This window comes from Dipteris shenzhenensis, chromosome 31 (genome assembly GCF_047967505.1).
Source record: "Dipteris shenzhenensis isolate YYH24624 ecotype China chromosome 31, Dip_SZ_1.0, whole genome shotgun sequence".
Taxonomy (NCBI): Eukaryota; Viridiplantae; Streptophyta; class Polypodiopsida; order Gleicheniales; family Dipteridaceae; genus Dipteris; species Dipteris shenzhenensis.
Window position 1 is genome coordinate 15218034 of NC_141626.1, and position 72089 is coordinate 15290122.

The 72089-nt window shown below is 41.5% G+C and overlaps 1 protein-coding gene across 1 annotated transcript; it reads left to right on the plus strand.

Annotated features, from left to right (window-relative positions):
- Positions 1 to 22289: 22289 nt before the first annotated feature.
- On the plus strand, positions 22290 to 31543 carry LOC147881087 (cellulose synthase A catalytic subunit 9 [UDP-forming]-like). Its single transcript, XM_087370188.1, has 14 exons — positions 22290 to 23016; positions 23255 to 23447; positions 23646 to 23857; positions 23975 to 24092; positions 24194 to 24401; positions 24692 to 24958; positions 25286 to 25646; positions 26061 to 26198; positions 27081 to 27206; positions 27326 to 27538; positions 29263 to 29539; positions 29660 to 29856; positions 30134 to 30484; positions 30583 to 31543. Exons 1-14 carry the CDS (start codon positions 22933 to 22935, stop codon positions 31162 to 31164), a joined length of 3327 nt encoding a protein of 1108 aa, XP_087226314.1. The 5' UTR covers positions 22290 to 22932; the 3' UTR covers positions 31165 to 31543.
- The last annotated feature ends 40546 nt before the right edge of the window (positions 31544 to 72089 follow it).

Genomic DNA, 72089 nt, shown 5'->3' on the forward strand with positions numbered 1-72089 from the left:
TTGATTAACACACCTAGGACCGTGTTTTTTAATGGTTGTGCATGACACTAAGGCAAAAACGGTGTTTTATGCTTGATTGATAATGCAAAGCATATCTGATGGGCACAATACTTTGCACACACCTTCAACTAGGTGTAATTGACTTACATGCAAAGTGGCATGCCCATCCCATAAGTGCTTGATCCGATAGCATACCTAGTAGCGTGTTTTTTTCGGATGTGCATGACACTAGGGCAAAAATAGTATTTAATGCTCGATCGACCATGCAAAGGATATCGGATGGGCACAACACTTTTCCTACACCTCAACCTAGGTGGTATTGAATTTTTCTCAAAGAAGCACACCCATCCGATAAGTACTTGGTCAGATAACACACCTAAGGGCGTGTTTTTTTGTGGATGTGCATATCACTAGGGGAAAAACGGTGTATAATGTGTGATCGGCCATGCAAAACATATCTGATGGTGACAATACTTTGCACGCATCTCAACCTAGTTGAAACAAACTTGCGTCCAAAGTGGAGCCCCCATCCGATAAGTACTTGTTTGATTAACATGCCTAGGACCGTGTTTTTTTATGGTTGTGCATGACACTAAGGCAAAAACGGTGTTTTATGCTTGATCGACAATGCAAAGCACATCCAATGGGCACAATACTTTGCACACACCTTCAACTAGGTGGACTTGAATTACATGCAAAGTGGCATTCCCATCGCATAAGTACTTGTTCGGATAGCACACCTAGCAATGTGTTTTTTTACGGATGTGCATGACACTAAGGCAAAAATGGTATTTAATGCTCAATCGACCATGCAAAGCATATCTGATGGGCACAATACTTTTCCTATGCCTTAACCTAGGTGGTATTGAAATGTTCTCAAAGGGGCACACCCATCGGATAAGCACTTGGTTAAATAACATACCTAAGGGTGTATTTTTTTGCGGATGTGCATATCACTACAGGAAAAACGTTGTATGATGCATGATCGACCATGCAAAGCATATTCAATGGTGACAATACTTTGCATGCACCTCAACCTAGTTGAAAGATACTTGCATACAAAGTGGAGCCCCCATCCGATAAGTACTTAATTGAATAAATAACACACCTAGGACCGTGTTTCTTTATGGTTGTACATGACACAAAGGCAAAAACGTTATTTTATGCTTGATCGACAATGCAAGCATATCTGATGGGCACAATACTTTGCACACACCTTCAACTAGGTGGAATTGACTTACATGCAAAGTGGCATTTCCATCGCATAAGTACTTGATCGGATAACACACCTAGCAGCATGTTTTTTTACGGATGTGCATGACACTAAGGCAAAAATGGTATTTAATGCTCGATCGACCATGCAAAGCATATCCGATGGGCGCAATACTTTTCCTATGTCTTAACCTAGAAGGTATTGAAATGTTCCAAAAGATGCACACCCATCCGATAAGTACTTGGTCAGATAACATATGTAAGGGCGTGTTTTTTGCGGATGTGCATATCACTACCAGAAAAATGTTGTATAATGCATGATCGACCATGCAAAGCATATCCGATGGTGACAATAATTTGCATGCATCTCAACCTAGTTGAAACGGACTTGCGTGCAAAGTGGAGCCCCCATCCGATAAGTACTTGTTTAAATAACACACCTAGGACCGTGTTTTTTTATGGTTGTGCATGACACTAAGGCAAAAACGGTGTTTTATGCTTGATCGACAATGCAAAGCATATCTGATGGGCACAATACTTTGCACACACCTTCAACTAGGAGGAATTGACTTACATGAAAAGTGGCACGCCCATCCCATAAGTGCTTGATCGGATTACATACCTAGCAATGTGTTTTTTCACGGATGTGCATGACACTAAGGAAAAAATGGTATTTAATGCTCGATCGACCATGCAAAGGATATATGATGGGCATAACAATTTTCCTATGCCTCAACCTAGGTGGTATTGAAATTTTCTCAAAGAGGCACACCCATCCGATAAGTACTTGGTCAGATAACACACCTAAGGGCGTGTTTTTTTACGAATGTGTGCATATCACTAGGGGAAAAACGGTGTATAATGCATGATCGACCATGCAAAGCATTTCTGATGGTCACAATACTTTGCACGCACCTCAATCTAGTTGAAAGATACTTGCATGCAAAGTGGAGCCCCCATCTGATAAGTACTTGTTTGAATAACACACCTAGGACCGTGTTTTTTTATGGTTGTGCATTACACTAAGGCAAAAACGGTGTTTTATGCTTGATCCACAATGCAAAGCATATCCGATGGGCACAATACTTTGCACACACTTTCAATAGGTGGAATTGAATTACATGCAAAGTGGCATTCCCATTGCATAAGTACTTGATTGGATAACACACCTAGCAGTGTGTTTTTTTACGAATGTGCATGACACTAAGGCAAAAATGGTATTTAATGCTCGATCGACCATGCAAAGCATATCCAATGGGCACAATACTTTTCCTACACCTTAACCTAGTTGGTATTAAGTACTTGGGGTGTCCATATGATGAGTACTTAATCGGATAACTTCTCCCACCAATAAATTAAGTACTAATTAAAAATTATAATAAATGAGTAGATTATTAAAAAGAGACTAATATTTATGTAATTGTTGCTACTACAGCTTGCTTGCAAAGGACTCTCACAAAGGAGATGGCTATAGATTTTGTTCTAGGGATGGATGTGATTTTATGTAGCAAAAGGGAAGTAGTTGCATTTGCTACAATCCATGATAGTGATCCCAATTCAGTTTGCCACTTTTGAAGACTTGGCGAAGATAAGGTGGCACTTACTGTATCAAAGATTCTTAGTGCACATGTTGAGCTAAAGTATAAATGTGGAGATATGGAAACACTTGCAGATGTTATGCCCTACAATACATCCAACAAATCATTTATAGCATGGGACAAAGATGAGACTTATGCAACAGACATTATCAAGAATACAAAGTGCACCACCTTGGATTTTACTATAGGGGACATTTTACAAATGAGATCATTTGCAAATAAGACTTTAGCAGAAGGTGAAGTATTGGGATTTGAATAAGTGGAGCAATGGTCATTTGCACAGATGAGGATTCTAAAAGTCACTGATGATGGTATGGTTGATAACATAACATCCTTATGTGATCCCTACTATGAGGTAGGCAAGAATATGAGATGGAGCATGCAATTTTTAAACATGAGAAAGAGGCATGTGGTTTTCAATGATAAAGCCAAGGTATACTACAATATCAAAGGACCTAAAAAGTGTGCCCATGTGCCAGGCTCTATCACTTCAAATGTGGATGATTTCAATGTACTCAATTATAGAAGTGACATCTTATCTGGAGTGGATGAGTTCATTGGTTCCGAGAAACAAAATGATTTTAGAAGTGAAGCCTTATCTGGGGTGGATGAATTCTTGCACAGTGAGAAGGGCAAAGGTTTCAATAGCGATGTCTTGTCAAGTGTGGATGAGTTCATGCATATTAACAGACCTGGTGTCAATCAAGCTTGTGGATTTGTGAAAGCCATGCAAGATGTCCCAATGAGTGATGTTTCTCAGGGGTGGAAGAGTTTCAAGGTTCTCAATACTCTTGTAGAATATTGAACTCATTGAATGGTCCTAAGAGTATGTTAAAAACAAGGATGAGATCAATAGAGGATTATTCAATATTTAACTTTGATTGTGATATGGCCAAGGATGCAACGACCAATCATGGATGCTTGGTTACAAACAAATGTGAGGAGAAGAAGTGCATAAATACAGATAACAACATGCACGATGAACAAAAACGGTCATACATATGCATGAAGAGAAAGCGAATCCCGGCAGATCCACAAAAGCAACCAAAGAGGAAGAGAGTAATGAAGGAGGAGAACATGTTAAATGCATTGGGATATCTATGTTGCAAGTGAAGATGTATGCGCTTCATTGATCTTGCAGACATCAAGGAATGTAGAGGACACGTGTGGCAAAGAAGAGGAAGTGAAAGAAATGAATACCTTCTCACAAGTCTCTCTTGCTTTCTTCAGAATGGCAATAAAAGGCTAAGTTCAAGACAAAAGGTAAAACCTCTCGTAAATGGAAAAAAGATTTGCAATAAGGCATATCGCAATATTACTGGATTATCCCATGGTACATATTGGGATTTGGTCACCAAGGCAAAGGGCGGCAACAAATTTAGCATTCACGGTAATAGAGGAAGGTCCAAATCAAGAATCTCAACTGTCAAGGTAGCAGCAATTTTGCAAGACTTCATACATGAAAATGCTTTACCTCAACCCCATATATCTACCAAACTCCCTAACAGTGACGCGATCACTGAAATGCACCTTCCAATGGGCTTGACAAAGCTCGAAGTATTTGACTCTATTGCAAAAAAGCAAAGGCAAAGAGGGGATGCCGTAGCTTCTTCTCATACTTTGTATACTCTTTGGAAGAAGAACTTTGAATATGTTAAAATCCCAAGGAGGCAAAAAATGTCAAAGTGCAATGTCTGTGATGATTTAAAGCGAGCGATTGAGAGTGCAACATGTCCAAATCAAAGGGAATTATACAAAAAAAACTGAAAGTCTCATCATGACCTTATTTGACATTCTAGACAAAAATATGCATTTTGGAAGGAGCAAGCTATTTCACATCCCGATGACTACATGTGCCTTATTGTAGATGGCATGGATCAGAATACAACAACATTGCCTCGTTTTGTTGCCACTCCACCTCAAGGAAAGCACTTTCTAAAGACACATCTATGTGGAGTGTTAGTGCATGGAATTAAGTTCTTTGCAGATATATGGATTGATTCCTTGCATCTACATGATAGCAATCAAGTTGTAACATCTATTATGAAGGCAATTTGCAATGTACATGCAGAAAAAGGTCGCCTACCACCGACTTTGAGAATACAAGCTGATAATTGCTGGCGAGAAAATAAGAATATACTTATGTTTGCATTCTGCTCCATGCTAGTTGCACATCGAATCTTCAATGAGGTCGAATGTGGATTTTTGTATGTTGGGCATACACATGAGGATATCGATCAGGTTTTTAGCACAGTCTCAAGGGAGCTTAAATGCAAGGATGTGGAGACAATAGATGACTTGGTAAGAAGATGTGGCAGGCAAGTTGGTGGTCATAAGGAAAGTACAGTATGTGAGAGGCTCGAAAGAATGTATGATTGGAAGAGTTTCATTCTACCTTTCATACAAATGGGTGGTGATGCATTGACAGGTCATACCAATCCACACTACTTTCATTTTTTTTTAAAAGGTGAAAAACTCGTAATGCAATGGCAATAGTATTCTCATGATACAAAATGGGAACCTGAAGAATCTTACAGTCTCTTAACTTCAATTCCCAGCAATAAAAGGTATCCAACATGGGCTCCTATACAAGAATTCAATGAGAGGTCTAACTGTGAAATAGAAGGATTAAAAGCATTTATTACATACAAAGAGGAAATGCTCCGGAGATATCCTGATTCGAAGCCTACTTGGAGAGAACACACTACCACTGTAATTAACAAGACACGAAATTTAATAAAGGACCTTGAGAGAATGCGAGGCTCAAAGGATGTCAAGGAAGAATGCAATATGTTTTGGCCAAATGTTCATAACGATTTGTGCCCAGCTCCAGTATTTGAAAATGAATTTGTATCATTACTCCCACGTCCATATTGTGGACCGAAGAAGAGACAGTTTATGCCGCAAGTAGATATAGAGGTCGATTGTTTTGCTGTGGTTTGGCCATCGGATGATGAATATGAGAATGTGAAGTTTTGGGTTGCAAAAGTAGTTGATGTGCAAAGAGATGACCAAGGGAGAGCTACAACATTTACAGCGGTATGGTATGAGCCAAAGGGCAGGAAGGAGAATATGGATAACAACACATTGTATACTAATTGTATAATGAAGGAGTGGGTCCCAAATGATGAAGCGGTCTCTCAAGTTTTGACGGAGACAATCATAGTGTCTTGGCATTCAAGGGCAAAGAAATCAAAGAAGCGCATGGGATATGAGGTAGAAGGAAAAATAAAAATACCACAACAAAGTATTTTGCATATACACGAATTTTTAAGGATGCTCACCATGGAGGAAGTAGAAGGAGACAGCACAAATGAAGAATGTCCATGATTAAAGCTTTGTATTGAAGTCCATTGAAGGATTTTATTTGGGTACTAGGCAAGAAGCCAATTCAAGACCATTATAATTAGAGTCATCGCATCCTATGTCAAATGAGAGTCAAAATATGCACTGGATGTTACCCAAGGGTCAAGGCTTGGCAAGACAATAGGGAGTTAATGCAGATGGCACCTGGCAAGGGACTGTCACATTGAGCAATAAGACAATGGGGAGTCAATGCACCCAAGGGGCAAGGCTTGGCAAGACAAGTGGGAGTTAATGCAGATGGCACCTAGAAAGGGACTGTCGTGACATTGAGCAATAAGATAATGGGGACTCAAATTATGCAGATGGCACGAATTGAGGCTCTTTAAGAGCAAGAATTTAAATTGTAAACATATGTTCAATCTATATCATTTTGGATATAAAGACTCTAGCTGAGAGCAACGTCTCTCAATGTAATCATATAATGATAGCTATAATTGCTATTATAATTCTTTGGTTCAATACAAAACTTGGGTCTTATGGTATCATGTCTTTTTTCTATTTATTAAAAGTTTTAAAATTTTTGTGCATATTGCGAGTGACAATGTTATTTTCATGAAATATTTAAGTCTCCTTTCATGGATTTATCACATCAAGGAAAAATATTAAAAATAATTAAATTAACAAATAACTTAGGTATAGCTAGAATTTCTAATATAGGATTATTTCAAATTCTTGCATGTTGGTGCAAAAGTATAGATTGAAAAAACAATATTTTTATGTGAATATGATAGTGCCACAAAGTGAACTTTTGATTTGGGAAGAATATTTTCAGAAAGTAAAATTTTGATTTGGGAAGGATATTTTCACAAAGTAAACTTTTCATTTGGGAAGGATTTTTGGGCTTCGTCCAAAAACAACAGAAAAAGTCCAAAATTAATGAAATAGTGTTCCTCCCAAATCTGTGCCCAAACAGAGGCATTTTTTCAAAATACTATGCGCATTGGGCATGTCAAGCCAAGCAAAAGAATGCTCGTCTGACCCCACGACATTGGTCCACCAAATGCACTCACTGAGGCTAGCATCCCCATGCAGTCCACCTCTTTGTATCCATTTCATCTTGTTAATATTGCACCTACAGGTAGTGACCAATCCCAACATTAGCACTAAACCACTGATGCAAACTAGAAAAATAGAAAACAATTTAGCATACCACGACAGACCCTCCCACATCCCCACCCATGTTGCTTTCCCTTGCTCCAGTGAAAGCAAAAACAACCCAAGGAGTAGAGTCATTAAACAATCGAGGGATTCAATTGACTAACATGGACTTGTTCTTAACGAAGATGTCTGGAATACCCATGCCACCCTCTAGCTTTGGTGCTTTCAACATTTCCCATGGAATGTAATGTAGCCGCTTCTTATCTCCCTCCTCTACCCACAAAACTGCTCTAAAAATTTTCTCAATTTCATTCCAACTTCTTGGTTTGAAGTTGCAAAAGGTGGCCACATAGATGATTGAAGCCATCAACACACGTTTTACAATCAAAGCTCTAGCGTTCCATCCTAGACTCAATCTGTGCCACCGACGAAGCTTAGATTTCAATTGATCTTTGAACCAAGAAAATCTCTGATGCATAGAACTGCCCAAGCCAATAGGGGCTCCAAGGTAATAGATTACTTCACCTCTCTATTTCCACTGCAAGGGCACCTAACCCACCAACCAATCCGATAGAGCAGAATCATTAGTTCTCAGAGCATATGACTTTTGCCAATTGCAAATTGAACCAGAAGTATGGTAGAAATAAGAGATTATTCTCATGAGTTCATCCTTATGGGACCTATTTTCTTGATAGAACATCACAATATCATCACCAAAGTGCTGACAATAAATCTGCACACCAGTGGTGGGTAACCTGAGCCCTCCAATGCGACGTTCAGACACTGCTTTTTTTAAAAGATGCATCAATGGAGTTGAGATGATGGCAAATAACAGAAGGGCAAGGTGGCACCCCTTCCTTATGGACCTAGTAAGATCAAAAGATCCCACAACCCCACCATTCAAACATAGTTCTAAAGAGGGATTCCTAAACAAGGCAGCCACCATATTGACAAAAGCATCTCCAAACCCCAACTTCCTCATTACCAATAGGATGTAATCCCAAAGCCTTGTCCAGATCCAATCCAAAAAGAATGCATTTCTTACCCATGGCATTTGCATAATCCAAGGCCAATCTTACATTTAAAACATTGTCAAATATTTCCCACTGACTTCTAACAACTCCACACTACTCACAATCCACTACTTGTGCATAAAGATAACTGATGCATAGAGATAAAGCCTTATCAATCACCTTATAAGAAGTATTGAGCATTGAAACCAATCCCCAACCTCTTAGTTTAGTACAACTAGCTACGTAAGATTAGGTTAGCCTAGCCAACCCTTTCTCATTCCCCCCCAAAAAAATAGGGCAACTCATAGGTAGTTAGAAACATTAGGTTGGGTTAGATTGACCAAAAGACAAAAAAGGAAGGTCCTTTTTTAAAGAATTTTGAATATTGGTCCTTTCTTTGAGGGCTCGTATCTTGGCCGTTTGGAGGCTAAATTGCACTCTGTTTAAACTCATATTTCATGCATGTAAATATCTTCATCAAACGATTTATTTTGGATATTTTTTCCATCGTTTTGGGTCCCACTAGTTGCCACCACATAGGCACTGATTTTGATCCATCGATCACATATTGTTTTTCCATTTTTGGGTTACAAATGTCAAAATTAAACTATGCACTCACTTGAAAGACACAATTAAGCATTGTGTATACATCTGAGATCAGGACGAAGGCTAGCATCTACCTACTTCAAGAACTTTCCTCTACCCTCAATGCTCTCCAAGAATTCAACCTCTCCCCACTAACAAGTAGCATGGAGCACCAAAGGCCTAAAGAAGAAATAGTAAATGATGCTTTGTGAATTGCATTTACAGTGTGCTCTCCCAACTGAGCATCTAATGTTTGAACCTTTACCTATAATTCCTTATTTTATTCTCTATGCCATCATAGCATTTTTCTTTCATAGCCATATGAACACTTGTGGCTTGCATAGATGATACTAAATGTTGATTCCAAGACTCTAAAATTGCAATCATTTTGTCCCTTTTGTTAAGCAAAGGTTGGTAGTGGGTATGAAGGCTACATGCTCCATGAGCATCAATCTTTGACAATATCCTAACAAACAATTCTCACCTTGGATAGAAACTATATTAAGCTTATCAACCAATGGAATTGGGGAACCTAACAACTTTGTGACTGTAATGAATATATCTTTCCATATAACCACATATCCATATGTGTTTTTCCTTGATATCTAAGAGCTACTAAATATCTTTCACTTGCAAAGGAGGATTCAATCCTCTTTAGAAATGGAGCATCAACCCACACTATGATAATAATGCTAACCCACTGCAACAATAACACTAACCCACTATGATAGTAATGCTACTAATGCCAGTCGTTCGCTACTCTAATAACACCAATCACTATGTTAATGCTACCACTGACTTGCTGCATTAATAGGATCCCTATATAAGGAGGTATTCCATTTTGTAGCTCCTTAATTTTTCATGTGCTGAATGTTGCCGAAATTTTCCAAACATTTCCACAGATACTAGACTATCTGCAAAGCTCACTACCATCCGCATCTGCCTTATATCAAACGACTCCTCGTGATCTATAGTGCAAACGTCCTTTTTTCCACCAGGGATTAATACTGCAGCCAAGCCATGAAGCTTCTTCAACATTCCTATGGAGAATGTGGAAAACTACTCGGAATACAATATGAGGGTGATCAGGTTTTCACTACTCGGGCCAACTAGGTGGTTAGAACAAGTACAAGGAGTGGTAATCCATTTGCAATTTAGATGCAATATAAAGGTTTTTTGCCTCTATTATCACAATGCAATGAGTGATTAAGTGCTCCAAGGCCCAGAGGTGGCTCCCCTTATATAGGCCATGGGTCTTTAGTCAGTGGTAGACAAGTTTCCATGCCACCTTAATCTTTGATAGGTGGTGGATTTTGTAGACAGATTCAATAATGCCACATAGACAACAGGATGGTTACATGCAAATGGAGAGTACAAGTTCCATCAGTTCACTTTTGAATGATCCGTAGGACATTTGGGTTGCATAGTGTTTCCACACCATATGCAGCACACTCTGCCATATGGATTAGAGGCTACAGGGACTTGTAGAATACAACAAGAAAACCCATAGGGGCGGGATCCCTATCAGCTCATTTAGCAATGTTGTCACTACCAAGGCTTCTTGAGTTGTCATGTTATTGGTGCAGATAAACCATACCGAACACCACAGTGTTATCCTACTGAACCTGCTTGCTCACCTATATCAGCCCAAAGAGACAAAGTGGGCCGAGCACTTTTATGCAAAGTTCATCATTGTGTGCATGCATTCTAAGGATCTGATTGAGAATTTGATGTCTTTTATGCCAAATTTTCACTACTTGTCAGATGACCTGGTGCCAAAAGGATTCGATGATGCCTCCAAAGATAGCACATTGCTATCAACTCCAACAACACAAAAAACCACACCCACAAAACCCTTGACCAAGAAGAAGAGGGAGGAATAGAGTAGCCAACATGCAAAGGTCAAGGCCAAGATGAAGAGAAAAAAAGAGCAAGAGTTGAGAGGCAACAAGAAGATCTGAGATAAAAGGAGGAGGAAGAAAACATGAAAAGGGAGGCTGAGGCAGCCAAGAGGCTCAAACAAGAGCATGCCCTCAAAAAAAGCAAGTACCATGATATTACTAAAGAACAAGGGTAGATGCCACCATAGAGCTCAACAGGTGGTAGAATACAGTAACTAAGACATGCACATCTACAACCCTTGAAATTGACTAAACTCAAAGCCTATAGCTCTACAAAAAATTATGCCAAGTTGATGTGGGAGGATAGAGGTGTGCCGCAAAAGAAACAATTCTTTATGGAGGCCAGGAAACAAGAGTATGTGTTGGCTAGGAAACAAGAGTTCGTGGACCATCAGTCAATCACTGCAAGTAATGCTTGCGTGCAAAGTGAACTCTACCAACATCAACTTCAAACGGCAGAGGTTGCTCTAGAAAGACAAAATGAATGACCGGTTGGTCATAGAGGCCAATGCCCTCAAGGCAATAGAAATTGGCAAGGAGTTGGAGGCAAAAATATAGCAGACAAAAGAAGCCCTGGTCACCGCGAGCGCTCTAGGAAAGATAAGCCATAGTGTATCAGCAACAACATGAGTGGGTGCAAGAACAAAAGCTCACTCTTGAAACTCAAGTAGCTGAAAAGGCCCGTCAAATAGAGCAACTCCATGCCCTTCTCTAGCAAAGACAACAACAAAAAATTCACCTGCAAGAACAATTGCAAGCCACTCAGATGGTCTCTCCCCCACCATAGGACCCTAACGAACTCCATGAGAGACTATTGTCTGCCTCTACACACACCTCCACACTAGCCTTCTTCATCCGTGCAGTTGAAGACACGTTCAACTTCTTCCTTTAAGTACAACTACCATTTTGTTGGTTGTGGTGGAGGTATCAGGACCAGAGAGTGCTGATCTTGATGCAATCATCAAACGAATGTACTTTCTAATTTGGCTCCGGATAAAATGAACATACTTTCTTATTTGGGGATGGATCAAGATGTGGTCTATGGATTAAGCGGATGTCTACTTGCACAAGTCTTTTCTTGGCATAGCTTGAAATGATTGTTATACACTTTGCACCACACTATTCTAACTTCTATCAGCTCAGTTGTCAAAGTGGATTCGCACAATCCACCGTGAGTGCCATGTGTTAACGCATTAATAGCCTACAGGGTTAGCGCAAATCCCAAGGGGTGCAAGTGGTTGCAACCCTTCAGTCAGCAATTGCAACGTTATATTTTGTATATCCATGGGTGGCAAGTGTCTTTTCACAAATTCAGATACACAATGTCTTGATTCTTTTTCGCATAGTCCATTTTGGCGTGTGTGAGTATGCACGTTATCTTCTTTTCGTAGTGCCTGTGGCTTAGGGCATTATAGAGCACTCTCATTGGTCCCATCCCAATCCCTTGAAATTAGGAAACACTTATTGAAGTCCCTTTTGAGACCCCATTTCTCCTCTAATTACATCAACGATGAGCATGAGGAATGGATTCCTCAGCTCTATAGGAAATATTCTTTGGATCACAATGAAACCCACTAATCGTGGGTGTTATAAAGTGGCTTGAAAGGATGCAAAGAGCATCTCCAATCATTGGAAAGGTATAACCATAGATTTTTTAATATCTCCCAGCAACAAGACAGTCACTTGTGTATATATTCAACATGTCTTTACTCATGTTGACATATAAGTGCTTCTAATGTAGGCCTTCCATATCGTAGGCCCAATGGTAAGTAATTCACAATGTATCAGGGTCATGCTTTAAAGTATGTCCCTTTAGTTGGATCGACATCTCCCTCACATGTTGTTGTTGTCGTGTTTACAATCTATGGAACAACCTATGGAGACTAATAGTTTGCAAGACCTCTATAGCCATGATGACTTCTCTATGAGCTTCTTTGAGCATTGCTCCACTTGAGAATCAAAGGGTTATACAATTGACATCATTGGTTTATTCACCAAGGGTTTTTTGGTAGAGTGCTTTGTTTTGGCATTTTGGGAGGAGCGACATGTCTTATCTATGTTTGTGGCTATTCTACCGCATTTCTCAATAAGTGGCTATTTTGTCAAAACATTCGGTTGTTGCTCTTCATGGCATGGAAGATTTTTTCTAGCACCTTTTTTATTGGCTATCAACTCTTGGCTACCAAAGTCTTTTCAAGTAGTAGAGATCTCATGGTGCAACAACGTTTCCTGCATTTCTTGGGATGTGCTACTATTCCATTGATGAGGTTAACTTTTGCCATGTGTTCTTCAAAAAGAAAAGAGTTGAGGTTGCTTCGTGTTTGCCAAGACGTTCTAGTATTGCAAATTGAGGACTGTCTCCCATCACTATTGGTTTCCAATCATTTAAACCCTACTGAAGGTAACATTTTTTTTTTGGCTATGAGAGGTTATTTGATGCACATACTACATCTTTCTATTAGAACTGTGGTAGATTTTTCTATATCCCTGATTTGTAGCGGTATCCCTTCTGTGAGGTCACAATGCTCATCCCGCACGACAATATCCTCTGGCAACTCATTTCTTCTCTTTGTTTTCTTCACAACATTATTTCTTTTGGCTAAGGTTGTGAAGGAAGGCTCAGATATTGACATGTGTCAGCTTAATGAACCCTCTCTCTTCTCCTTATTTAAAGAGATTTCTATTGTGCAGTCAACCCAAGCATTGACCTCAGTTCTAGAGACTTGGGGAGTAGTTTCTTGATATGTTTTTTTGCATGCATATTGGCTATCATTATATTTTTCCTTTGAACAATGGAAACAATCTTGAGTGCATTGGATTCCGTGACATTCTTTTGGCTTATGATCAAAGTTCCATCCATTGAGAAATTCAATGGTGAAGGTTTCCACTCTTGGCAAACACAAGTCAAGTACTTGCTTATGCTCAAAGGTCTATGGCATCTGTAACCTAGAGGAAGACTCCAAATCCTAACAAAGCTGACGAAGTCAAGGAGGATGAGTGAGCTCAAGCAGTCATTATGCTCACAGTTGACAAAGGCTTGTTCACTATATAGATAAGCTTAAAATTGCCAAATTAAAATGGGATGAGATGGAAAAACTCTTTGGGGACAAGGTAAAGAATTCAAAAATTGCTCTAAAAATAAAATTCTTTAGCCTTAAGATTACTCAACGTGACCTTGGTGCCTTCATTTCACACATGAAGGGGTTTATGGCAGAGTTGGCCTCAGTAAAAGCAACCATTGATGAAGAAGATGCAATTGCAGTGCTTCTTAAGGCCGTGAACAAATCATGCCCCGATTTGGTCACGAACTTAAAGAATGTGCCTAATCCAAAACCCGAAGGGGTCATCTCTTCTCTTCTTATTGAGGAGAAGCAAAGCAAGGGCATGGGAGTATCTATAGCAGGCGCAATCACCTCTAATGAAGCATTGTACACCAAGTCAACTCCTTTTAAGTACTTATTGTAAAAAGAAAGGCCATATTGAAGCTAAATTCATCAAGAAGCATCCTATGTGAAAATAATGTGGTAAATGTGGCGAGCAAGGCCATTTTAATAGAGAATGCACATCTTGGAAGGAAGATGGGAATTTTAACTCCTCTTCCTTGCCTGATAATATTCTCTAGATTTCTTGTACCTATTACCATGTCTCTATAATAATCCAAAGCCGTGTCATAAAGCCTGTTAGTGATAAAGGCTTTTCCCAGTTTTTATCACATGATGTTAGTGCAATACTCATACCTTCATATTGAGGGGGAGTGTTGAGATTATTACATCAAGGTGGTGTCTAGAGAGATTGAAATCTCCATTAGCTTGATTGGTTGGTGTGGATCTTGGATTGGTGGATGATAGAGGCTTGGGTGCCTACAAGATAGGTGCTACCTTGTGGATTTAGTGTGGATCACAAGGAGCTTTGTATATGAAGCTGATAGTCAATGCAAACACTTTGTGCTTTGGCTCTAATCTTGTACTTCTCCATTTTCTCTCTCATCCTTATCCTACATTGTGAGCTCCCTCTTGGTCGAGGTGTTGCTTCTCAATAGAAAGACCATGGTATTTATTATGACCCATTAAGTTTAACTTCCACTTGTGCAATTGTAGCCCTCTTGCATTACCCTTTTCCTCAAGCCAAGGGTTGGTAGGATCTAGTACCGACCGGGTGTGAAAGAAATGAGACCCATGATAGTAGGAAGGTGGTAGCCTAAATTCACTTAAATGCATGCTAAGATAGGGACTTCATTCATTGAACTCTCTAGTATATTTGAAATCTCCAATTTTCACGTGCAATTATGTAAAGGTCTTCATATGTACAACTACCTAAATTTTTATATGCTGACAAAGTATTTTGTAATAATTAGCTAGGGAGGACATAGTATTTTTTATCTACATATGACCTTTGATTCTTCACATCTTCAGAGTTATACCATTTTTGCATCTTCCTTTGGTTTCAAATGAAAGAGAAACTAAGCTAATAGCCAATCTCATGCCACTTCATAGTGAGAGAAATAAGAATAAGAACACAAAAATAATATTGTTGTTGATGCAACACCCATATAATTTGACTCTTAAAGAATAGTTGCAGCTATTGTCCACAAGACAACTTACACTAGTTTTTGTTCTTTCTCCTCTATACTATACACAAAAAGAGGAATCAACCATGCAAAGTTACAACCAAATGGTGAAATTGCCTATTTTTCATTTTAAAAGCAATTATTGATAACATTTGGTAGTAATGAAATTGATAACACGTCCATGCAAAGCTATACAATCTTGTTGCTTATGTACTCAAGCAACCTGCAATATATATACTATTGCACACCACCTAAAGCATTGGACTAGATTCAATATCTTACGCTACACTACTAATTCTACTAAATTTCATAGTTCATACACTGTTTATTTATATACTATCAATATGAAATTAGAATACTATAGTAGAATGGTTTTTTAAAGAGAATCGTTATGCATGTAATTGATGTATGAGAAAGCAACAAATAATGTACATATGTATGAAAAGAAATATTTAAAAAAAATGATAATACCTAATACCAATAGTTTCCACCTAATCATAACCTTTTAACATGTGGCCATCATGTGATTCTGTTTCAAAGTGTCCACTAAAGTTATGAGCATTCTCTTTGGCAAAAAGCTATTTATGTTATAAACAAGTCCATAAAGATGGTAGCAATTGCTTTTGACATTTGGTGATGATGGGAGTGTGCATCTAAAATCTTTAAACTTGGTTGAAAATTGAAGGCCATTAATCCTTCTTGGCAAGATCACTATCTAAAAGTGCACATGGCACTTGTGAGCAAGGCTCATGTATATAAAATACTTCTATATTTAAAATTTTACATATTTGTTCACACCCATTTTATTAATGTACATGTTTCAATGTTGAATTTAAATATACTCTCTGTACATTCACATAAATTAATCATGTTTGATGAGTATTTTCTTAATCCCCTCAATTATGTATATGCCATGTAAGTTGTCATTTTAAAAAGCCCCTTCTTTGCTCAAAAGTGCTATATAACATGTTTGAATAGTGACCTCCGCAAGAATCTATGTACTACAAGGTTCTTTCTCACCCCACATTGCTTTCTCTTGAAATCATGCCAAAATACATATTAATTAATTAACTACTCACACCGCCCTGCCCCCCTTTCACAATTAACCTAATCTCCCTAATAGACCGCCCTTTCGTGAAATAATCTAACCATCTCCTCCAGTCCCTCCTCCCGTTGTCGTGGATTTACCTTCATCCCCCCTCCTGCTGCTTCCTCCCCCTCCCTACCTCCTCCCCCTACCATCCCTCCTCCCGTTCTTACTCCCTCTTCCCTTCATCCCCTTCTCTTCCTACTTGCCTTTGAAAGGCTTTCACAGCCCCCTTCAATGCTTGGACTCTACCCCCCTTTCCTGCAGGATGCTTGGTACTTTCTTGCAGATGAACGAATCAAGGGAATTGTGGAAGCGAGGAAGAGTCACATTATCATTCCGTGGATATTGGGGGCCATAAACACAAAAACAAAGCGGAATCTCTACAATATTATTTGCCTCACTTCCCCTTTATAGCTCGCGAAGGGTGGTAACGGGCAACAATATGGAACACTGTGGAATTCATAGTTTTACATGTGGCATGCACGATTCACAGATTTTGCAAAACTTTAGGTTAATTGGCCCCTTTCCCCCCCTCTTGCCGCCCCTGCCCCAAGCAAATTAATTAATTAATGTCCATCTATTAACTGGGGGTCCTTATTATACATCTAGCTATGTGAGTATTCCTCCTTGGCAACACACTGTCTTGGATTCTAAGAAGTGCACACAACGTTGGTGCTACTACAATGCACAATATAATGTAGAAATCATATCTAAGAACTTTACAAAAAGTGACTCACGTTTTATATTATTTTGCTTGTCAAGATAGAAATCTAGTGCATATCATAGGACTCTTAAATAGTCAGTTAAAGACAACAATCCTTCTTGTATAAGAAATAATGAGGTGCTTTGTACATTACGATGTGGAGCGCACATAAATAAGTAATCGTTCATTGTTTTTATAGCTATCTACAACTTTTATAAAAACCTTAAAAACTAGTAGAACTCATAATTTATACTCTAGTCCTAGGGCGCCAACTCCCTTTAGTAAGAAAACCTATCAAAATCTTAAGTATGAGATGAATTTAACAATATGCTATGAGTAGAAATTATTCAAATTAACATGGTTGTGTTATACACTAAAAGAGCTTCAAATATGTCTTTACACCTTAAAATTTGGGTGACACATGAAGAAGTTACATTAATTTGAAAGGAGATGGGTTTTCATATTTTAGTATATTTTTTATTTTAACCTCCCATTCAAAAGGACACCCCCCCCCTGGGCCTCATATATTATGAAAAATATGTACAAACCTTAAAATCTTGCATATTTTTCAATGTATATACCTCATATTTTGTGGGAGGGGGGACATGAAATTTTCATATTTTTCCCTTGCATATTTGAAAATTTTAAAGGAAATCCATGCATATTATATATGGACCTTATCCCCCCTTAGTACCCTAAATTTTGGATGAGGGTAGTAACATATTATATATTGAGTTAGCGCCCCAGGACTCTAGTTTTGGTGCAGATATTATTTTTGGTATATGGGACACAATATTGCAAAAGTAAACATACAATAAGAATGTGTTCTAAATCTTTATGTGAGCTAACAAGATTTAAGTAAATCAAGTGGAAAGATACATAAGCTTGAAATTAGTTCTCCACACAATTTTGTGAAAATGTAATAATATTTTAAATTTGTAGTTTTATGCATGTACCTTACTCATAGCAAAGTAAAAATTACCAAATTATAATGAAACAAGGAGAGAGCTCTCAAGTGGCCTATTACATCATGACTTAGTATAAGCTTTGGTGAAATACTTATGATTTGGATAGCATCAATGGTGCACTCAAACAAAGTGCACATATCAAATACTTTTATGTGGTGATTCATGTTGAAGGATTTTTTTGAACCAATGTGAAAGGTTTTCAATATTAGATATAAATTAAGAAATATTAGACTAATGATGTACGTAAGTTAAACTTTTGCACATCAATAATTGGAATGTCTTCGTCAAACTTGTCAAAACATTGACCACAATGCTTATAAGGTTGTGAAATCATGTGCTTTTGTGAGAGTAGTAAAAGAAAAGGAATGATATGGGATAGTGTGTGCCTCAACATTGACCCTTTCAAAATGACAAGGAATTTTTTTATTACCAAAACCCTTCATGAAGAATCTAACATTGTAACAATTGGAGCATGGTATTGAAATCCATATTCTGGACATGGGGTCAATAGAGAGCATGAAAATACCAATATACATTTGTTAATAGAAGGTGATCGGTAAGATTTCCTTACCTTTGAAGAAAAAGATCATAGGATTTGTAAATGATGTATAGCACTATGGCTGACCAATAAAGACTTCGCTAAAGTACAACTCACACATAATGTATTGCCTCACATCAATGTTTTTAGTGACAATTATGAGAATATGAAACATTTAGCCCACATTTACTTGGTCTATGTCAAATGTATTGAGGGCTTTTAAGAATGTTCAAGATTATTGGCCTTCAAGTTATTCCTTAGAGAATGTATTAAGTGATTCTAGCTTAATTCATGAAGTATGGGTTGTACACATGGAGTACACATGAGATACCATGGAGATAGGATTGGAAGTTTTTGAAGCTTCTCATGGTGAAAAAGCAATAACATGACTGAAAGTATGCCCCTTGAATTGATGTAAGAGTTAGGTGATGTGGAAACACAAAGTGTGTCTAGAGGCAATGTGAAATGTAGTGGGCATGTGCGAGGAGCACAAAGTGCGTTGTTGTGCTATGGATTGGGTGGAGCTACAAGTGCATGTGTATGTGGAAGGTTGATTGATGTTGATTTAGAATGAAATACGTGTTTTTGGGAAGTGGGACACATAAGGAGCAATTCAATGTTGTACTAGAAAGTTGTAGCAGAGGTGTTATTCCCTTTCGGGTGAGGGCATTGACGAAGCAAGTTGATGGTTGGGTCATATGGAGATGATCCCTAACCCACATACTAATAAGCTTCAACTTATTTTTTGTTCTAAATATGCCTAGGAAGAGTATAGCTAAGTAGGCTGGTAGTGTTTTCCCTAAGGAGGCATGATACGGTATAAAGTTCACATGGAAGATGTAAGTTCTCAACGGTTAAACCAAACAAATCAAATGAAGGCTTTGGTTTCCTTATGAGAAAAGGACCCACATAAACTTAAATTATGGCAATGATAAGAGAGAACGAGAAGATTTTCTGATAGTGCAAGATGAACTCCATTGAAGTGTTAGGGAGGAGGACTGCCATTGCGAGCTTTTATCAGGTGTGTTGGAACCAAGGACTAAGTGAGATATATGGTGTGGGCATTAGGGGGACATCTTAGCATCAATAAGTTTTACCAGTGGGATGGTGGGGGAGCATGCCAAATGAGAACTTAAGATTTGTGGAAGCTTCTTAATGCATTTCACATCCCATCTCGTTTTTTTCTTTTTTAGGAGCAGGGACACACTTGGGCTTGAGTTGGGGCATATGGTGAACGACCAAGGAAGCAACCCCATCGGTTCATATCCCACCAGCCAAAAGTTGCCACCACTTCTCAATGTTCCAACCATTACTAGGTGCTCATATTTAGCATTAAGTACTTGCTAGATAGCAAAGTAAAATTTTCCACTACTATCGGTTCATATCCCACCAGCCAAAAGTTGCCACCGCTTCTCAATGTTCCAACAATTACTAGGTGCTCATATTTAGCATTAAGTACTTGCTATATAGCAAAGTAAAATTTCCCACTACTAGGTAGATTCTTGGGGCTCCTCGAGGATTAGCTCCTTTACAAGGCTATAGGAGATTGATGGAAGATTGTAAAGTTTGAAATCTACAGGGTTGGAAGGAGGGAACTGAGTACAGGGCATGATAGCTATTTGCTCATAAGTACCGCACATGATGGGATGTTGGATCATAGCATTGGACGTTTTTAGACGTGGTGTAAAAAACCATTTCTTTTCCACTGCCTTCTCTTTAAACACCAGGCTCAAGACCAAGTAGAATGCTATGTTCAGTAAAACTTGTTGGTTACCTTCCATCTATCTGGTTCTTTCCCTATTTTTTGAGCATGACCTTTATTATGTGCATAGCCTTGAAAGTTCCTCCGTGTGCTTAGGCTCTTGCTCTTGTAGAGGCTAAATAGCTTCTCCAAGATGTTGTCTTCCCTTTTAACCTGTCGTGGGCATTGCATCAAGTGTAGAAATGTTTGCTTATGAACTCTTTCTGGTAAAGGCTAAATTGCTTCTACAAAAGCATTGCAATTGTGGAAATCCTTGCTTGGAGCGCATTCCCGTGTTGCCTGCAAGTTTTGTGGAGGGTTTTGGGTTCGAAACATGGGAACAAGGCTTGCTGGAATCCCTCTCAAAGTTCTTGCCATGTTGTGTGAAGTTTCCAACAGTACAGAGTGACGATTGCTTTGTAGGGATGATTCCTAATTGGACAAGATTTGGGACTACACATTTACGCATAAACATCACCTAGTCTGACAATGTTAATGGAGGCTCTAGCATGGTTGAAATAGCGTGGGAATGGCAATTTCATATCCCTCATGGGTGCAAATCCCGAGCATGGGAATCCCATATTCTAAGGAACCTAGCATGCCGCTTCGATTGGAGGAGCTATTCTTGTCAAGTTGCCATTGAATATAGGCTAATCTTAGGGATATTGGCCATTCACTTGCCGTTGGATGAGTCCTTGATTCATGCTCCCCTAAATTCGTGCTTAACATTTACCAATTCCTTGATGTTAGCGCTCATTTTCTTTCCACCATTATTACAAGGGACGGATGCCAGACACAGCATGGGAATGGTTGAACATGGAACTTGCATGAAAATAGTGAGGGCGGTTACAAACCACCTAGTGCCTGCCCAATTGATAAAAGCTGTGTGGATTACACGCTAAGCGGACAACAGAACACTAATGATTCCTCCATTTATTGCAAGTATGTGAACGCCTATGTGGTTTAGGTCGAGGGACTCGTAATTGGATGGTGAGAGTTTGTGTTGTCATATGTTGGGTGGGTGATAGGCAAGGGATAGTGTGCCCAAGATGATGGGTACGCTTTGCCATGTGGACGTGGTGTGTAATCACCTTGAGTTGAAATCGAGAGCGTCTCTTGGGTACTGTTTCCACGCAGCCCCAATGTTCGCATTCAGGTGCAGGACTTGAAATTCATTAAATTCACCAGATGAATTTATGGAGCGCACCTAGGTGCACCAACAAATCCAACCTCATTTGGCCATCGGTCCTCGATCCTCATGAAATGGCGCTTAGGGCACGTCACTCAGGCTGGCAGCCCAATTGCCATCACACCCCTCGTCGGGAAACAAGCCCTTAGGAGTTCTCTCGCCAAATGGGGGGAGGGTCAGAAAGAATGGAGAGGGTGACGTGTAGGAGTAGTGGGTTGGGTACAGGTCAGAGTGGTGGGTGACGTGGGCAGAGTGGAGGGTCAAAGTGTGCCGGCTAGGCTGGAGCCTGGAAGAAAAGGCGCACAAAGGCGTTACCTTTCGGAAAAGCGGGGATGGTGATCCGCGGGGTCCACTATCAAAAAGCTCAGGATAGAAAGACACGTGTCCCGTGGAAGGCTACGTGGCGGGGGGAACGCGTTGCGTGGAAGCAAGCGAAGGCAGGGAATGGACGTGGGGACCACAGGGGTCAGATATGAAAGCGACGCACAGATAATGATGATGTGGCCATCCATGACCATAAAACACTAATCATGGGTGGAGTGATTAAAAACTGCGGCTTTCGATGATAAGCAAAGGATGGTAATTAAAAACTGCGGCTTTTGATGATAAGCGGGATTAAGGGAAAGGATTAGATGGTAATCTCTTCGTTTTTGGGATCTCTTTCACTTGGAGCTCTGTTTCATATTTTACTGTGCAGGGTGCTTCCGCCATAGCCAAAAACCTTCATTTTAAGCTCTGCGAGCTTTCTTCCGCCATAGCTAAAACCTCACTTTAAGATCCCTCACTGTAGCTAAACCCTCGCTCTGAGCTCTACAAGCTTGCTCCTCCATAGCCATAACAAGCTTTCCTCCATCTTCACTTGCGTCTCCGTAGCCAACTCCTGCAAAACCCTGCTCCTTCTTCCTCCCTCCACGTCTCTCTCTCTCTCTCTCTCTCCTCTCCTCCATCATCATCATCTTCTTCTTCTACATCGCTGCCAGCCCTGCTTCTTCTTCTTCCGCTGCTCCCTGCTTCTGTGCTCCCCGATTGCCACCTCTCTCTTTTGCATCAACCTCTGCTTTCAGGCATAGCCAAAACCCTCGCCAGCCCCAAGGAGCTTCTCCACCTTCGCCATTCTCCTTCCCGCTGCAGGTTTTGCCCGCCCTTCGACACTCCCTACCTCCGCAGTGCGCACCATGTTTGCCCTTCCCTAGGCTCGTTCTCAGCCCTGCCCTCCTTCGCACGCAAAGCGTCCCTCCCGCGTTTTCAACCCCACCACGGCTCCTTTCTTCTCCAACTTCTACTCTGATTCCTCTCACTTTCACTCCTCCATGCACTGTAGCGGAATTTTGTAAGCAGGCCCCCGCCCTGGTCCGTACAGGAGATGCCGATGGAGGCCAATGCTGGCCTCGTTGCTGGTTCGCACAACAGAAACGAGTTGGTAGTCATCCACGGCCACGATCAAGAGGTAAGCCTTCGCAGATGCTTCGTCATGGGCATGAAAGCGGTAGCGCTGTGAGCTGCGTCGACCCATGCCGATCCTTGTTGTAGAATTTTGAAGGTGCTTCAACAACGATCTTCCAGAGCAGCTGCGGGCCGCGGAAGATCGCAATTTCCTGAGCCCCGGCGTATGCGACCATGATCAAGGCATGCGCATTTGCTTCTTCGTTTCAGTACTTTCTCTGATCCGACGTTTTTCCACGCAGAGGCCTGGGAGGCAGCTTAGCGGCCGGGTCTGCCAAATTTGTGGTGACGATGTTGGAGTATCCTCCGATGGGGAGCTTTTCGTGGCTTGTAACGAATGTGGGTTTCCGGTGTGCCGACCTTGCTACGAGTACGAGCGAAAGGAGGGCAACCATGCTTGCCCGCAGTGCAAGAGCAGATACAAACGCCACAAAGGTGCGCAATCTCTGCTGTGGGAAGAGGCGATCGTGTTGGTCTGACGTTGCAAGGTGTGAGGGTAGGTGAGAGCTAATCGCGGTTTGTTGGAGCAGCGTGGGGGGCGCGCACTGCTTCGCGGGTAGTGCGGGAGAAATGCGTGCTAAACAGAGGAATCTGGCGATGAGGCTTAACGGTCGAAAAGTGTGTTGTCAGCAGGGAGTCCTCGCGTGGACGGCGACGAGGAGGAAGACGACGGAGACGATTTGGAGAAGGAATTTGGCGTCAATCTTGACAATCGTGACAAGCAACGCATTGCAGAGGCGATGCTACACGGGCACATGAGCTACGGCCGAGGCGAAGATCGTGGCACGATAAGCATGGTGCACGCAAGGGAAAGACAGATTCCGTTGCTTACCAACGGACAACGGGTAAGGATTCAAGCAGGGATGGTCTTTTCCTGCAAGCTGTTCGCGATAATTGCGAGGAAGATGAACATGTTGATCGCGCCATATCTGATCAGACCATGCATTTTTCTCTGTTTTCAGGCGTCCGGCGAGTTCCCTCCCATCACTCCCGAGCATCACGCGGTTCTAAATCTTCCTCCAGTCATGGGAGGAGGAAAACGCGTTCATCCTTTCCCTTACTCCGAGCCCAGCACTCCAGGTTCATGCTCGTTTTCGCATTTACCGTGTGCACCGCACTACCTGATTGCTGTTGCAAAGGATGAGTTCCTCAAGTGCGGTGCTCGTTTTCTTTGTGCACAGGCCATTCTTCGAGGAGCACAGAACCAAGCAGGGACCTCTCGGCATATGGATATGGAAGTGTGGCCTGGAAAGAGCGAGTGGAGGGCTGGAAGCTGAAGCAAATGAGGTCTCAAATGATGATGACAGAGGGGCGAGGGCGTCATGGCGGTGCTCGGAAAGGTGGCGACATGCGCGAGGAGGGATTCGATGAGCCTCAAGACCTGCCTATGTAAAATTTAACAACTGGAGATTTCATCTCTGATTTGATTGGTGAAAGCTTGTTTAATGCAAGCATCAGTAGCTTGGTTTGATCGATGGAGGCTTTTTTGTGCTTGCGGAAGATGATGAAAGCTCCATGAAAATTTGTTTGCTGCTGGTTTGGTAATCACACGCTGATCAATGCTTGGTTTGATAATCGCAAGCTGATGAATGCTTCATTGTATCGATGAGCAGCTGTTTTTGCTTTTGAATCCACGTTTCATGCTCATGATTTCTGCATGCTCGCGTTATCATCGCCAGGAACGACGAGGCGAGGCAGCCGCTGTCAAGGAAAGTGAACATCCCGTCTAGCAAAATCAATCCTTACAGGATGGTCATCATCATTCGTCTGGTTGTGATCGGATTCTTCTTCCGCTACCGTCTTCTCAACCCGGTTCCCAACGCCTACGGCCTGTGGCTCACCTCCATCATCTGCGAGATCTGGTTTGCGCTCTCATGGATTCTCGATCAGTTTCCCAAATGGTTCCCTATCAACAGGGAGACGTATTTGGACAGGCTCTCACTGAGGTACGTAAAGTACAAGTCGATTGTGATCGAGGGCGATGCGTTTCACGGAATGCAAGCGGCTTGAGAGCAGAATTACGATCCCGCAACGGTGTTTGGCATGAATTTAGTGATGCTTTGCAACGATTTAGTGACACAAACCGATTGTGAGACGGACCATGCTCTTCATGGAATGCCAACGGATTAGAGCAGAATTACGATCACTAGCGGTGTTTTGCAAGAATTTAGTGATGCTTTGCAACGAACTAAGACGAATTTAGTGATGTTTTGCAAGAATCCAGCAATGAATGTTAGCGTAATCTTACCTCGGATTCTTGTGTAAATTTGTAGATATGAGAGGGAAGGCGAAGAAGGTGAGCCTGCGCAATCGCAGCTAGCAGGAGTGGACATCTTCGTGAGCACAGTCGACCCCATGAAAGAGCCCCCGCTAGTGACCGCCAACACTGTGCTCTCAATCTTAGCGGTGGACTACCCAGTGGACAAGTTCTCCTGCTATGTCTCCGACGATGGAGCTGCTATGCTCACCTTCGAGACCATGTCCGAGACTTCGGAATTCGCAAGGAAGTGGGTTCCCTTCTGCAAGAAATTCAACATCGAGCCCAGAGCCCCTGAGGTCTACTTCGCGCAGAAGATCGACTATCTCAAGGATAAGGTTCAGCCATCATTTGTGAAAGAGAGGAGAGCCATGAAGGTAACCAATTAGCTGTTGCAATCTCACTGCTTAATCACTTGTATGCAATCAATCACCAGTTTGTTTCCGTCAACCCTGCACTGCATTCGCCTAATGCAATCTCAGATCTTGTGCAGTGTTTGATCATTTGTTTACTGTGAAATCAACAGTCATGTATTCGCATGATGCAATCTCACATCTTGTATACTTTTCCCATGCTGTATTCAATCTGAGACCTAAGCAAAAACGTTTTGCATGGCATCGGAGAGCTAATCGTTGAGCTCATTTGCGATTGATTGAAATATTGTTTGTTATTGTTGGTTAAAGATGATTAAAAATCATAAAGTTTGGGTATTGAAGGCAAAAGCAGAAAGGCAGGATTGCATGAGCTGTGTTGAGGCTTGAAATTGAGTTGTGGTTTTTGTTGGGATGCAGAGGGAATACGAAGAATTCAAGGTGAGGGTGAATGCCCTTGTGGCCAAAGCACAGAAGGTGCCAGAGGAAGGCTGGACAATGCAAGATGGAACCCCATGGCCAGGCAACAACACTAGGGATCACCCTGGAATGATTCAGGCAAGCTTACCTTCTTTCTAACCTCCAATTGTTAAAGGGCAAGCTCCTCTCTTTCATACTAGTCTTTGCTTAAAACTCGTCTTGACCATTGTCTTTAAGTCTCATTTGTGTATGGACTTGCGCTAGGACATAAACTTACTACAAATACTAATTTAAAAGTAAAGTAAGAGAGTTAACTCTAGCTTTAAGGATTCCAAAACCAACAAGACACATATCATTCTAAATCCACATTAAGCTCTATTTTCTAGCAAGCTAGTGCTAATTACTAGTCACCTTAAGTTGATGTCAATTCCTAATTACATTGCATCCTATTTCTTTGTCAAATGAGGAGAGATCTTTTCTCAAAGTCTTTCCTTAATTGAAGTCAAGTTTATTGTATATTGGTGGTCCCAATTACATTGCGTCCAAATTGCTTTGTTAAATGGGAAAACATTTTCTCTCACATTGCCTTAGGTGAGGTGGCTGGCAATCTTTGTATAACTTAGGATAAGTTTTTCAAAGTTTTTTGGCGTGCATTTAGCTTACATTAATTTTTCCAATTCGCGTGAGGGAGGGGACATACTTGAATTGCCATTGGTTGTCCCAATTACATTGTATCCAAATTCCTGTATCAAATCAAACAATATATTTTCTCAAGTTTCTTTATATTGATAATGATGTGGGGTGTTAAGTAATTAGGTTAATCAATGTATAAATTTGTGAACTCTTTGAGCATGTTTTGCATTGGAATGTATGGTAATTTGCTTTTTCCTCCTCAACTATTAACTTTGGTTTTTGAATGTATGGTTTGCTTTTGAATGTATGGTTTGGTTTTTCCTCCTCTTCTACACTACTTTGATTTTTAGTCTTTGTATGACAAAGTGGGTGTTGCGATTTGTGCAGGTATTTCTAGGGCACAGTGGAGGCCACGATGCAGAAGGCAATGAGCTCCCTAGGCTTGTGTATGTCTCACGTGAGAAGAGGCCTGGCTTTCAACACCACAAGAAGGCTGGAGCCATGAATGCTTTGGTAGAGTCTCTTGACAAATATTATTTCATAGTTTTTCAAATAAGAATGAATGATGTGTTAACACCAGTGTCTCTTTTATTACTCTAAATGATGTCATCCGTTTTACGTATATTACTCAGGTTCGTGTCTCGGCTGTCCTCACCAATGCTCCTTTCTTCCTCAACCTAGATTGTGACCATTACATTAATAATAGTAAGGCCCTTCGTGAAGCCATGTGCTTCATGATGGATCCTACCATTGGCAAGAAGGTGTGCTATGTTCAATTTCCACAGCGCTTTGATGGGATCGACCCCAATGATCGTTATGCCAACCACAACACTGTGTTCTTTGATGTGAGTAATATCATTCTTGCTTTCCTCTATTCCTTATAGAATTTTGTTTATGCACTAGGGGCTGGATATCCCTCACTTCTTATCACTTGTACCACTCCATTGTTCATCTATAGCACCTTTTCGATTTATGCACTAGAGAGATGCCTACATTGGTTTAGTAGACTAGTCCATGTAACTCTCCCGCCTTGTAACTTTTAAAGGAAACTTGCCCATGTGGAAAAAGCAGTACTTAAAATATAGCCGCAGTCATTTTCATTCAAGATGATAAAATGGCATCTTTTCTCTAGAAGTTTTATATTCATCCAAAGAACCTTTTATTTCTCAAGAGCTCCTAAGTTCAATGTGTAAAATAGAGTAGTTTTGTGCTACATTTTGTCGATGAAGGATGTATTTCTAACAACGAGTGGTTAGCATTATTAAAGAGACTAGGAATATTACGAGCTTCAAATGTCATGTTGGTTTGCATAGATGAACTGTTTATAATATGTTTGGATAAAGGAGATATGGGATGCAAAGTTGGCTTCATGTCCTAATATGGTAAAAGTACTCATCATTGTCATAGATGGTAAAATTATCCCTAGTGGATATTATGCCATTATTTGATCCCAATCAAAATAATTATTTATGTGCAAGAGAACAAGCACCCATTTGTTGACTATCATCATGCTGCTCATATGGCACAAGTTTGGGATTGGAAACCATTATTTCAAAGGATCATGGTTTGGTTCTTAGACTTGTTGACTACCTACCTAGACATAGAAAAGGTTGAACTATGGTCGTAGTAAGATCGTCACTATTTACATTTGTTTAGGCCTGCAGTTTTAATGCTAGTTGAGGACTTTCATTATAAGATTGTAATTGCTACATTGCAAAGTTGAGGCATTAAAAACTTTCATTTTTTGGAATAGTAAGCAATAGTGTTCACTCAGTGTTCATTGAATGATGGTGGGATGTGTCTTCGTTCATTGCCATTATATTCATCCTTGGATGGAAAACTCATCCTTGCTAGTAAGTCTGCACTAAAGTCCATGCATGTGGAGAGAGAGAGAGAGAGAGAGAGAGAGAGAGAGAGAGAGAGAGTTAAAAGCCTTTTTAAAATGGTTATTTCGAGGTAAGAAGGAAATCAAATAAATCAAATAATATGCATACTCATCAGGGCTTTAGCTAACGTTTTTTGTTGAGAGCGGAGCGAACAAAATAGATCATGTAATTGATGATCTTTCCAGTTTACATAATTAGTTTTGTTATTAACTCAAACGTTAATATCATAGTAGTAGGCTTTTATACTTTTCACAATAGATAGTCTAAAATCAATGTATGAAAGTGACGTTTTAGTGGAAATACTCAACATAAACACTACTAGTGTAAAGGCATTCAAAGTGGGTCCAGCTATACTTTGATGGAAAATCTTTAGGTCGACCTTATGAAAGATTATTTCTCAAACATATCTATTATTGCTCTTTGATTGAGTGCATTTTTGGAAATGTAAGAAAAAATTAGAATTAATTCATTCTTTATTTTTTAAAAAACTACACATAATCAGGAATAAGCGAATTTCACGGTGCAACCATCTTTCTCTATCTTTCTGCAAGCAATTGATGAAGATTGCACTTTACGGCTTTGCACAAGATATGTGGGCAGTTGCTAAAGTCAACCTTTTTGCGCACGATTTACCTAGACGTGCGCTAAATCTAAAAGGTTTTGCCCGATTTCTTATCTTGCAGATCAACATGAAAGGGCTGGACGGCGTCCAGGGCCCTGTGTACGTGGGTACTGGTTGTTGTTTCAGGAGGCAAGCATTGTATGGATACGAAGCTCCGACTAAACAAACAAAACGGACGATGACTTGTGACTGCTTTTCAAGCTTGTGCTGCGGTCCGCGAACCAGGATGACCAAGATCAGGAAGCCAAAGAAGTCTAAGAAACAGCCCGCAACCTCAAAATCGAGGAAGGATCCCACCGCTCCCGTGCTCAACCTGGAAGACATAGAGGAGGGACTAGGTGGGTTAAAAATGCGTTTCGACGTCTGATAACTAACTGGACATGTTGTGGAGTGTAGATGTTTCTTACGTCGTCTTTTGTTGCAACGTACCTCATATTTGTTGGGCTTGGATTTCTCAGGGTTTGATGACGACAAGTCCCTGCTGATGTGCCAAAAGAACTTCGAAAAGCGATTTGGCCAATCTTCTGTTTTTGTTGCATCAACCCTGTTGGAGGAGGGCGGGGTTCCGCAGTCAGCCAGTCCTGCAGCGCTTCTAAAAGAAGCAATCCATGTTATCAGCTGTGGGTACGAGGACAAAACAGACTGGGGAAAGGAGGTAAGGACATACATCTCTATGTATGTATTGCTAAAATCTCAAGTGATTGTAAACTGCGAAGTTCATTTTGTGATAGACTCCAATGTGATCACGATCACGCACTTAATCTACACTAAGTTCTAAAATCTTAGTTGTCGTCAGACCTCAAATCTGATATGTTCAATCTCAAGTGATGTTTTACCTGCAAAGTTGATTGTGTGATAATCATGCATAGAAACTGAATCTTAGCTATCATTAGACCTCAAATAGACTGATACGTTCATCAAAAATTCTGCAGATTGGATGGATCTATGGATCGGTAACAGAAGACATCCTCACGGGTTTCAAAATGCATGCTCGTGGCTGGAGGTCCATCTACTGTATGCCCCATCGGCCAGCGTTCAAAGGCTCAGCACCTATCAATCTCTCGGACCGCTTGAACCAGGTGCTTCGGTGGGCTCTTGGGTCTGTGGAGATCTTCCTCAGCCGCCATTGTCCTCTGTGGTATGGCTATGGCGGTCGCTTGAAGTGGCTCGAGAGATTCGCCTATGTCAACACCATTGTCTATCCTTTTACATCCATACCTCTCCTCACCTATTGTACACTTCCGGCCGTGTGCCTTCTCACTGGAAAATTCATGATTCCAACTGTACGTAAAGCTTTTCTCATCCTCATTCAAGATTGAACCATGAGTTGATTTGTAAAGCACGTAGTCTCCCATGTACTGATACTTATTTTCCAATTCAGATAAGCAACTTTGCCAGTCTTTGGTTCATCTCGCTTTTCCTCTCCATCTTCGCTACGGGTATTCTGGAGATGCGGTGGAGCGGAGTCGGAATCGAGGAATGGTGGAGAAATGAGCAGTTTTGGGTTATTGGAGGCGTCTCAGCCCATTTGTTCGCTGTTTTCCAGGGTTTCCTCAAGGTTTTGGCTGGTATAGACACTAATTTCACAGTTACTGCCAAGGCTTCGGACGATGCAGAATTCGGGGAGCTTTACATCTTCAAATGGTCAGCGTTGCTAATTCCTCCCACAACGCTGTTGATCATCAACATCGTAGGAGTTGTTGCAGGCGTCTCCGATGCAATCAGCAACGGCTACCAGTCTTGGGGCCCTCTTTTTGGAAAGCTATTCTTCGCGTTCTGGGTTATAGTGCACTTGTATCCATTCCTGAAGGGGCTAATGGGTCGGCAGAACCGGACACCAACGATCGTTATTGTGTGGTCCGTGCTACTGGCGTCTATTTTTTCTCTGCTTTGGGTTCGAATCGATCCTTTCCTGATGAGGGTAAAGGGTCCAGATACGGTACTATGTGGCATCAACTGCTGACTAGATTGTTTGAAAGCTTGCTTCCAGCTATGTTGTGCATAAAACTGAGGCTATCGAACGATTGGATCAGCTCGAGGTGCATATGTTTCTAAAGAGTCGGAATGAAGATTGGAGGTAGCTCTTTAGATAAGCAAGCGGTCATTGTTTGGCAGAGCGCGGCTCAGGAGGTTCTTTTCTCCGTTTAAAGATGGAACTCACTGAGGCGAGCTGGAAATTGGGGGTATAAAGCTCAAAACTAACTGATTTTTGTCTAGAGAGCGCACTGAGAATTGGTATATCATCTACTTGTATGGAGAGACTAACTGTTTCTTTTTGGAGGATTGTGTTGGGCTCACAGCACACTACTGATTCAAATATGTGATTCATGTTCTAATAATCACCTGCTTCATCAAAAGTAGTCTCCAATTTTCTTGTTACATGTTGAATCTTGTTAACCAAGTATGTGGTTTACTTTCAATAGGTAGGCACTCTCGTGATGAATAGGGTCCTAATTTCATTAGAAGTTTCTCCAATTTTTCTTCTGCCATCAAATAGTTACATGCCATCAAATAGTAACATTTCCTAATTTCATCAAAAGTTGTCTTGTGCCATCAAATAGTTACATGTTGAATCTTGTTAATCAATTGCATAATTATGTGTTACTCACCTTCAGTCTCAGCCTCAGATATTAAATAAATAAAGTGGGAATAATTTTGCATTTTGGGAATGAAACTTTAATCTTATTATTGCTATATATCAAACATAAAAACTCCAAATTTGTCGGAGATTGTAGATTTAGACTCTACTATTTGAGATCTTTCCAATGATGTCACATGAGGGGGTTTTGACAAGATCTTGTAAAGGTTCACTGGACTCCATTGTCTCTTATGGGAATTGGGATTTTTCCATTTTATCTAGGCACACTTGCGTCAAGATCTTTTCCATCAATGGGCAAATTGATGCCTCGAGGGGTTTTCTATTAATATCGATCTAGGTTAGTGTCTTTCATATCCCAATTGCATGATTGTGTACATTACTTTCATAAGGTCTGTTTGTCTCTGTTAAGCATTCAATTGATGGAAATTTTCAAATAGGCTTGTTGGATTGTTAGTAAATAGGAAGCCAAGCAGCTAAAATTTTAGACTTCTTAGCTATATTGTTGTCGATTTGATTGCCATTAATTAGGAGATTGTCTCCTTGAGATTATTTTTCTTGAATACTATTGAGGATCGCTAGTTTGCTAGCCTCTTCTCAATACTAGGGCTTTTGAATTGAGGTTGAAGTTTCTAAATCTAAGGAGGTCTTCTTTCTTTATTGTCTGCTTACTCTTGGCTCACATATGACGACTTCCCTCGTCTCCCTCTCGTCTCTTCACTCTTCTCCTCTCTCGATCTCACTCTCGCTCTCCCTTTGTCCTCTCTCTTTCTTTGTTGTGTTATGAATCCATAAGCATTACACTATTACCTATTAATAATTATTATTATTAATCATCTCTCTTTTATTTCTTAAGGAGAGGTTTAGGGGAGGACGATCGGGTGTATATCCATCGCTAGATTAGAATTGATAATTATGAGTCATTGGATGTTTTTTTTTGGGAAACGTTGTGAAAGTGGTAGTTAATATGCAATTTTCATACAAATTTGGCATTTGGCATCCTCTTCTTGAAGGAGATGCATCAAGATACGTTAAGTTCTCTTATCTCTTAACGTTACTAATTGTCGGCAGCAGCTCCATGAATCGAAACTCATAGCCAACGTATTGTTGCAAATTTATTCCCTTCGTTTGGGTAAATTCTTTGCTTGAGTTTACTTGCTAAATTTTTGTCAAAGATTGCAAAGCATATGGGAGGCTTGATCAATGCAGTTTTATTCTAGGAATGGATCCAAGTCACAATTAGACGCGCAAAATAGCGGGTGCGTCTATAAGCGTAGATAGAATTAATGAAAATACGAACGTGTCTATTAGTATGGTTATTAACGCATCTATTAGCATGGTTATTAATGCATCTACACTGTATATTAGACGTGTTTATAAATATGCAACATAGTTTGAAATTTTACTACAGGTTGAAAAATGTGTATCACTGGTTTTCAAACATTGCCCATGATTACCAAAGCACATAATTTTTAAAAAATATCAATGCTATGCATGTGTCACACGATAATATCTTTTTTGCCAAATGCACATATATAAAAAATAAGTGAGGTGAGGAGAATGAGACAATATATAAAATAGTTTTGCTAATATGTAAGAAATTTGGATGAGACAATGATGGGCTACAGTTTAATCTCATCCCCAATGAGATTAACCCTTGCTAAACTATCTACTTCAATATCCAAACCAGTGTGGAGATTTATAAATATATTCAACCCACTACTACTTGTGCTACTGTGCTCTGTATCTCCTATCTCATGATCGTCCTTCTCTCTTGTATCATAACCATCACTACCTCCATGGCCATGATCATCCTTCATACGCTTCATATTAGTAAATGTACTATACATTACTTTTGAATGTGATGTAATAGGTATGACGTGCCACAACCTATTATTATCCACCATTGGTTAATAGACAATCTATTCAAACACAAATACAAACATGTTATTTTCCTTGCATCGAAGGTATCAAATATAAAAAACTGAGTATTTATATATATGTGTACAGTAGCTGTTTACATTGTTGCGGTAGTACTAGTGTGTCCTTGCTTTGCCAAAACTTTGTGGAGTCGATAGTTACAAAGCCACTTGCATGGCGTTTGATTGTTGTATTAGGGCCTCTTTTCACCTCATCCTTAAACCACTTGACATCCAAAACACACACAAAGAAGCATGGAAAGTCAAGCTTAATAATATCTTGGGTTATGCCATAATAATCATCCATGTCTCCCTTGACTCCCTCAAAGCTAGCAATGATGCCGCAATCTTGTGTGTTTCTCTTATCATCAATCCGTTGTGTCCAAAAATGCTTGCCCTCACACCATATAGCATTGAACATAGTACACTACACCGAGACAAAATCAATTGAATAAGCAATCTAAATTGTTAAAAGCTCCTAACTTATGCATAACATTCTATATATCGACCTTTTGCATGCATCCTCTAGCATACTCCCATTCCTCCATTGTGATATGCATCCCCTCGTTTCTCTCTGCTCTCTCCATTTCGTCAAGTAGCCAATTGACACGAATATCCTTTGGAAGTGCTCTTAGATGCTCAGGGCCTAGCACACGACATGCATGGTGTGTATGAAAGAGGGCCCTTTCTCCTTGTCTTCTTGCATTTGCATCCTCGTATCTTGTTAGCCATATTTTCATCACATCACTATTAAGCATGCAATAGAGGTTTAGATTATTAAGCAACTCCCTCTCCATTACTTTGCTCCGTCCTTTCTCTTGAGGCACAATAGAGAGCTATCCACATCAATAAGAAACTCAGAAATATATATAAGTGACTCTTGTACCAATCAGCCCTCGGCCATGCTACCTTCGGGCCTTGCATTTTGCCTCACAAAACCCTTCAAGGTCTTCATGAAGTGCTCGAGAAAGAATAACGCTGCATATAGCAGTCTCATCCACCAAATGCACTATGAGATGTAGTTGGGTTGTGAGAATAGAACATGGACTCGGTCTCCTCCACTAAACAAACCACCTCCATTGACAAAACTCGAGCATCCTCAAGCATGGTGGGATCTATTTCCTTTGAGCTCACATACCTAGAAAGAAAAAAGTACACCATATTAGCAATATGAAACGCATTGATACGCTTCACATTTTGTATAGTATGAAGTACCTCACAAGCTCGCCTATCTTGTAAATACAATCCTTCACGTCCTTTGATGCACTATGAGAAATGCTAAGAGGTAGTATGAACTGAACACATGAGCGATGGCTGATTAGTTTCTTCTACACTCACAAATTTGGAAGGAAAAAGAGATTATGGCAAGTCATACTTCCTTGGAGCATCTTGTGCCAATCATGATATTTCAAGCCATATGATTTCTCTACACCTCTTTTCTTGCTCTTACAGACCATGCGTAACCAGGGCTAGCATCGCAAATCTCCTCACAGACTCTCCTTACAACCTGTTTCGAATCTTCCACTGACTTGTAAGCATTCAATAACTCCTCTTTTCTCTCTTGGCTTTCCTTATCTTCACCATTTTTTTCAATACAGCTTCTAGCCACTGCCATATCTTGTATAAAAATTTAACTCGTTAGCATAAGAAGTACGTGATTAAAAGAAGCGAAAAAGAAAGCTAGGGATATTCACCTCTTTTGCTAAGTTCAAATCAAGCAGCCATGTGCATAACATATCCTCCTCGAATGATTTTCCCTTCATTGGTCCATACAAAAGGGATCTAAGACAGAATTTGAGTTTAGTAAATGAAGTCGCGTAGTAACTATTCATTGTCTTAGAGGGAAAGTGAGAGAAGGAGAGTGAGGGAGTGATAGCGAGGGATGCACAGTGAGCCGCCCGTCCTTCAAGAGTGATAGAAAGTGAGGGAAGACATAAAGTGAAAGACGAATACAAGTTAATGAGAAGGACTAGGATGTAAGAAATAAGAGAGTGTTTGTGGAAGGACTAGGATGGAAGAATACAAGTGCACTAAGACATGATGTGTTCGCTATGATAAGGATAAGGGTTGGAATAAAGTGAGTGAAGCATTGGGAATGCTCTACTTTAAGTGAGTGGAGACTATCCAACTGACACTTTAACCAATGGTGTGTAATGAAAGGTTTGGAATAAAATCTTGCAGAGCATTGGGAATGCTATACTTTAAGTGAGTGGAGGATTGGGAATTGATACTTTGGAGTGAAATATATTATAAATAATTATTATGTTCTTCTCATCACACATTTATTTCCAAATAATCACATCATCACATATTCATATCAAAATTCTCATCACACAAGGTTATATTTCCAAATAATCACATCATCACACATTCATATCATAAAATTGTGTGCATGAAATAAATATATAAATATCATGCTAAATGCCACTTAAGTAATAAGTCACAAATTGGTGTATAATCAACAAAAACAACATCATGATTCATACATTGCAACAAATAAATGTCAACGATAATATTCATGGAATAAACAACATCATGAGAATATTCTCTTCATGCATATATACAAAAACAACATCATACATGCATCACAACTCTTTTGATGCTTCTAGTGGAGACTGTGGCAACTCTTCTAATGCTTCCAATGGAGGCTATGGTGCTCTAGATGTACACTTTCTCTACTTCTTCTGTAGTATGTGGTGCTTTCAGAATAGACTTAGTATCCTCTTCCTTAAATGCAAGCGGAGGCTGTGGCAACTCTTCTGCTACTTCCAATGGAGGCTGTGGTGCTGTAGGTGTACACTGAGTCTCTACTTCTTCTGTAGTGTGTAGTGTTTTCATAGTAGACTCAGTCTCCTCTTCCTTAAATGCAAGCTCTAATATTGCTTCAGTTGCACGTTGTATTCTAATGGCAGCAATTAGGTCTCGAATGATTTTAGCCCTAAACAATTATATATCCTCCTCTGAATATTTGAGCTCCAAAGAGTCTTCCGATGAGACCTGTGGCTTAAGTGAGAAAATTTCTTTGAAAATCAACATGCAGTTATAGGCAAGTCTTCACCCACAACTAAGCCCATCTTCCTGCTCTACTACTAAATGCCTTTGGAAGTCTAGCGAGTCTTTGTACTGTCCTATTTCTCTGATAGTAGATACCAACTTCTCAACCGACTTGCTCATCATGACATATTAAAAAAACTTAGTGTGTCTATTACATAAGGTACATAATATAGAAGTAACAATAGATTAATAGAATACTTACGTTTGCACTGAGCCATGAAAGCCTGCAATCGAGTTGACAAACCAACAATAGTTGTCTTCAAGGTTCCAAACCACCAGACTCCAATGTTCCCTACACGAATAATTAAGAACCATTATTATTTGACACAATGTTGCCAATATAAGATGAAAATAAAGGTTGCCATGATACTTACATCTCGTGATATGCCATAAATAGGACTCGCACACCATCTAAATTTAAAGGCTATAATGATTTACAAACATCGGCTATTGTCTTTCTACTCTATCAAACCTGAGAATGGCCATCATAACATTGTTATTGACCTCATTTGAAGCTCTAGCTCAGGGGAGGTAGCAAGCTAAGGGTGTCCACTTCCGGACCACTTTCGGGTGAGTGTGACACCCGCTCGAGTGAAAATACAAAGGTTTTGCTTCGGTCTCCAATACCTCGATCGAGGTATAAGCTCCAATGAAAATCACACACGAGCACAACCGAGCCAAGCCAATACCTCGATCGAGGTACTGCGCTTTTTCACCGGACCGAGCCTCTACCTCGATCGAGGCTTGCTGGCAAGCCAGCTATACATGCCACATCTACCTCGTTCGAGGTATCGTGGTAGTCCAGCTCAACCTCGATCGAGGTCAGGTGGCATGTCCAGCATACCTCGATTGAGGTATGTGCCATCCGATCGGGCAGCCAATAGGGCGGATGATATACCTCGATCGAGGTATGCTGGACACATGACTTGGCATCCCGCTTCTGCCAACATACCACGATCGAGGTATCGTGGCATGTCAAAATCTCCATCGACGTGGATGTACCGAGATGTATCGGCATGTCACAATACCTCGATCGAGGTATTGTGGCATGGCAATACCTCGATCGAGGTAGATGTGCCGAGATGTATGGGCATCTCAAGAATACCTCGATCGAGGTATGGTGGCATGCCAATACCTCGATCGAGGTAGATGTGCCGAGATGTATGGGCATGTCAAGAATACCTCGATCGAGGTAGCTAAACCCTAATTTTTCTTATAAAAGGAGAGCGACCCCCCTCATTCCGCATACCTCGATCGAGCTCTGCCTCATCCACCGATTTCGGATTTGCCGGACTTCGACGGAATTGCGCGAGCGACGGAGAGCCACGAACGGACATCGACGGAGATGGACGGAGCAGGAGCGGGAGAGTCCAGGTAGGGTTTTTTTTTATGTAGCATTTTCTTTTTGGTAAAATTTGATTAAATTTTAGTTTATAAGAAAAATTATAAAATGCATTTTAATGTTTTTCTGAAATTTATGAATTACGAGATTTTTTATTTAAAATGTGAAAATTAAAATTTTTTTTAAATAGAGCTTTTTTTAGTAAATAAAAAAACGTTCATATTAATAATTATAAAATATTTATAAATTTGAAATGCATTTGTAAATTTTTTTTTAATTTTTAAATTACGACATTTATAATTATGAGATTTTTTATTTAAAATGTGAAAATTAATTTTTTTTTTTAAAATAGAGCTTTTTTTAGTAAATAAAAAAACGTTCATATCAATAATTATAAAATATTTATAAATTTGAAATGCATTTGTAAATTTTTTTTAATTTTTAAATTACGACATTTATAATTTAACATGTGAAAATTTTTAATTTAAAAAACGTTTAATGAGGCATTTTTTATTCAAAATGTGAAAATGTTCAATATTTCTGTTTTTTTTATGTAGCATTTTCTTTTTGGTAGAATTTAATTAAATTTTAGGTTAAAAGAAAAATAATAAAAAATTTCTAAATTTCAAATGCAATATAATGTTTTTTTGAAATTTATGAATTACGACATTTTTTATTTAAAATGTGAAAATGAAATTTTTTTTTCAAAATAGAGCTTTTTTAGTAAATAAAAAAACGTTCATATTAATAATTATAAAATATTTATAAATTTGAAATGCATTTGTAATTTTTTTAAAAATTTTTGAATTACGACATTTATAATTTAAAATGTGAAAATTTTAAATTTAAAAAACGTTTAATGAGGCATTTTTTATTCAAAATGTGAAAATGTTCTATATTTCTGTTTTTTTTATGTAGCATTTTCTTTTTGGTAGAATTTAATTAAATTTTAGTTTATAAGGAAAATTATAAAAAATTTCTAAATTTATAATGCATTTTAATGTTTTTTTGAAATTTATAAATTACGACATTTTTTATTTAAAATGTGAAAATGATTTTTTTTTTAAAAATAGAGCTATTTTTATTAAATAAAAAAGCGTTCATAGGAATAATTATAAAGTATTTATAAATTTGAAATGCATTTGTAATTTTTTTTTTGAATTACGACATTTATAATTTAAAATGTGAAAATTTTAAATTTAAAAAACGTTTAATGAGGCATTTTTTATTCAAAATGTAAAAATGTAAAAATTAGGTTTTTAAAAATCATCTTTAGGAATGGCCACTAGTTGAGGTGGATTGCCCAACCAAAATAGGAAATGAAGATACAAGACATTTTGTATAAGACTCACTCGACTTATCAAATTAATACACAAACATAAACCTACTAGTCAACTATTGGAGTTGGACATTAAAGATTGACTAGTGACATGGTTGGTGACCAAAGCTTGAAGTTGACTAGACACTTTGGGACAAGCAAGTTCTTTAGAAGGAAACTAGGTTTAAGCTTGGGTAATCATCCCTAATATATTGGGAAATTACTAATGATAAATCATCCTTTAACTATTTGGCAATTAGTAAGGATCGATTCTACTAGGAAATATGTTGAAGGCATATGTCCCCTATTAGTCAATAGATTGGTTAGACTAAGCATGCATGATAAGGCTATAGCTTGGAAATGCCTAGATAGTGGCTTAGTCCAAATCTTCAATATCCCTTAAGAAGACATGAAATAGTGGCTTAGACCTTAAGAAGACATGGAATAGTTTGCAAATGTCTAATTCTTCTAAGTTATGCATAGACTCTAGCATAACTGAAAAAAGAATATTACAAGATTGAGAATATTTGGATGGGTCTTCAAGAACTCGAATATTACAGTCTGTGCCTATAAACTGTTTGAGATTCTTATGCTATCACTATGGCATGCTTTAGATCTAGCACTTTGATCATGTTTGTTGTCTAGTTCCATAATTCATCTACTTCTCTTATATGTATAAGAAGAAAGAAATACGCCATAGAGAAACTGAAAGTTTAACTAGAATACCTAACATTCATTGCACATGGGACTCTAGTGGATCTATATTCATTCCACATTCATGCTAATATATGCAAGTGTTTTGATCAACTATAGACCTAAGTTCAAATAGAGCCTGTTAATGACTGAATCTCTCCTAATCATCCCTTAATGATCATAGATAATAGTATGGGCAATTATAAGGATTGGTTAGGAGCTATTTTTGAAATGCCAAACTTTGAAATGAAGTCAATATTCATTGTGTTGAGGAATATTTGTCGGGTGGATCTAGTTAAAGAGAGAAATCCATGTTGCATAACATTTGTCTGAGTTGAGCAGCCTCAAATCGACTTAAGAGAGAGAGAACTCCATAACCTTCAAGAGTCGACATTTGAAGCATCCCATTCCATGTTGTTTGCTACATGGCAGCTCGCCATGTGGCACACATACATCCCTTTTTGCACTGTAGGGAAACCTATGACTAATGTTAACAACATTTATCTTGTCTTTTACAAATGACTAAGATGTTTTCCCAAAAAGACTTTGTAACAATAATCACGTTAACCACCTCATAACCAAAATAGTATGGATGCTACATATCTCCTTTCCCTCGTTGAAACTATGTCACACATGGAATGTCAACCACATGCTCAAGGAATTATATGCTAGTTTCATTGTAAGCAAGGGTGGTCTCTTTCTTGCTAGTCCAACCATAGGCAACGGTGATGCTTATTACTTGAGCTCAACCAAAATTAACATTAGTTATCGTATGCAACCCTTCCCATTGCATAGGGACATCCAAGGATTTAATTTTCAAAGTTTTTGAATCCTCTTCTAGGGATCTTGTGCCCTTTGTTGTTGCTACGTATGTGGATGATCTCATTCCAAAACTATTTTTACAACTAGAAGTCGAGTGAGTCTTATACAAAATGTCTTGAACCAAGTGATGATCTATAGGAATGGCCACTAGTTGAGGTGGATTGCCCAACCAAAATAGATAATATTGAAAAGGCTTAATTATTTTCTCAAAGTTCTCGCTTTAAAAGGTCTGTAGTGTGAACCCGCTCTCTTTTTTAATGTGTAGTCCGAGAAATACTAGATGCGCCTTGCTTGTGTATCGTTCAAAGTAATGTATTAGGTATCCTTCTATCTCCTCCATATCTATTGCAAACCCAAGGCACTAAAGCATTCAAAGAAGGTCTTATTAACCAAACCTCTCCACTATCTGTCCTTAGTATAGGGGCCATTAGTGGACAATGTGGTCCTTACACCACATGTGGAAAAGTTTCATATTGGATAAAAAGTGAAAAAAGGGAAACATATAAGGAAAAAATATTTGAGACATCTAAGTTTAAAAATGCAACAACTAGAGTGAAAAAATTCTAATCAAAATTAAGAATTATTAATAATACTGATTAATATTGAGCCACACATTTGGCCCATCTACCGGTAGGTGCATAGGATCTACCTCATCAAGGAGTACGTACAAATAGTTTTCATTACGTAAATAGATTATAAGTCATATTGAATAGAATATTATTTTCATTACCCAAATAGAATATTAATTTCCATGTGTTTTTTTTGTGCATGCACCAGCCAGCGCACAGGTTCTAGCACCACTATTCGTATGCAGATAGAGATGCTGAGAGCTGAGATGAGGGCACTGCAGGATGCTAGGGCACCCCCTCACTTGGTTGCGAGCCTGGATTCAGTTATTGAGGCTCTGAGTCGATTGGACACAGTTGAGGACGTTGTGCATAGCTTTCAGGCACAGGCTGAGGCGGAGATCACTGGTGGTGGCTTGGATTGGAGAGCCATTCGACAGTTGTTTGTTGAGCGGGAGTCACATCACAGGGAGGCCTTGGAGGATATGTTTTGGGATGGTCACACCGAGGCGATGCGACCACGATCAGGGCTCCCCTTGCATATTTTACGGTGTAGGCACCCCATCATAGCAGCACACATTTATCCGAGATATCTCGCTGCGAATGGTGGTCGATTGCCTCACAACCGCCAGATAGCCAGGTCGTTTGCCATGCAGCTTTACGCTGAGTTTGTCCTTGGTCATCGGGTGGACTACCTCAGTACCCGTCCAGGATCAGGAGCGGGACGTGGTAGGATGGGGCGTCAGGAGCGTCAGATTGTAGGTATTCGGCGTCGACGCGAGGGACCAGAGTTGCACACCATTGCGAGCGGTGGGAGGACAGATTAGGGGGGATGTTCATTCAGTGGCATCATCCTTGCAGCACATGGTCTCTGCCCTATCGAGATCTATTGCGATTCCACCTCCCCCACCTCGATCATCGATGGAGCATCCCACATCTACACCACCTCCCACATCTACGGCGCCTCAGCACGAGTTGGAGGCTCGAGACACACGGATTGCAGAGTTGGAGGCATTGTTGGCCGAGTCTAGGGACGAGGTTAGTTATTTTGATTATGTTAGTTTATTTTTTTGTAGCGTGTTTTGAACTGAAGTTTTTTGGTTAATTCTCACCATGTACGCGACATGTTTGCATTGCAGGCACATCTATTGCGTCAGGAGATGGAGTCTCGCGTACGACTGTTGCAGACAGATTTGGAGGAGCAAAGGATTCGGACACGCATAGCATACCATCGCGCAGAGCACTATATTTTGCAGTTGAGGCATATTAGTCGTGATCCATCGCGCCATAGGATCGACCCCAGCATGGCCCTATACCCTGCTCCTCCTGTAGATGTGCCGACTAGGACACCCATAGACGCAACAGTCGTAGCGAGGCTTCCTACTGCCACTTGTGTCCTCTGCCACGAGGACTTTGACACCGTAGGGTGGTTTGGACTAGGGTGCGGCCACATCGCACATCTCCATTGCATGACCCACCACATGGTGGCACGTTCAGTGTGCCCTGTATGCTTTGCTGACATTGATGTGGCGACATACAGAGGACTGGGCATGGATGATCTATATCCTGGTCATCGTCAGGCTGTTGATCCATTCGCCCATGTAGTCTTGACAGAGCACTATAGGGAGGAGGCACAGAGAGCGTTGCTGATGCTGGAGGGTGCGGATACATCGGTGGTTGCATCATGCATTCCACGACGCTTTTCGTACGGTGATTTCATGCCAGGTGACGAGGCACGAGCGGAGGAGGCACGCCGGATTGAGCGAGAGGCAGAGCTGCAGACATCATTGCAACAGTGGGTGGAGCAGCAGCTAGGGCGGGGCCGAGACCAGCGTCTATTACATGTAGAGACGATTACTCGTGCTGGATTTGAGGCACGAGTATTCGCAGATGCACGGCTATGGGAGCTGAGATGCGCGTACATAGAGGAGGCGAGGGAGGCAGAGATGGCAGCAGTGGCGCGTGCAGCATGCCCTCCTCTTCATCAGGATGAGGCTGGCCCATCTCATGCAGGTGATGAGGCTGGCCCATCTGAGCCGGCTTTGCCTGAGGGCACACAGCGGACGGTTGGGCAGCGGGTCATACAGGAGCCACGTCAGCGTTCCACTAGAGGATCATATGTAGAGTTATCAGATTCGGATTCATATTGATTGTTTAGGCTTCACACGTTTCTTGTATAGGGATGCACTTTTGTAGCATGATGATGATGATGTACAGATTCATTTTGGTACTTTCATGATATTGTTCCCACTTTTATGATGTATGAGCATTTTCGTACTTTCATGATGTTCTTCACACTTTGTTTATCTCAGTTTATCTCAGTTTATAGTTTGTTTAATACATAAGGTATTTAAAAAAGAATGCCATGTGAAGTAATTGTAAACATTAAACATTAATTGTAAACATTAAACATTAATTGTAAACATTAAACATTAAACATATCAAAATTCATCTTTTTTTGGAGGAAAATTTTATTTTGCTGATAAAAGTTTTTCATTTTTTAAACAAAAATTTTATTCTATTCATGTTTGTCAATAGTGTGTTTCAAAATCCAAATTTTCATCAATTTTTCAAAAAGACAACTATTGTCATATTCATGCTTCCAAATCTAGCCTTCCGATCTTAATATCAAAATATGTTGAAATTCAACCATTTGATAAACTAATTTGTGTAAAAAGAAAATTACTTTTTTTAAACAATGCCATAGCCCAATGTAAAATTGTTTCATCAAATGAAATTAGATATTAAAGTAACATCAATTTTACCAACTTTCAATTTATGCTATTTACAAAAAGTATTCTAGAAATGTATATTGGTACAAAACTTATCCATGACTCCGAGGGCAACGTTGTTACCTATGTGTAAATTAATTGATAAAAATTTCTTTCAACACCAATGAACTTGAGGGAATGTGTGATCTAGAGATACTTAAACAACATGACAAAAGGAAAAAATTCGAGAAAACACCAATGTGTGGACATGCTTAGTTTGTAGGGTGTAGAAATTCTTGTATATGGATTTGATATGGGCACTTGCATAGAAAACAATTGGTATTTCAAAGAAAAAGCTCTAGCAACTCTCTTAGTTGAATGAAGCAGTTTCTTCTCCTTTGCAATTTGTCATGTTTTTTAAATTAAAGGAGAGAATACTTTTTGCAAATGATAATACTAGACATTTTTAGGTTCTGCAATAAGATATAAGTAATATTTTATGCATTCTTTTTTCACAATTCTAGTTTTTTAATATTATTGACATGAAGCGTATATTTTGTCCCTACAATTTTTAAAAAATATAAATTTTTTGGGGATTTTTTTCAAAATTGGAGTTAGACTTGTCCTTTGCATGATTTTGCTCTTATTTATTATGACTCAGTGTTTAATTTGTCTCTTATTGTTAACAATACTTGTGCTAATTGGTGATCAAAGAAAACAAGACCTAATTATTTGTCATATTCGAACCACAATCACATGTGCCTTCCAAATCACAATCGCATATGCCTTCCAAGTTTCTAAGGACTATTTCAATTTCCTTAATATGACATTTGCCAATGCACCAATCTAATTATTATGCATGTATAAAAGATAATGAACATAAAGAAGAGAAATCAACACAATTGGCAATTAATGCATGTATATGGGAATACAAGGAAGGTGTGGCATGCTAGCCCACCATTTTATTTCACTATTTTCTTTTGCATTTAGTGGTTTATGTACAAGAGAAAGGATTGGCGGCTGGTATAAGGAAAAGTGTTGGTATTTGGTTTATGTAAAAAGAAAGGGTTGTTGGGGCTATGCACCAAAAAAATATACACATATTAACAATCCCACTTTTCCCTCTTAAACTCTACTCATGTATGGGAGTACAAGGAAGGTGTGACATGTTAGGCCACAATTTAATTTTACTATTTTCTTTTGACTTTGGTGGTACGCTAACGTGTAGTCGTGCTAGTAGGGATTGCTTCTACGTGGTGCAAACCAAATCAGTTGGAGACCAAATCTTGCGTGGATGTACGTCTAGGGTAGCCTAAGAGGCGTGTGAAGTTTCGTCCCCAACAGGGTTTAGGATTTAGGGTCCAGGGTTTAGGGTTTAGGGTTTAGGGTTTAGTCGTGCTAGTAGGGATTGCTTCTACGTGGCGCAAACCAAATCGGTTGGAGACCAAATCTTGCGTGGATGTACATCTAGGGTAGCCTAAGAGGCGTGTGAAGTTTCGTCCCCAACAGGGTTTAGGATTTAGGGTCTAGGGTTTAGGGTTTAGGGTTTAGTCGTGCTAGTAGGGATTGCTTCTACGTGGTGCAAACCAAATCAGTTGGAGACCAAATCTTGCGTGGATGTACGTCTAGGGTAGCCTAAGAGGCGTGTGAAGTTTCTTCCCCAACAGGGTTTAGGATTTAGGGTCTAGGGTTTAGGGTTTGTCGTGCTAGTAGGGATTGCTTCTACGTGGCGCAAACCAAATCAGTTGGAGACCAAATCTTGCGTCGATACATCTAGGGTAGCCTAAGAGGCGTGTGAAGTTTCGTCCCCAACAGGGTTTAGGATTTAGGGTCCAGGGGTTAGGGTTTAGGGTTTAGGGTTTAGTCGTGCTAGTAGGGATTGCTTCTACGTGGCGCAAACCAAATCAGTTGGAGACCAAATCTTGCGTGGATGTACGTCTAGGGTAGCCTAAGAGGCGTGTGAAGTTTCGTCTCCAACAGGGTTTAGGATTTAGGGTCCAGGGTTTAGGATTTATGGTTTAGCCGTGCTAGTAGGGATTGCTTCTACGTGGCGCAAACAAAATCAGTTGGAGACCAAATCTTGCGTGGATGTATGTCTAGGGTAGCCTAAGAGGCGTGTGAAGTTTTGTGCCCAACAGGGTTTAGGATTTAGGGTCCAGGGTTTAGGGTCTAGGGTTTAGGGTTTAGTCGTGCTAGTAGAAATTATAAAAATGTATGCATTTGTCCTTCCACGTGGCGCATACCAAATCAGTTGGAGACCAAATCTTGCGTGGATGTACTTCTAGGGTAGCCTAAGAGGCGTGTGAAGTTTTGTCCCCAACAGATAAGTCCACGTGCGTATTTCATTAGTACGTGCGCCATTTTTCATACGTAGTCGTGCTAGTAGGGATTGTACAAATGTACGCAACTGTCCTTCCATGTGGCGCATACCAAATCAGTTGGGCACCAAATCTTGCATGGATGTACGTCTATGGTAGCCTAAGAGTTGTGTGAAGTTTCATTCCCAACAGATAAGTCCACATGCGTATTTCGTTAGTACATGCGCCATAGCTCATAGGTAGTCGTGCTAGTAGGGATTGTAAAAATGTACGCATTGTACCTTCCACGTGGCGCATACCAAATCAATTCAGACCAAATCTTGCGTGGATGTACGTCTACGGTAGCCTAAGAGCCGTGCAAAGTTTAATCTCCAACAGATAAGTCCACATGCATATTTGGTTAGTACGTGCGCCATTTCTCACACGTAGTCGTGCTAGTAGGGATTGTAAAAATGTACGCATTATACCTTCCACATGGCGCATACCAAATAAGTTGGAAACCAAATCTTGCGTGGATGTATGTCTAGGGTGGCCTAAGAGTCGTGCGAAGTTTCATTCCCAACAGATAAGTCCACATGCGCATTTCGTTAGTACATGCGCTATAGCTCATACGTAGTCACGAGTGCTAGTAGGGATTGTAAAAATGTGCGCATTGTACCTTCCACGTGGCGCATACCAAATCAATTCAGACCAAATCTCGCGTGGATGTATGTCTAGGGTGTGCGAAGTTTCATCCCCAACAAGCAAGTCCACACGCGTATTTCGTTAGTACGTGCGCGAATTTTCTTAGTCACGTTTTTAAAATGTCCTAATGCACAAAACAAATTACAACATTACTACTAATAAACAATTTTTTGTATTACAAACACAACAAATCCCATTGAGAAGACATCGAACATCATGTTAAAAATAGAATCTAATACAATGATGTGTATGAACGTGCATACAGCCATCATAGTGAAATACAAAATATGAATCCATGAAAATTACAATGGTATGGTCACACAGTGAGCCTATACATATCGAATACAAAAAAGTGTAATCAACTAGTGATACCCAATAAAAATCAATCTGATCAACTGATGATCCCAAAAAATATGATATGTAATGTGCTACTCCTCAGGATCAGCTCTCATGCCAATAGTTGCAACTATGCTCTCGTGATCTGCCACTGCAAGGCGCCATCGTGGAGTGGACGTCGCCTTGCGAGTGCGAACACGACTCAAAGTAATCTTGATCCCAACAACAAGATGAGAATACATGTATGCCTCCTGATCCGCCATGTACTCCTAGAACTCAATATAGCGACCACGCCTCTGTATCTGCTGAAAATAGTGGCCACCTACGATCATGCTATGAGCATTGAAGTGCATCCCATGCCCATCCACTGTATCCTCATTCAGCACACTCTTCAGCATAGAGCATCGCAACAAGTAATAATCCACACCCTCCTCATTGCCCTCCGAAGTAATAACTGCGAAGATATCACCAATACGCAAAATATCTGTAAGCTGGTCATAATCTCTAGAGGAACTGAATCCCGCATCCTGATCATCATGTATCTCCTCCCAAGGCTGGAAGGGAGAAAGCACTCGCCGTACCCATGGATCGGCCCATGGTATCATGGAGCACCCTCCCCAATCATCATCAATGCATGCAGAGCAAAAACATGCAAACCGTCGAGAAAAGATCGCGGGGTGAGACTCACCTACGCTCCTGATGGAATGGAAATCAAGAGTGCCAGGCACAGAACGACAATCAAAAGGCCTCGACCGATCAAGACTCCCAATGTCCACGCACCAAAAATACCGGCTCACCACCCTATCGTCACGCGACTGAAACGAGGACGTAGCACTAGTGGATAAGTGCTGGCTGCACCACCGCACCACATCATGTGCATCCTTGAAGCGATCGGCACTGTGACGCAACTGGTATCGATGCAAAGCACGCTTCACGCAAGCATCTGCACCATCGTGCTCTCCCTTACCGTGCCCTGTCTCGAAGTAGCTCCATGTGATCGGAATGCCTGTCTCACGGTGCCATCTGCAGAACCAATAAAACTGTCTAGCGGATTTGAACTGACCACCGCAACTGTCTGACCAGATCCAGCGCCGCTGCCATGTGACACCATGATCCCTCAAGAAACTATCATGCAAAGTGAAGCAATGCTGCACAAAATGGGCATCATGCGATCGATCATCACTAATGTAGAAGTGATACTCTCGCACAATGATGCGTGAGTCCATGGTGCTATCAATGCCATCCACATGAGCTTGTGCATGACGATAGCTAATGTGCACAAATATAGCAACCTGCAATATGGCATTGAAAAAAAAATATGACTATTGAAATAATTCAATATAATGAGGTGGGGAAAAAATCAATACTCAATCACACGTCACCTGTTCGGAGAAATAATACTCCGATTGGATCTCATGCTGTGGTGCAAAGGTGTAATTCTCCGCAAAGTCCACCACTGAGACAACCACCCCTATAGGAAATGTCCTCAAACATGCACGAAACTGACGATCCTCCCATTTCGTAGTGTGCGAGTGGCGTATGTAGCGGTGCAGCTTCCCTCGAAAACAGTCAATGAATACAACACGTGGTGTCTCCTTCCCCACAAGCTGCAACCTCCTCGACTGTGCACCACCATCTAATGTCAAGGTACAGTACTCATACTGCTGCCAACGAACCATCTGCACATCACAAGTATCTAGTGCAACTCGTGGCACTCTAGCAAAGTCACCACACAAAGTACACGTGCCTTCCACACAATCAAGGGAGTGGAATAAAGCATCACCATCTCGTGTACACAATATGGAATGAATGAAGTCGCGAGGGCTAGTAGGAACCACTCCCCTATGACCATCAAGGGAACGGAATACGTCATACATCAATCCAAAATCCACATGGTAGCGACAACAGCATGTGTCATGCTCCTGAGAGCATCGCACAAACCATGGCCTGCATCGCTCAAATGACCTCTGCCCAATCTGAACTCCGGGTGCGCCTCTACAAACTGAGTGTACAACTCAGTCTGGGTACACTCCAAAAAACATGCACCATGCTCAATGTACACAGCGCGTGACACCCTCTTCCGCAATGCCTTCTTGAACACCGGGGATGCTCTGCAATGCTCCTCCCAAAACTGTTGTATGAAGGACCTAGTGGAATCATCCAACAATCGATCGCAGCGAGGTGCACGACCACTCGAAGCCCAAAGAGCATCAGTCTCACTATCCTCTAGACTCTGCCTCCTAATGATGCCTGCTCGCAATGTGCGCGGTGCAATCTGAAGAAGACGTGAAGCGGTACGCACATGGCCTATCATATGAGGTCTACTAATGGCAGCCACAATAGCACGATGTGCTGCCAAGGCATCACTGGAGTTCCTATGCTTAATAGAAGCATAGGAACGTCGAACACTGCTAAGGACCTCGCTAGATACAACCCTATCTCTACGTGCACCAAGACCAGCAAGCCTCCTACACTCTACCAAGTCAGGGTGATCAATCAGGGACGTAAGAAGAGAAGACTGCGAAGCTGGCGTGAGGTCACAAAAAAAAGACTGCACAATCTTGCTAGTACGACGACGGATAGTGGACTTCGGCAAGTCACATCGTGAAGCAACACTGCTGCTGCAAGGTGGGGCAAGGGGATCAATGGGAGATGGTAGGGTGGACGGGGGAAGGGAGGCACCAAGCAGAGCGGGGGGAGGGGGAGGGGGAGGGGGAGGGGGGAGGGTGGAGGGGGAAGAGGTAGAGGTGGAGGCCAAAATGTAGGTGGCTAGGGGAAGGGCGGAGGCTAGAGGTAGGGGAGCGGATGAGCATGGGGGGACAATGGAGGTGGGGGTGGGGGTGGGGGTGGAGGTGGGATGTAGAGGTAGAGCTGGAGGTGGATCAGTGGTGGCAGCGCGAGCTCGAGCTCTAGAGGCTCTCTTGCGCTCACGAGCCTTCCGCTTGCACTCCTCGTCAATGAGATTTGGGGGGGGGTTCCTACATCTTTCACGTCTACTAGCTCTACGGCTTTGAGGACCCATTCTCAATGAAAGTAGGATGGAAGGTGTGACAAAGTGATGAGGAGGCAAGAATGGCTAAGAATGGGTGAAATGAACCAAAACGTGGTGTCTTATAGAGAGCCTCAACTCATCCACTAGATTGCTCTTCATTATTATTGGTGGAGAGGTGCTAAGATTGATACTAATTGGCTTAGTTTTGGTGGAGAGGTCTGCTATGCCCAGAGCCCGATCAGACCTTATACCTCGATCGAGGTATTTAGTGCATTGCGCATGTATGTATGAACCTCGATCGAGGTATCTCTAGGTGTCCTCGGTCACATACCTCGAACGAGGTATTGTATGCCTCACCCAGGTTATATACCTCGATCGAGGTATTGTATGCATCGCACATCGTCATGTGTATACATCTGGCTGATGTGGCACCATGCATGGTCATGATGTGGTAATATAGTCTCTTCCTGCATGGTCATGATGTGGTACTGGGCCTCTTCCTACATGGTCATGATGTGGTACTGGGCCTCTTCGATGACATTGAAAGGTGATGTGGCATGATGAGTTGGCATTCATGAGGTGGTAGATTGACATGGCAAATTGAGGTGGAGGGATTGGTGACGTGGCAAGGTTGAGGAGGTATGCCAAGGTGGCATTGTGTGATCACATGGTTGATGATGTGGAATGATGAGGTGGCACATGTGGCAGCACGTGTGGCAATGTAAGGTGACATGGCAAGGAGTGATGTCACATCTGCTTGATGAGATGGCACCACGTGGTCTAACAACGTGGCATGGTTTTGATGACTCAGCATTCCACATGGGCAGCATGCAGACTCCAAAGGCTTGCCACTAGGGTCGGTGATGCTCCTAGCCTACCTCACCAAGCCTAATACCAAGCCTACCTTGTCTTGGTATTAGGCTTGGGTGGCCCTTTTTCCCCCACAAAAGGGAGATTTAACTGTTGGAGGCCATATCGTACGTTTCCCTTACTCAAATTTAACCAAAATTTTTTCCTCTTATTCATCATGCAGAGGACTAAAAATATTGACATTTTTGAAATGTTTGGTTATGTTTGAGAATTACTAGATTTATTTTTAATATTCTTTATTGATCCTCTAAGGAGTAAAAGTAAAAATTAAACTTCAATCTTCCTAAATCTAACCGTTGGATTTGGGATTTGATGATTCAACCACACACCCTTATGTGCCTACTAACCTTGCACCGAATCGGATTTGCTTAATTATTCAAAATACTAAAAAAATGTGGTGTGCTACTAAAATGCATGTATTTTATGACTTTATTTATTATAAATAATGATTTATAATGACATAAATCATTCAAAAAATTACCAATAAATCAAGTTAAGCTCTACATAATGCAAAGAGACCACTTACAAAGTTTCAATAACATTTAATCTAAAATGAGTGAGAAATTTAGAATTTAATATGACACTCTTTGTTCGTGACAAACATGTGACCACCCTGGAACCATGCCGTGTGACACAAAGAAATTTTTTGTGTGTGCATCAAATTTTCGATCAGACTATACGATTGTGTGCACAATAGCAAGTGTGATGTTGTGTCAGAAGACTTCAAAGACTAGATCCATAGGGAAGTAGGTGAGATTTGCATTTTTGTGTGCTAAAAAGCTTGTTTTTCCACCTCCTTAGGATTGGGGAGTGAACAAAAAGTGGACACTCTTAGCTTGCTAACACCCAGAGAGGATTGAAATCTCCTCTCCACCAAATTCAAGATACTGAGGTCTATGTTGAATCATAACCCTAACATTAAAAGAGCTTCCCAATTCTTCCAATGAAGCCATGTTTGTAGAGTTGAGGTCTTCTATCCCCTTTGACTCTTTGACGACATTCATTTCGCACTCCTCTGAGCCATTATCTATTTGACTTGTAGGAGGGTCCATAATGTTGCCCTTAATGATTGCTCGAATGGTACATGTTATAAATGAGAGATGCAAGTCTGTATATGTTGACAGTGTGGTGTCATTTTGTATCTCAAAAATTTGACCAAGTACCAAAAAGCAATTGTAGCCCACCCTCCATCAGTCGATCTTTCCATCATCATCAACTGGGACATTATGATCTTCGAGGTCATCATCCATGTCATCAGTCTCCTTGTGCTCTACCTCTTTTTCATAGCCTGTGGTTAGATCTACTTGAAGCTGAAAAAAGGCCATGAAATGCTTGTTTTCAATAATATTTGTGGAGTTCCCTTTTCTGAGGAGATCCTCAAATTAATATCCCATCCTACACAAGGTGACCTCCCAACCTGCCGGTAGCAAATTCTCCACCATGGTAAGCAAGAGACTCCCACTTTTTGCCAGACTTCCATAGTTGTTTTTTTGATAATGTATGGACTTGGGAATATCTTGCTCTTCTAGCATCAATCTCAAATTATTTGAATTCCCTCTTATGTTCTTTTGTAAGGAGTGATCAGGGTTGGGACTCCGCATACACAAGAAGAATGATTCAAGAGATTGAATCGCTATGCCACATTCTCTCTTGCCTCTCTTTGCTGCATAAAGACCACTATAGATCTTCAAATCTGATGAATATGCTCGCTCTAGAGTAACCTGCATGGCTTCTTTGTCTTGTTTATCAACAAAAATGACAATGTTGCAAATTGCCACTTTGCTAATGGTGGTATATACTATTCTATCAATGAAGTTATGGATATCATCGCTAGAAACTTCAGTGATGAAGAATAGTTGTGGCTTGTCCCATGCTGACTCATTCTTGATGAAGTCATCTTTTGAAACTCCCCTGAAGTTCACAAGCTTTCCAGACTCTGACATAACCTCTACATTGAATTGAAAGCTTTGGTGCATATCTGTCAGCATCCTTATCTCGTTGATCAATCTTTCCACATATGCAACCACCTATTGTGGGATTTCTTTTCTCATGTAAGAGGTTACTATTTTTGACCCATCTTCATCCTTTTTAATCCACTTGTTTGCCCATAGCTTTACCTTGGGTGTTGACAAAGAAGCTATATGCTTGACCACATTATAGTCAATGTTACAATGACTAAGTGGGATTTGTTTCTCTGATAGCAAATACTTTATGGCACTATGCATTGCATCACGCCTCACCTATACATTGATGCATTCTTCCAAGTAGTGGTCTTTGTCTTTCTTTCCAAAAAACCATTCTTTCTTTAAAAGTTTCTGTGCTGCCATGGATGCATACTTATCAGGTAAGTACTTATAGGCCTCCACATCCTTGCTGTCAACTCCTTCTTATCCATTACCTTTGACTTTTTGGAGACAAACAAAGGAGCTTCATAAGTCAACTCTCCATGCTCACATGCAATGCACTCTTCAAGCATCTCATTGAACACTTCAACAGGATGAAAAATGATGGAAGTGTAGTCGGCATATCTGTCTCTCACCACCTTGAGGCTTGTCATATTTTCTTCTTGCTCTTGAGTTCCCCTAGGCACAACTGCACTCAAAGAAGTATAGAAGTTTGTGAGTGTGTCGGCATTTGCTTTTGTAACCTTTCTCTTTAAATCAAGAATTGGAGAACCAAATGTTGTCCATACAATGCTTGCCTTCTATAAGACCTCTGATGTTGAGGATATCTTACGCTTTCCATGGACATAATGATTAAGTCTTTTGGACTCAATCAAATACTTGATCTCATGCTTGAATATGTAGATGGTTGCAGGATAACAATGGAATGAAGATATCTTTGCAAATTGTTCTGAAGTGAGTCTTTTGACCTCCTTACACGTTCCTCAACCTAGGTAGTATTGACTTGTGTGCAAAGTGGCATCCCCATCCGATAAGTACTTGTTTGAAAAACACACCTAGGATCGTGTTTTTTGACGGTTCTGCATGACACCAAGGCAAAAACGATATTTAATACTTAGTCTACCATGCAAAGCATATCCGATGGGCACAATACTTTGCACGTGCCTCAAAAGCAGTGGTATGGTGTTCCATGCAAAGTGGAACGCCCATTCAATAAGTACTTGGTATGATAATATACCTAAGAGCGTGTTCTTTGACGGATGTGCATAACACTAGGGGGAAAATGGGGTATAATGTGTGATCCCCCATGCAAAGCATAACCGATAGACACAATACTTTGCACACACATCAACCTAGTTGAAATTGACTTTCTTGCAAAGTGGCTCCCCCATCTGACAAGTACTTTTTTGAATATCACACCTAGGACCATGTTTTTTAATGGTTGTCCATGACACTAAGGCAAAAACGGTGTTTTATGCTTGATCGACAATGCAACGCATATCCAATGGTCACAATACTTTGCACACATCTCAACCTAGGTGTTATTGACTTACATGCAAAGTGGCGTGCCCATCCCATAAGTACTTAGTCAAATAACACATCTAGGACCACGTTTTTTGACGGTTGTGCATGACACTAAGGCCAAAACGGTGTTTAATGCTTGATTGACAATGCAAAGCATATCCAATGGGCACAATACTTTGCATGAGCCTCAAAAATTGTGGTATTGCATTGCATGCAAAGTGGTACACCCATCCGATAAGTAGTTGGTCGGATAACACACCTAAAAGCGTGTTTTTTTTATGGTCGCGCATGACATTGAGGCACAAACGGAGTTTAATATGTGATATACCATGCAAAGTACATCCTATGGGCACAATACTTTGCACCCACCTCAACCTAGGTGTTATTGAGTTGCATGAAAAGTGGCATGTCCGTTAGATAAGTACTTGATCTGATAACACACATAGGACCGTGTTTTTTTACAAATGTGCTTGACACTAAGGCAAAAACGGTATTTAATGCTAAGGCAAAAACGGTAGTTAATGCTCAATCGACCATGCAATGCATATCCGATCGGCACAATACTTTACTTGCACCTCAACCTAGGTGGCATTGACTTGTTTGAAAAAAGGCACACCCATCAGATAAGTACTTGGTTGGATAACACACCTAAGGGCGTGTTTTTTTACGGATGTGCATATCACTAGGGGGAAAATGGTGTATAATGCGTGATCGACCATGCAAAGCATATCCAATGGTCACAATACTTTTCATGCACCTCAACCTAGTTGAACTTGACTTGGGTGCAAAGTGGAGCCCCCATCCGATAAGTACTTGTTTGAATAACACACCTAGGTCCGTGTTTTTTTATGGTTGTGCATTACACTAATGCAAAAATGGTGTTTTATGCTTGATCGACAATGCAAAGCATATCCAATGGTCATAATACTTTGCACAAACCTTGAACTAGGTGAAATTGACTTACATGCAAAGTGGAGCACCCATCCCATAAGTACTTGATTGGATAACATACCTAGCAGCGTGTTTTCTTATAGATGTGCATGACACTAAGGCAAAAATGGTATTTAATACTCGATCCACCATGCAAAGCATATCCGATGGGCACAATACTTTTCCTATGCCTCAACTAAAGTGGTATTGACTTGTTTTCAATGAGGCACACCCATCGGATAAGTACTTGGTCAGATAACACACCTAAGGGCATGTTTTTTTACGGATGTGCATATCACTAGGGGAAAAATGGTGTATAATGTGTGATCGACCATGCAAAGCATATCCGATGGTCACAATACTTTGCACGCACCTCAACATAGTTGAAACCAACTTGAGTGCAAAGTGGAGCCCCCATCTGAGAAGTACTTGTTTGAATAACACACCTAGGACCGTGTTTTTTTATGATTGTGCATGACACCCAGGCAAAAATGGTCTTTTATGCTTGATTGACAATGCAAAGCATATCCGATGGGCATAATACTTTGCACACACCTTAAAATATATGGAATTGACTTACATATACGGTGGCGCACCCATCCCATAAGTACTTAATCGGATAACATACCTAGCAGCGTGTTTTTTTACAGATGTGCATGACACTAGAGCAAAAATGGTATTTAATGCTCGATCGACCATGTAAAGGATATTCGATGGGCACAATCCTACACCTCAACCTAGGTGGTATTGACATGTTCTCAAAGAGGCACACCCATCCGATAAGTACTTGGTCAGATAACATACCTAAGGGCGTGTTTTTTTACGGATGTGCATATCACTACAGTAAAAATGGTGGATAATGCGTGATCGACCATGCAAAGCATATCCGATGGTCACAATACTTTGCACGCACCTCAAACTAGTTGAAACAGACTTGCATGCAAAGTGGGGCCCCCATCTGAGAAGTACTTGTTTGAATAACACAGCTAGGACTGTGTTTTTTTATGGTTGTGCATGACACTATGGCAAAAACAATGTTTTATGCTTGATCGACAATGCAAAGCATATCTGATGGGCACAATGATTTGCACACACCTTAAAATAGGAGTAATTGACTTACATGCAAAGTGGCACACCCATCCCATAAGTACTTGATCAGATAACATACCTAGCAGCGTGGTTTTTACGAATGTGCATGACACTAAGGCGAAAATGGTATTTAATGCTCGATCGACCATGCAAAGCATATTCCATGGAAAAAATACTTTTCCTATGCCTAAATATAGGTGGTATTGACTTGTTTTCAAAGAGGCACACCCATCCGATAAGTACTTGGTTAGATAACAGACCTAAGGACGTGTTTTTTTGCAGATGTGCATATCATTTCAGTAAAAATGGTGTATAATGCATGATCGACCATGCAAAGCATATCCGATGGTCATAATACTTTGCACACACCTCAACCTAGTTAAAAGAGACTTGTGTGCAAAGTGGAGCCCCCATTCGATAAGTACTTGTTTGAATAACACACCTAGGACCGTGTTTTTTTATGGTTGTGTATTACACAGGTAAAAACGGTGTTTTATACTTGATCGACAATGAAAAGCATATCTGATGGGCATAATACTTTGCACACAACTTAAACTAGGTGGAATTGACTTACATGCAAAGTGGGGTGCCTATCCCATAAGTACTTGATCAGATAACATACCTAGCAGCGTGTTTTTTTACGGCTGTGCATGACACTAAGGCAAAAATGGTATTTAATGCTCGATCGACCATGCAAAGGATATTCGATGGGCACAATACTTTTCCTACACCTCAACCTAGGTGTTATTGACATATTTTCAAAGAAGCACACCCATCTGATAAATACTTGGTCAGATAACACACCTAAGGGCGTGCTTTTTTACGGATGTGCATATCACTAAGGGAAAAACGGTATATAATGCATGATCGACCATGCAAAGCATATCCAATGGTCACAATACTTTGCATGCACCTCAACCTAGTTGAAACGGACTTGTGTGCAAAGTGGAGCCCCCATTTGAGAAGTACTTGTTTGAATAACACACCTAGGACCGTGTTTTTTTATGGTTGTGCATGGCACTAAGGCAAAAATGGTGTTTTATGCTTGATCGACATTGCAAAGCATATCCGATGGGCACAATACTTTGCACACACCTTAAACTAGGTGGAATTGACTTACATGCAAAGTGGTGCACCCATCCCATAACTACTTGATCAGATAACATACCTAGCAGCATGTTTTTTAATGGATGTGCATGACACTAGCAAAAATGGTATTTAAGGCTTGATTGACCATGCAAAGGATATATATGGGCACAATACTTTTCTTATGCCTCAACCTAGGTGGTATTGACTTGTTTTCAAAGAGGCACACCCATTCGATAAGTACTTGGAACACTTATTTCATTAATTTTGGACTCATATGTCTACTTTTGGACTATTCCTTAAAATCCTTCCCAACTGAAAAGTTTACTTTATGAAACTGTCATTCGAGAATCAAAAGTTTACTTTCTGGCACTATCATTTTCACATAAGACATTTCAAAATATCTCTCTACAATGTTGTACAAATAATGCAAAAACTACTATTAAATCCTAAATTTGTATTTCTTGTTTATAAGAATCATATTCTTAAAATAAAAAATCCGAGTTATTAGTTTAAATCCATGAAAAACCATGCTATTGAGGATTCACAACATTTTAAAAATGTATACATAAGAGACCTGTAAGACTCTTTTTACTTTCAATGCAGAAAACTATAACACTCTTGAATATTCAAGAAATTAAAAGGTTTATATACACATGAGACATGTTGGAAGCCTCTTTTGTACTCCAAAAAATAGCAATAGCTATGCTTGCAATTTTACATTATCATGTCATAAGTTTTACAACAAATATTGCTCTGGATGAGTCTTTGTACAAAGGATCTCCTGTGGCCTTTTCAATAATTTAATTTTTCCTTTACAATGAGTTTAGTACAAATGGGCGATCCAAACATTTGCTTGTTTGAATGTCCTTTTCTATCATGATCACAGAAATGAGCGATCCAAACATTTGCTTGTTCAGAATGTCCTTTCTGTCGTCACTTGTCGCTTGGGTGCCATCTTCATTCACTCTCATCTGACAACCACCACCACCTTCACTCTTTCTCGATATTTGAATGGTGTTATCATGGGCATTCTTCATTTGCACTATCTCCTTCTACTTCCTCCCGGGCGAGCATCTTTGTGAACTTTGTAATGTGCGTAATAATTGGTTGCGGTAATTTTATTTTGTCTTCTACATCATACCCCATGTGCTTCTTTGTTTTCTTTGACCTTGATTTCCAGGATACTATGACTGTCTCTGTGGAAAGTCTTGAAATTGCTTCATGGTTTGGGACCCATTCCTTTTTCAAACAACTACTATACAATGTACTGTTATCTTGGTTCTCCTTCCTGCCCCTTGGCTCATACCATACCGCTGTAAATGTTGTAGCTCTCCCCCGGTCATCCATGCTCACGTCAACTACTTTTGCAACCCAAAACTTCACGTTCTCATGTTCATCATCCGATGGTCGAACTGCAACAAAACAATGGACATCTATGTCTATTTGTGGCATAAACTCTCTCTTCTTGGGTCCACAATATGGATGTGGGAGCAACGATTCAAACTCATTTTCAAAGAGACCACATGCTGGACGCAAGTCATTACCAACATTTGGCCAAAATAAAGGCCGTTCTGCCTTAATATCATCTTCTCGCATTTTTGCAAGGTCCTTTATCAATTGGTAGGTCTTGCTAATTACAACAGTAGTGTGTTCCTTCCAAGAGGGCTTCCAATCAAGAAATCTCCGGAGCATTTCCTCTTTGTATGCAATAAAAGCTTTTAAGCCTTCTATTTCACCTTTGGATTTCTCGCTGAATTCTTTTATAGGAGCCCATGTTGGATGCATTTCTTTGCTCGGGATTGAAGTTAAGAGAGAGTAAGGTTCTTCAGGTTCCCATTTTGTATCAAGAGAATAGTGTTGCCATTGCATCACTGGTTTTTCATCCTTTAAGAAAAATCGAAAATAGTGTGGAGCGCTATGACCAATCAAGGCATCACCACCTTTTTGTATGAAATATAGAATAAAGCTCTTCCAATCATACATCCTCTCAACCATTGAGCATATTGTTCCTTCCTTACGGCCACCAACTTGCCTCCCGCATTTTCTTATCAAGTCATCCATTGTCTCCATGTCCTTGTGTTTTAGTTCTCTTGCAACTGTGCTAAATACCTGATCGATATCCTCATGTGTGTGCCCAACCAACAAAAACCCAACTTCAATCTCATTGAAGATTCTATGAGCGATTAGCATTGAGCAAAATGCAAAGAAGAGTACATTCTTATTCTCTCGTCCGCAATTGTCTGCTTGTATTCTCAAAGTTGCTGGTAGGCGACCTTTTTTTGCATGTACATTGTGAATTGCCTTCATAATGGATGTTACAACTTGATTGCTATCGTGTAAATGCAAGGAATCAATCCATATGTCTGCAAAAAACTTAAATCCGTGCACTAACACTCCACATAGATGTGTCTTTAAAAAGTATTTGCCTTGTAGCTTAGGTGGAGTGTTAACGAATCGAGGTAATGTTGTTGTATTTTGATCCATACCATCTACAATAATGCACATGTACTCATTTGGGTGATAAATAGCTTGCTCCTTCCAAAATGCATATTTTATTCTAGAATGTCGAACAAGTCCATGATGAAATTCTCTCTTTCTTTTGTAAGCTTCTTTTTGTTCTGGAGATGTTGCACTCTCAAGTGCTCGCTTTAGATCATCACAGTCGTTGCACTTTGACATTTTTTGCCTCTTTGGGATTTTAACATGTCCAAAGCTTTTTTTCCAAAGAGTATACAAAGTATGAAAAGATGCCGGTGCATGCCCTCTTTGCCTCTGTGTTTCTCCAATAGAGTTAAATACTTCTTTTTTGGTCAAACCTATCGGAAGATGCATTTCTGATAGGTGGGGTTGCGGTAAAGCATTTTCATAAATGTAATCTTTCAAAATTGCTGTTGCCGCAACCGTTGAGGCTCTTGTTTTGGGCCTTCCTATGTTTCCATGAATGTTAAATTTAACTCCATACTTTGCTTTATTAGCCAAATTCCAATATGTGCCATGTGATAATCCTGTAATAATGCGATATGCATTATTGCATATACTTTTTCCATTTATAAGAGGCCTTATTTGATGTCCTGAACTTCGCCTTCTCTTATCATTTACAAGAAAGCAAGACAATCTCGTGAGTAGGTATTCATTTCTTCTGCTTCCTTTCCTTTGCCAGACATGTTCTCTACAACCCTTGATGTCATGTAAGTTAATGGATCGCATACATGTATGCTTACAGCATGTAGATCGCATTGCTTTTAGCATAACATCTTCATTCATTACTCTTATTCTCTTTGGTTGCTTTTCTGGATCTGCCTGCACTCGTTGTCTTTTCATGCATCTGTATGTCCGTTTTGGGACCTTCTGTTCATTCTTATTTGGATTTGTGTAGTTCTCCTTGTAAGATTTATTTGTCACGTTGTTTTCATGAGATGTTGCATCCTTGATCTTATCACTCTGACAGTCAAATACTGAATATTCCTTTGTTGATGTCATCCTTGCTTTTGATACATTCGTCAAACCATTTATAACATTTACAAGTTCACAATCAAAGTCAAACACCGAATAGTCCTTTGTTGATCTCATCCCTACTTTTGATACAATCGTAGAACCACTTGTCACAATGGCATTAGAGTGTCTCGAATGATCTTCAAACTCATCTATTCATGAGAGAACATCACTCATTGATGCACTTTCTATGGATTTCATAACTCCATAGTCAGTGGTGATAGAGTGTCCAGAATGATCTTCAAACTCATCTATTCCTGAGAGAACATCGCTCATTGATGCACTTTCTATGGATTTCATAACTCCATAGTCTTGAAACTCCTCTACTCCAGAGAGAACATCACTCATTATACTATCGTGCATGATTTCCATAATTCCATAGTTACCTGCTTTGACTCCAAGAACTTTATGAGTATCCATGAAGCCATCCATGCTTGAAGATATAACACTTTTCACATCTTTGCCCAAGTTCTCAATGTGCATGAACTCATCCACCCCGGATAAGGCATCACTTGTGAAATATTTTTCTTTCTCGGTACCAATGAACTCATCGACTTCTGATAAGACGTCAGTGCTATAGTTGAGTGCATTGGAATCATCCATCTCTGAAGGAATAGAGCTTGGTACATTGGCATATTCTTTCAATTCTTTGATGTTGTAGTATACATTATGTTTATCATTAAAAACCACGTGCCGAGTCTTTCCAATCTTTAAAAATTGCATGCTCCATCTCAAATCCTTACCTACCTCATAGTAGGGACCATCCAATGACATTGAGTTATCATCCATACCATCATCAGTAACTTTTTGAATTCTCATCTGCGCAAATGTCCAGTGTTCAACTTGTTCAAATCCCAAGACTTGACCTTCTGCTACATACTTATTTGTAAATGATAACATTTGTAAAATATCTCCCACTCTAAAATCCAAAGATATGCACTTTGTATTCCTGATGACATGTGTTGGATAAGTCTCATCTCTGTCCCATGCAATAAATGCTTTGTTGGAAGTATTATAGGGCAGAACATCTCCAAGGATTTCCATATCCCCACACTTATGCTTTAGCTCAACATGTGCACTAAGAATCCTTGATACGATAACCGCTACCTTATCTTCGCCAAGTCTTCTAAAGTGACAAATAGAATTTGGATCACTTTCATGGATTGTAGCAAATGCAACTACTTCTCTTTTGTAACATAAAATCACCTCCATCCCCGGAATAAATTTTGTAGCCATCTCCTTTGTGAGTTTCCTTTGCAAACAAGCTGTAACAACCATTATAAAGAACATTAGTCTCTTCTCAATAATCTACTTTATTAATGATTTAAAAATCCAGAACGTGTTTGAAAATTTAATTAGACACTAACCAATAACAACCGTAAACCAATAACAACCCTAAACCCTAAACCCTAAACCGTAAACCAAAACAACCCTAAACCCTAACCAATAACAACCCTAAACCCTAAACCCTAAACCCTAAACCCCAAACCCCAAACCCTAAACCCTAACCCCCAAACCCCAAACCCTAACTCCCAAACCCTAAACCCTAAACCCCAAACCCTAAACCCTAACTCCTAAACCCTAAACCCTAACTCCCAAACCCTAAACCCTAAACCCTAAACCCTAACCCCTAAACCCTAAACCCTAAACCCTAACTCCCAAACCCCAAACCCTAAACCCTAACTCCCAAACCCAAAACCCTAAACCCTAAACCCTAAACCCTAAACCCTTAACCCTAACCCCCAAACCCTAAACTCTAAACCCTAACTCTTAAACCCTAGATCCTAAACCCTAAACCCTAAACCCTAACCCCCGAACCCTAAACTCTAAACCCTAACCCCCAAACCCTAAACCCTAACTCCTAAACCCTAAATCCTAAACCCTAAACCCTAACTCCTAAACCCTAAACCCTAAACCCTAAATCTCAAACCCTAATCCCTAAACCTTAAACTCTAACTCCCAAACCCTAAACCCTAACCCCCAAACCCGAAACCCTAAACCCTAACTCCTAAACCCTAAACCCTAACTCCCAAACCCTAAACCCTAAACCCTAACTCCCAAACCCTAAACCCTAAACCCTAAACCCTAAACCTTAAACTCTAACTCCCAAACCCTAAACCCTACCCCCAAACCCTAAACCTTAAACCCTAACCCCCAAATCCTAAACCCTAAACCCTAAACCCTAAATCCTAAACCCTAACCCCAAACCCTAAACCCTAAACCACCAAACTCTAAACCCTAACCCCCAAACCCTAACCCTCAAACCTTGAACCCTAAACCCTAAACCCTAAACCCTAACTCACCAAACCCCAAATCCTAAACCCAAACCACGAAATCCTAAACCTTAAATCCTATAGTGTTTTCAAGTAATATCATTTATTTAAGTAATAGTTTTAATTAGAATTCATAAGTAATAGTGGAATTGATAGTTGGGAGGGTGGTAGTGGGAGAAAGGGAGAGTGGGAAAGTGGAGAAAGGGAGTGTGGGAGGGTGGTAGTGGGAGAAAGGGAGAGTGGGAGAGGGAGTGGGAATGGGGGCGGTGGGGGTGGGGGTGGGAGGATGTGGGAATGGGGGAGGTGGGGGTGGGGTGAGGGTGGGAGGATGGGAGTGGGAGTGGGAGGGGTGGGGAGTGGGAGTGGGAGGATGGGAGTGGGAATGGGGGAGGTGGGGGTGGAAGTGGGAGGGGTGAGGTGGGAGGATGGGAGTGGGAATGGGGGAGGTGGGGGTGGAAGTGGGAGGGGTGGGGTGGGAGGATGGGGGAGGGAGTGGGAGTGGGGGAGGTGGGGGGGGTGGGAAAATGGGAGTGGGAGTGGGAATGGGGGAGGTGGGGGGGTGGGAAAATGGGAGTGGGAGTGGGAGTGGGAGAGGGAGTGGGAGGATGGGAGTGGGAGGGGTGAGGTGGGAGGATAAGGGTGGGAGAATGGGAGTGGGAGTGGGAATGGGGGGGGAGGGGTGGGGGTGGGAGGATGGGAGTGGGAGTGAGAGGTGTAGGTGGGAGGATGGGAGTGGGTGGGAGAATGGGAGTGGGAGTGGGAGTGGGAATGGGGGAGGTGGGGGTGGAGTGAGGGTGGGAGTGGAAGGGGTGGGGTGGGAGGATGGGAGTGGGAGAGGGAGTGGAAATGGGGAAGGTGAAAGAATGGGCGTGGGCATGGGAGTGAGAATGGGGGAGGTGGGGTGGGAGGATGGGGGTGGGAGGATGGGGGTGGGAGTGGGAATGGGGTGGGAGGATGGGGGTGGGAGTGGGGTGGGAGTGGGAATGGGGTGGGAGGATGGGAGTGGGTGGGAGAGAGAGAGAAGATAATCTAATAGAGAGGCCAATGGGAGAGGAGATAATGTTATAGAAGGACCAATGAGAGAGAAGCACTTAAAACCCTAGTTTTTCTTATATATACTCTCCTTCTCTCATTGTTTCTCTCATTTCAACAAGGAAGAGCAAGAGGAGAAGCAAAAAGAGGAGGAAGAGCAAAAGCAAGCACAAGCATCGATTTCAACTTTTTTCCAGGTACTTTTTTTAAAATTTGTATTCTTTGAAATTTTATTATAGAGAGAGAAAAGTGAAGGAAAGATTTTTAGAGAGAGAAAAGAAGAGAGAGAGTCTTGCTGCCTCAGCAGCAAAAGAGAGAGAGAAAGAGAGAGGGAGAGAGAAGAGAGAAGGGGGGGGGAAAGAGAGGGGAGAGAAAGGGAGGGGGGAGAGAAGGGGAAGGGGGGAAGAGAGGGGAGAGAGGGGGGAAGCCGCGAGGGGGGGGAGAGAGAGAGGGGAGGGGGAGGCCGCTGCCGCGGCAGCGCAGAGGGGGGAGGGGGGGCGGCGAGAGAAGGAGGGGGGGCGGGGAGAGAGAGGGGGGAGAGGGAGGGGAGGCGAGGGGGGAGAGGGAGGGGAGGGGGCCGCTACCGCTGCCGCGGCAGCGAGAGAGGGGGAGGGGGGGGAGAGGAAAGGGGGGGCGGTGACAGGGAGAGGGGAGAGGGAGGGGTGGGGGCCGCGGCGAGAGAGGGAGGGGGGGCGGTGAGAGGGAGGGGGGAGAGGGAGGGGAGGGGGCCGCTGCCGCGGCAGCGGCAGCGAGAGAGGGGGAGGGGGGGGAGGGGAGGGGGAGGGGAGGGGGGAGAGGGAGGGGAGGGGGCCGCTGCCACTGTCGCGGCAGCGAGAGAGGGGGAGGGGGGGAGAGGGAAGGGGGGGGGGCAGGGGCAAGGGGGGGGGAGAGAGAAGAGGGGGTGGTGAGAGGGAGGGGGGAGAGGGAGGGGAGGGGGCCGCGGCGAGAGAGGGAGGGGGGGCGGTGAGAGGGAGGGGGGAGAGGGAGGGGAGGGGGCCGCTGCTACGGCAGCGGCAGCGAGAGAGGGGGAGGGGGGAGAGGGGAGGGGGAGGGGAGGGGGGAGAGGGAGGGGAGGGGGCCGCTGCCGCGGCAGCGGCAGCGAGAGAGGGGGAGGGGGGGGAGAGGGAAGGGGGGGGGCGGGGAGAGAGAAGGGGGGGTGGTGAGAGGGAGGGGGGAGAGGGAGGGGAGGGGGCCGCGGCGAGAGAGGGAGGGGGGGGCGGTGAGAGGGAGGGGGGAGAGGGAGGGGAGGGGGCCGCTGCCGCGGCAGCGACATCGAGAGAGGGGGAGGGGGGGGAGAGGGAAGGGGGGAGGGGGGGGGCAGCGAGAGGGAAGGGGGGGGGAAGAGAGAGAGAGAGAGGGGGGGCCGCTGCCGCGGCAGCGGCAGCGAGAGAGGGAGGGGAGGGGAGAGAGAAGGGGGGGGGAAAGGGAGGGGAGGGGAGGGGGAGAGAGAGAAGGGGGGGGGCCGCGGCCGCCGCTGCGGCAGCGAGAGAGGGGGAGGGGGGGGAGAGGGAAGGGGGAGAGAGAGAGGGAGAGGGAAGGGGGGAGAGAGAGGGAGGGGGGAGCGAGAGAGGGGGAGGGGGGGGAGAGGGAAGGGGGGGGGGCCGTGGCCACTGCCGCGGCAACGAGAGAGGGGGAGGGGGGAGAGAGGGAAGGGGGGAGGGGGCGGGGGCAGCGAGAGAGAGGGAAGGGGGAGAGAGAGAGAAGGGGGGGGCCGCGGCCGCTACCGCGGCAGCGAGAGAGGGAGGGGGGGAGAGAGAGAAAGGGGGCAGTGAGAGAGAGGAGGGAGAGGGAGGGGAGGGGAGGGGGAGAGAGAGAAGGGGGGGGCCACGGCCGCTGCCACGGCAGCAAGAGAGGGGGAGGGGGGGAGAGGGAAGGGGGGAGGGGGCGGGGGCAGCGGGAGAGAGGGGAGGGGGAGAGAGAGAGGGGAGGGGGAGAGAGAGAGAAGGGGGGGCCGCGGCCGCTGCCGCGGCAGCGAGAGAGGGAGGGGGGGGAGAGAGAGAAGGGGGGGTAGCGAGAGAGAGGGGAGGGAGAGAGAGAGGGGGAGGGGGGGAGAGGGAAGGGGTGGGGAGAGGGAAGAGAGAGGGGGGGCCGCTGCCGCGGCAGCGAGAGAGGAGGGGGGGAGAGAGAGTAGGGGGTAGATGCGAGAGCGAGAGAGAGGGGGAGGGAGAGAGAGAGAGGAGGGGGGGCCGCTGCCGCAGCAGCGAAAGAGAGGGAGGGGTGGAGAGAGAGAGAGAGAGGGGGGGGGAGAGAGAGAGAGAGGGGGAGGCCGCTGCCGCGGCAGCGAGAGGGAGAGAGGGGGGAGAGAGAGAGAGAGAGGGGAGGGGGGGGAGATCGCGGCAAGTGAGAGAGAGAGTGGGGAGGAGAGTGGGGAGCGTAGACTAAGATGAGAGGAAACGTAAACTAGAGCGGAGAGGAAAGAGAGAGAGAGAAGAGTGAGAGAGATGAAAATTTAGAGAGGGAGGACACGAGAAAGTACGATCGAGATAGAAAATCTTACTAATGAAGAGGAGAAATGAGTGGGCGACGATCGAGACAAGATGAAGAAGCTACGATCAATGAGGCATATGAGAGGAGATTGGTATGTGATTTAGTCTAAACTTAAACAAACAAAACTATAAACCTTGGTGTTTGATGAAAATTTAGAGAGGAAGGGCACAAGAGAAAGTACGATCGAGATAAAAAATCTTACCAATGAGGAGAAAAAATGAGTGGGCAACGATCAAGAAGAGATAAAGGAGAGATGTTTTGATGGAAGAATTTGGGAGCTACGATCAATGAGGCATATTAGAGGAGATTGGTGTGTGATTTAGTCGAAACTTAAACAAACAAAACTATAAACCTTGGTGTTTGAAAAGAGAAATGTGTGGAAACTAGAATTTCAAATTTCCCGCCTTTTTTTAAACTATGAATCCTTGTGTTTGAAAAGACAAACGTGTGAAAACTTGAAAATTGTGATAAAAGACAACCTTGTGTTTCAAAAGACAAATGTGTGGATGTGAAAATTGTGATAAAAGACAACCTTGTGTTTCAAAAGACAAACGCGTGGATGTGAAAAGACAAATGTATGCTAAAAGCAAAACTTGTAGAAACTTGAATTTTAAATTTTTCTTTGTTTTTGAATTTAAAATGAGTTTCACTTTCATTTTTAATTTACTAGTTTAATTTAGACTATAATGCATTTTGTTTTGGAATATAAAGAGTATAATTTTAATTTTATTACATTTTAAATTAAAAGTTTAAAAGTAGTTTAACTTACATTCGTTATTATTACTTTAATTTATTTCTTTTTAAGGAGAATATTCGTTATTATTACTTTAATTTATTTCTTTTTAGGGAGAATTAATATATTCTTCTAGGTAAATATTAAATTTTTAATTTTTAAGTCTTGTTTTCTTTATTTTACGTTATTTTTTCATAAACTTTAAGTTAAACTACTTTATAGTTTTTATTATATAAATTCAAATTTATTAAGATTTTAACTTCTTATTAATGTGAATGTTCAATTCTTATGAGTTGTAAGTAAATTAGTTTTTGAAAATATAAATTTTATCTTTTTTAAAATGAGAAGGAGAAGGGAGAGAGAGAGAAGGGGGGGGGCCGCTGCCACGGCAGCGAGAGAGAATGGGGGGGGAGAGAGAGAGAAAGGGGTGGGAGGATGGGAGTGGGAGAGGGAGTGGGAATGGGGAAGGTGAAAGAATGGACGTGGGCGTGGGAGTGAGAATGGGGAAGGTGGGGTGGGAGGATGGGGGCGGCAGCGAGAGAGAAGGGGGGGGAGAGAAGGGGGGGAGAGAGAGAGAGAAAGGGGTGTGAGTTTAAAAAAGATAAAATATAAATTTTATCTTTTTTAAACTCACAACCTTAGTGTATTAAAAAGAATAATGGAAAATAGATTATTTTTTGCTTTTAATTCGCAACCTAAGGATATTAAAAAGAACAATGGAAAAGAAATTATTTCTTGCTTTTCTTCGCTTCGACGGTTGGTGTAGTCTAGATTAGCATAGATTAGTTTGTCCTTAGAGGAACTCCAAAAAAACCAATCAAAGCCATGCTCAAAATTTCCCGACTAGTTTCTAATCGGAGTCAGTCCATTCGTTCACATTCGGTTTCACAGTCACAACAACCCTACCATTTAAGCAACGATTAAGGTTTTTAAACTTTCAAGATGATTGAAAGTTGTATCAGTAGACATGACAGATTACAGTTGTGGAAGTTGACAGAGCATTTTACACTTATATCAGTTGCGGGAGTTGACAGAGCATTTTGTACTTATATATGACAGACTTCAAATTTGTATTCAGAGATCATTGTAAATCCTTATTTTTTTTCACATTTATGCTCTAAGCCTTGTAAAGCCTTTTAGGCTATTCCCAAAGCATTTATGCTCTAAGCCTTGTAAAGCCTTTTAGGCTATTCCCAAAGCATTTATGCTCTAAGCCTTGTAAAGCCTTTTAGGCTATTCCCAAAGCATGAAATTGATACTTATATGATTGGGAAGAATAAAAACTTGAGGTGTATTAATGGGACTCATTGTACTTTTGATTTTTCAAAGTAATTGTAGTTTGTCAAAGTACTTAATTGTGCTTGAATACAGGATGGATCTTGAGGCTACAGCATTTGTCAATGGCATGACACTGAAATACAATGGAAGAATTTATGCCCCAAAGGACTTCACAAACTGGACAGTTGTTGACACAACAAAGAAAGCATGGTTCTTGGTCTTAAGTAAAGGAAATCTCATTCTAGTGATGACAAAGAGAGAGTTGGAGAAAGATGAGTGCGCATCAAATGTATCTTTCTCAAAGAGCAATTTGATTCAAGGGGGCACCTTAGTAGGAATAAAAATTGAAAAAGACAGTAGTACAATGATGATTTACACAAAGTCAAGAATGAGCAACAGATCGTTTCTTCTTTCTAAGAAAGATGCAATGCACTTTGTGATGCCGCCGCCAAAAGCACCTAGATTTCCTGAATTGGTTCCTGCATTGGAGATCCTTCAACATGTGCGGGAGGAATTTCCCATTGAGGAAGCAAGAAAAATGCAGTCAAAGATTATCCTTGAATACTTTCAGGGTGTCATCCAACAAGGTTCAACTTCATTGGAGGGACCTAAGGTGCAAGAATCCACACATGAGAAAGGAAGTGATGAGACACGCCATGTAGATTTGGTTCATGGTAATACAAATGAGAGAGGAAGTGGAGTGGATGAGACAGAACACATTGTAGCAATGGATGAGGGTCTTGTACACGTGGATGCTTACAAGGGATCTACATCTGAGACAGGAATTGAATTGGTTGGAGACCGGACATGCACATGCATCTCAGACAGAAATTGAATTGAGTGAGACACGACACAGATAAGACAGGACATGCACACACATCTCTTGTTCATGGTATTACTCACTTAGATGGTGTAACTCATGAAGTTGATGGAATAACAGAACAAGTGAAGCCCTTAAGTATACCTGAAGTTGAGGCAATAGAAGAAGAAGTAGGGCGATCTAAAGCAGTTCACATTGAGCCTCTAAAAAATAAACCTCGACGTCAAATGCAAAAGGCAAGTACTTCACGAGCTACAGTTCCAAGTCCTATAACTGGAAAAAGAGGCCGTTCATATGTTGAGATATCAAACTCTACCCCCGATATATCTCCTGGATGACTATCATTTATGTCACCGCCTATGTTAGTTGTACTCGTGGTGTAGTTAGACTACCACGTATGTTTTTGGTTTGGGTTCACATATGAACCACGTATTCTAGGTTTTGACATATAGGGTATTTCCCTATTCTATTGTATTGTTGTTGTGTGCAAAAGTGAAGAAAGGCTTCACCCTCCAACCTTGTGTCCTCTCTCTTTTGTGTGTTGTGAAGAAAGCTGAACTTGAGTCTCCTATCTCTCTCCCTTATTCTTTACATGGTATCAGAGCCTTGTTCGTGGTAAGGAGCTCAAGAAAGCAAGCCAAGTTTGTGGTGTCCTGGTAAGAGGACCAGTGTTGCTTTCCTATTTCGAGTTTGGGAGCAAATCTCTGCAGGTAGCATAGCCAGAACTGCAGGAGTGCATTGTTTCAGATTGAGAGGCCCTTCGCGGTGTGGCGAGAGCATAGTATATGCTGCGGAAAGGGCGAAGCCCTTAGTGACTTTATTTTTTTGATTTGAGGCCGTTTCGGGGCCCGTTTTGAAGGCGGAAGTTCTTCGCAGGCACTCAGAAAAAGACCCTGTTTTTCGCTGTGCGACCACTGCGCGGCTAGTCAGTGGAAAGGTGCCACAGAAATTGCATCGTATGCCTGTGTGCAGAGATATTGGGAGTTGCAGTTTCATGCCTATTGCCTGTTGATGCAAAATCGTCACTAGGAAGTGACTGTGTGGTGAAATACCACTTTCGTCAGTGTTGCAGATCTGCCCCTGTGAGGCTTTTTGCAGAAGTTTTGCTATTTGCCCTTGTGAGGCATTTGCTGTGTTTACAGGTTGCTGTTGCAATTCGTGATTTGTAAAATGTCTGAGAATCTGTCTACCATTGTCAGTGAGAAGCTTGACAAGAACAACTTCCAAGCATGGAAGTTCAGGATGACAAACTTCCTTATGGGAAAGGGAGTTTGGGAGTACATCAGTGGTGAAACTGCAGAACCAGTTTTGGGTGCTGCTCCCACTCCTGCTGAATTGAAGGCCTTTAAGGAATGGCATGAAAAAGCCAAAAAATGCTTGTATTGGCTATCTGTTAGCATTTCAGATTCTATGATTGTGCATATACAGGATCTAGAGACGCCTAAGGAGGCATGGGATACATTGGTGAAGCTGTATATCACAAATACCAAAGCACGAAAGATGCAGCTAAAGCAGGAGTTGCACAATGTGCAAAGGAAAAATCTGAATATAAATGAGTATTCCTTGAAGGTGAAAGGCCTTGCAGATTCTCTTGCCTCCATTGGAGCACCTGTTGATGATGAGGACTTAGTGTCCGTGACCTTGAATGGTCTTGGGAAAGATTATGCACAGTTTCAGACATCCATTGGAGTCCGTGAAACATTTCCTGATTTTCAGGAACTTATTGCTCTCTTGCTGAGTGAAGAGCAAAGGAATGGTGGTTCAGCCACCTCAACTTCTCAAGAGACTGCTTTCTACTCGAATACAGGTAGAGGCAGGGGTAGAGGAAGAGGCCGTTTTGGTGGCCGTGCAGGAAATCAGAACCAGCAGCAACAACAGGAAAACCAGTCCTATGGAGGAGGACGTGGTAGTTCTAGAGGCAGGGGGAGCCAAAGAGGCTGTGGTTCATGGCAAAGGAACCAGCAAGTAAATAGCAGCACAAAATGCTATTATTGTGGAAAGCCTGGACACAAGGAG

Bases quoted from the DNA above. Each gene is read 5' to 3' on its own strand.
- LOC147881087 (XM_087370188.1), top strand. From the start codon at position 22,933: ATGCCGATGGAGGCCAATGCTGGCCTCGTTGCTGGTTCGCACAACAGA. The intron at 23,448-23,645 runs GTGCGCAATCTC...TGTTGTCAGCAG, and splicing joins CAGATACAAACGCCACAAAG to GGAGTCCTCGCGTGGACGGC. The intron at 24,402-24,691 runs GTAAAATTTAAC...TATCATCGCCAG, and splicing joins GAGCCTCAAGACCTGCCTAT to GAACGACGAGGCGAGGCAGC.